We start from the raw sequence: 72,089 nt of genomic DNA, 5'->3' as shown, positions 1-72,089 counted from the left end.
TGTAATATCGAATGTTAAAAATATAGACAGTTAAAATATCAAAGTATATAATATAGGTTATTAAAATTATCGAATTTTTAATAATATTGAATTTTTTATAGTGTTTTTTATGTTATTATATGTGTGAAAAGTGTGTATTTATGTTATAAATAATATTAATTAATGACAATTTTTTTAAATTTTTGCGTAATTTAATTCTGTAGCGGGTTGTGGGTTCATAGGGGAATAGGGTGGGAAGTAATTTAATTATAATTAATTCAATATGTAAATGTATTTATTGTTATTTATTTTTAATTATTTGTTAATTAATTTATATTTGGTAATTAATTAACTTTTAATTGGCAATTAATTAAAATTAATTGATTAATTGCTAATTATGTTAATTTTACTAATTTATTTTTTGTAGCGGGTTGTGCGTTTATAGGGGAATTGGGTGGGAAGTAATTTATTTATAATTAATTAAATATGCTAACATATTTATTGGTATTGTTTTAGAATTAATTGTTAATTACTTTTTTATGGGTAATTAATTAAATTAGAATTGCTAATTATTTTATTTAATTGATTATTTGCTAATTATGTTAATTAAATAATTTATTTTCTGTAGTGGGTTGTGGGTTTATAGGGGAATAGGATGGGAAGTCATTTATTTATAAATAATTAAATACATCTATTTAATTGTATTTAATTTGAATTTATTGTAAATTAATGTTTAAATGTTAAATTATTAATTGTTAATTTGTAATTAATTTGTATTAATACTTAAATAATTGTAATAATTAAATTAAATTTTTAATTTTAATTGATTAATTATTATATTATATTAAATTCGTAATTACTTTTAATTAATTTTAGATAGATATTAATTGACATTTATTGAAATAATATATGAAGTATTTAATTTCCCTACTGTTGCACTCTCTGGAGTGGGAATAGTAATTTTTACCTCTACGCTATCCAACGTTTTCCCTACTGTTGCACTCACTGGAGTTGGAATAGTAATTTTTACCCCTACGTTATCCAACGCTTTCCCTACTGTTGCACTCACTGGAGTTGGAATAGTAATTTTCACCTCTACGCTATCCAACGCTTTCCTTACTGTTGCACTCACTGGAGTGGGAATAGTAATTTTTACCCCTACCCTATCCAACGCTTTCCTCACTGTTGCACCCACTGGAGTGGGAATAGTAATTTTTACTGCTACGCTATCCAACGCTTTCCCTACTGTTGCACTCTTTGGAGTTTGAATCGTAATTTTTACCCCTACGCTATCCAACGTTATCCCTACTGTTGCACCCACTGGAGTGGGAATAGTAATTTTTACCCCTACGCTATCCAACATTTTCCCTACTGTTGCACTCACTGGAGTGGGAATAGTAATTTTTACCCCTACGCTATCCAACACTTTCCCTACTGTTGCACTCTTTAAAGTGGGAATAGTAATTTTAACCCTACGCTATCCAACGCTTTCCCTACTGTTGCACCCACTGGAGCGGGAATAGTAATTTTTACCTCTACACTATCCAACGCTTTCCCTACTGTTGCACTCTTTGGAGTGGTAATAGAAATTTAAACCCCTACGCTATCCAACGCTTTTCCCTACTGTTGCACTCTTTGGAGTGGGAATAGTAATTTTTACCCCTACGCTATCCAACGATATCCCTACTGTTGCACTCTTTGGAGTGGGAATAGTAATTTGAACCCCTACGTTATCCAACGCTTTCCCTACTGTTGCACTATTTGGAGTGGGAATAGTAATTTTTACCCCTACGCTATCCAACGCTTTCCCTACTGTTGCACCCACTGGAGTGGGAATAGTAATTTTTACCTCTACGCTATCCAACGGTTTCCCTACTGTTGCACTCTTTGGAGTGGGAATAGTCATTTAAACCCCTACGCTATCCAACGCTTTCCCTGCTGTTGCACTCTTTGGAGTGGGAATAGTAATTTAAACCCCTACGCTATCCAACGCTTTCCCTACTGTTGCACTATTTGGAGTGGGAATATTAATTTTTACCCCTACGCTATCCAACGCTTTCCCTAATGTTGCACCCACTGGAGTGGGAATAGTCATTTTTACCCCTACGCTATCCCACACTTTCCCTACTGTTGCACCCACTGGAGTGGGAATAGTAATTTTTACCCCTATGCTATCTAACGCTTTCCCTACTGTTGCACTCACTGGAGTGGGAATATTAATTTTAACCCCTACGCTATCCAACGCTTTCCCTACTGTTGCACCCACTGGAGTGGGAGTAGTAATTTTGACCCCTACGCTATCCAACGCTTTCCTCACTGTTGCACCCACTGGAGTGGGAATAGTAATTTTTACCCCTACGCTATCCAACATTTTCCCTACAGTTGCACTCTGTGGAGTGGGAATAGTATTTTTTACACTTCTGCTATCGTAGGGTAATAATATTGGATATTATTTAATTATATTATGTTTATACATATATATGTTTTACCAAATATGTTTGTAAATTTTTTTTATAACTTTAATTAATTATTTAATTATTATATGTTAATGTAAGTATTTTTAAGTATATTTTAGTAATGAATTTTTAATTTTAATTTAATTTAACACTGTTTTTAATAAAGTCGATATTTTTTAAAACTATATTTTTGTAAACGATATTTTGTACTCGATATTTTTGTACTTACCTGTTTGTAGATACAAACTCAATATTTTGTCTGTAGATATTTTTTCCTCGATATTTTTGCAAGTCGATATTCTGTCACTCGATATTATGTCAGTGATCCGTCAGAGGCATACCATGGGCTCCTATACATTTGAATGCAGGGGAATACCTCCTTGGGATTTGTACCACCCCATTGAGCCCTTGAAGTAGCTATTGTGCCTACAGCATTGCACTATCCGATTGATCGATCTTGCATACATTGGTATCGCTTTGTTCTAACACCTGTGTACTGGGCCATGTATTACTTGATTTCTTTTTTCTCGATGAAATAGAATGTAAAAAGAACAGTTAAGTGCATGACATTTTCCATTTTGGAGCAAGATAGGATGGGAGGGAACATGGTTGAAAAGGCACGTGCATAGGTCATGGTATAGGAAAGGGGTCTTATGGAAGAGTTGCGATGGCAGAGGAACAACTGGTGAAATTGACAGAATTGGACACTGTATCAGGAAAAGGATATGAGGAGCATATGGCTCACTGACTGAAGGCGGACAAGGAGATGCAAAAAGGGAGTAAGGCGTCATTACCCAGTAACAAAGTTCTTCTTTGTAACATTCAGCTTTTCTTGATTACATTTCTGGTGTAGTGGCCAAAACCAAGTGTAGCTCTGAAAAGAGTACTTCGATTGAGGCATTTGCTTTCATGTCTGTAAGATCCATATCAAGGCAAGCTAGTATCATCCTCTTTTGAAAGCATTACATTTCTCACCCATTTACAATGATTTGTTACATCAAAGTATTTGTAAAAAAAGAACTAAAAATAGACATATACTAATAGGAGTTGTTACCTTGGTGGCGAGAGCAGTATTGAGAGCTTACTGGAGACTGCATGTGTTCAGAGGAGGAAAAAGCGATCTACGTGCTGCCTGTCAGAGTGTTGTTGGATGCCGAGCTCAGTGCATGGCTAGGCGTCCTTACCGATCATGGGGTCACATTACACATATGGCGCATTTTCCTTTATTTCGCCGGGTGCACCTATAAAAAGGTGTGCCTGGCAAAAATGAAGGAAAATGTGCAGCATTATGAGGAATGCGCTGTCCCCAGGGCAGCAGCGAACTCGTGCTGCCCTGCGAGCAGTGCTTTCACTTGAAATACGGAGCAGCTACTTTAAAGTCACTCCTTGTTTCACTGTGCAGGTGGGAACCCGCCTGCACTTTTAAAGAGGAATAGAGATTCCCTTGCAGGCGGGTGCAGTCAGTGATTGTATCTGCCTGCAAGGTCATGTCTGGGGGATCATAGGATCCCCTTTATCCCTTGCAGAGGACTGCTCTCAGGAAGCGCACCCTTTAGGTGGTGCTCTGTCAGTGCACCTCCGGAGGGCCTCTTTGCGCACCTGAATCAGTAATACGGCAGGGGCGCAAAGGCAAAGGGATTCCCTCCTTTGCTTGGGGCACGCCCCCATGCAAATGAGGGCACACCCCCTTAAAGATAGCACTAGCGCTGTAATGTAAATGTAAATGTGTTGGACTTGTAAAGCGCACAGCTGCCCGTAAGCGTCCTGGCGCTGGAGACCACTGGGGAACCCGTCCTGGCTTTCCCTGTGAGATTGTCCCTTCTGGGTATCTCCAAGGTGAAACCAGGCATCCCCAGCGTCAGTGGGGGGCCGTTGTAGAGATGAGGCAAGCTTAATGCCCAGAGTTGCCGAGTGTGATCCCTGGTTAGAGTAGGCACCGAGGCGAGAATTATCGAGTTCACTGACCCTGGTCCACGACCCTGCCGCGTCGGGAATTGAACCCTGGTCCCGGGCCATTCTCTGCTTCCGGGTCTGCCGCCTCTAACCAGTGAGCCACACCACTCCGCTTTATGTGCGTCAGTGCTATTGGTATTACAGAAGAGGCCGCACAAGCGCCTGCGGCCCCTTCTGTAATACCAAAGGGCCCCGGAGGCATGTAAAGTGGGCGCAAACGCCCGCAGTGCCCCCGGAATACTTTATGTAATATAGCCCCTGGATTGTTCTGGTTTCTCTGTGCTTGTGGTCAGCCAAAGGATGTCAAACTTGGGCTTTTTCTTCATTTGTCATAATGACATCATGATCCAAGAAAGGGATGTGGATGATTCTTATAAGCTGCCCTTCCCCAGATGGTGGTCTATCCAAAGGATATTATCCGAGGTTCCCAATCAAAGATGAAATAGAATCTTTTCCTGTGATGTTAGTTTTTGTTGGCATCATATGTAAGAAAGCATTTCCAAGTGATGGGTGCATTTCAACAAATTAATTCCCCTATTTTTCATTTCATTGTTTTACCCTTTGGCAATTTTTTTTCTCTGATTTTTTATTCTAGCAGTTGGAACTTCTGCTGGATCTGGGTATTATTCCTGGCTCCCTTCCCTTCCCCGATGTCAGGGGAAGAGCTACATGATTCCCAATGAAATGTTTCCCCTTTGATTGTTTTTTCCTTCCTAATTGGGATTCACTTGAGGAGACACAACACCTCTCCCGTTTACTATTCTGTGCAGGTGCTCCCCTTTCCCTGAGCAATAAAAAAGGGGGCTCAACAGACCATCACACAGTAAATGTGAGTACTGTAACAGGAATGCATTTAATTAATTTAAAATCGAGAATTTAAAATAATACCCCAGAATACCAAGTATATTCTTAGCACAGTAAAATTATTCAAAATAATGTGTGTGCAGTTTGCTTTTTTCCATCTAGTTGGCAAATGCTATGAGACGTTTAGGTGGTTTGCTGGCAGGAATTTAAAAAAATAAGCTAACAAATTGCTGCTTGCTCAGTGTACAATGGGTACCATGATATTTGGAATTTGACTTTTATGTAACGGTTGAAAACATTTCAGGAGGTGTGGCCTTTGTGTGCTTTATTTGAACCAATTTATATGATAACAGTTATCTGTGAAGATAAAGTTTAGGCACCGATATATGGTATGTCAAAAAAACTTGAAGGCACTGAATCACAGTACCTCATTTGAGTAATTGTTCCACTAAGGTCATAGATAGAATGGACAAATGGACATGCAGAGAGCCCTGAAGTTTAACCTGCTGGTGATCATTCCAAACAGTGTGTTTCTCTGTGCTTCTTGTATGTGTGTGGTATCCTCTTTGTGCTGTTCTGAACACATGGGTTCTGACTCTCTCTGGGATATCTAACAGTTCTCAGACTCGTGTCCTGATTCCTCACATTGTTGGCTTCCTCCCTTGCGTTCTTCCTCCTCCCGTCTCCTGCTTCTCCCCTCTGCCCTGCTTCCTCCTTTCCTCCCAGGGTCCCTGCTTTCCTCTCCTGCTTCCTCCTTGCTGACCAGTTGCTAAAGTCGATTACTCACTACTGCTTCTGTTTGTGGAATATAATTTATCAGGTTCCCTTCCCATTCCCTTTTTTTGTCTACGATCTTCTGTTTCCATTTCACTAGTGCTTTGAAGAAAACATTGGAGTGGCATAAAGTGCTATACATGAAACTAGCATACCATTTCTATTGGTCTGTGCGCAATGTCTGGCAATCTATGTGCATGGGTGCCTAGTTGTGCGCTGGCACTATGGGTTGGTGTGTTGGTTTGCATTTACATGGATATTTATAGCTATACTATTCTCTTTGTGTAAGTGCATACAAGTATGATTTCTTGGAGTGGATTTTATGTCTGTGTGCATGCCCAATATGAAAACGAAACGTTTGTTAGTTCTCTCTTTATATCCCACTGAGTTTATTTTATGCTACTTTTTAAATTCTCATTGGAGTCACTACCTATGTTTTTTCACTGAATAGTTTTTAAGATCGACTTATCCTGTTGAAGCTTTTCATCAATTGTCTTACATTCACTTTTAGTACACATGCCCACCACATACAGGGAGGTTTAAAATATACATAGATACTGTCTTTGTCCATGTTACGAGGCGGTGCATATGATAAAACATCGTCTGTGTTTATCAGAATCCTAAACAACATTCCTACAATTATAATTGAAGAGAGAGCTGCCGCAGAATGAAAGCTCCACAGTCACAGCTCCAAATATTTAGCTCACATTCCTCTGATGAGGATGCAGTAGTTCACCATGAGAGTTGTTACATCATTCGAGGTACGTGGTTAAGCAAGCATTGGCAAAGCCAGAAGTTCTTCCCTATGCGAAAGCTATTGGCATTTCTAATGCCTATTAGCTATGTTGTGATTTATCAATAATGCCTATTAGCTATGTTGTACAGCAACATGGCTATAAGTTAGGGAAAAAGTGCAATGACGTGGCCAGCGCTAACCAGGCTGTTATACAACACGGCTTAAAGACAGTGTGAAAACCAATACCTCTCACATTGACTAGACCTATGCGCTTTGCCAATGCTTGTTATTCACTATAATTTTTATCAGTTTCTTCATTCTTTATCTTTCTTTTCCTCATTTCATGTACAACTTTATTTTTATTAAACGTATGTGAAATTCAGTTATTTATGTCACACTTTATTGTAAAGGTTGGCTTTTTATTGACAGCACTTGCATGTACTTTCTGTGAGGACTACCTTGCAGGCTAAGCTACTAAAAGAGGACCGATGTTACACTCATTTAAACATATTTACCACTGACCTTTGGGAACACCATTTTCTCAAGGTCTTCAGTGCACTCTACTGCCCTTATAAGTGGAGAGGCTTACTGTGGGCTGAGTTTATAAGGCTCAGTTGGTGAAACTGATGATCCTGGCAGAATACTAAGTTGGCAGGGTAAGCCCAGACATGGGTCCGTTGTTCACTTTGCCACTGGATTCAAGCTATAATTATTAAGGCAACAGTGATCCCTTACAAATAATAATGCTTAATCAAAAAATATAAACGAAGTCGCTGCTATATTTGAAAGCGACATGCCCAGCCGGGCAGAGGTCTTGGTATTTACTTTTCAGTCAATGTAAAACATGAATAACACACAATATACAAGACAGGGCACAAGCCTGTACCCAGTCAATCACACAAGAAATATCAGGATAGGGAACAATTAAAGGGAACAAACAAAAGGGCTTAGGCAAGAGCTTAACGTTCTGTAAACTTGTTAATCGCACAGTTTTGATTATAAAACAGAACAATATTGACACCTTCACACTTTTAAAGGGCAAATAAATCATTCCATGTGTGTAAGGTGCTCATAGTTGTCGACGGCGTTTCGATCCGCTTAACATATTCTACGGATCTCATCAGGACATTTAATGTATGCCTAATAGTAAAGTAGCCTCATTTGCCAAGAGGGAAGCCAAGGGGTTCAAGGCTTATTGTGCACCCGATCACAGGAATTTCCGGGCGGGCTGTTGCTGTGACCTGTTGGGGTCAGCTTGGATTCGATTCCGGTTAGCAATGTGCTTGTGTAAGACTGAAGAAGGGCCAAGATTTGGTCAGTCAAAGAACGTCAGGCAGAGCACAATCAGGAATATAGGGACGTTCAAGATAGTCCGGTACGATAACCGATAGTAAGGATGCAGTACTGCTCAGTCGCGCGTGCCGGTCTGGATTCAAGCTAGCCTGACTGATGAGGGGTGTTACCCCAAAACCAGTCCCAGAATGCTTGTTTCCGGTTCAGGGAAGACCTGGCTTGGCATTTTGGGCTGGACTGTTCCCATGAGGCACAGGGTCAAGACTGATTTGCATATAGCTGGATCTGAACTGAGGAGGCAAAGTGAGATAAAGAACGATGATGGATTCAACCCAGACCTGTGACTGGGGGTGCGTGTCTGGAATGTTTTAGTGCTCCGTCTATCATCTCCTTGTGTTTGACTTGTTCACCCTAAGTTGGCAGGGTATGCCCAGGGGTGGGTCCCTTGCTCAATTTGCCACTGAATTCAAGCTAGCCTGGCTGATGAGGGATGTTACCCCAAAACCGGTCCCAGGATGCTTGTTTCCGGTTCAGCGAAGACCTGGCTTGGAAGTTCGGGCTGGACTGTTCCCATGAGGCACAGGGTCAAGACTGATTTGCATATGGCTGGGTCTGAACTGAGGTGGCGAAGTGAGCTAAAGATTGATGGATTTAACCCAGATCTGTGACTGGGGGGTGACTGTCTGAAAAGTTTCAGCGCTCCGTCCATCATCTCCTCGTGTTTGCTTTATTCACAAATGTTTGTCAGAAGCATGGCTGGAAACTGGAACTGTTGCAGTTTATCAGGCCTGCTTCTGTAAAGTTTTCTGAATTCCTGAAAGTTGTAAAGATGTAACTTTGCAAGGTCATAGACCTGCAGGAGTGCTTTTGTGAGCTTCATAAAAATGGAGTCTCTAATTTATGTTTCTAAAAATATTTTCCGCATAATAGGTTTACACTGATTCTTATGTATTATGTTTTTTTAAAATATTGTTGTGCATCAAACATGTTATAATAAATGATGTCTAAGAGAAATTGTACTTATTGTTGTCCCTAAAATTACACAGAAGTGTTGCAACTCTGTAGCCATTGTGAGTTTTTTTCATGTTGCAAATATTTCCTGGCTACATTTTATTTTGAAAGAAAACTGTTTTATAGTTTAGCAAAACTGCCTGCAACTCTCCCCTGTTTTTTAAGTTACATATATTTTGGGGTTACATTGCTTTCAAAATAAAGTCACCAAGATTGCTTCCATATTCCTGCAGAAAAAGAAGAGCACTGTGGGAGCTATAATAATAGCCTAAAAACTGTTACATTTTGTAAATATGTGTACATGTTTATATATTGGAACAACTGTTAGCAATGCAAGCTGAGCTTGGAGTTCCCTATATGTCCAAAAAGCACCCTCCCCAACAGTAAATGCTTTGTATTAATGAATACCATTTTGGACCTCTTATACATATGGTTGCATATTTTGCTTAACAGCAGCCCCGTTTACTGCAACCATACTGTGTTGCTGTAGCTGGCAACTAAAGAGTTTGTGCTGCCCCTACTTGTCCCGGGAACAAAATAAAAAGGACGATTTGTCATCCTTGACCCCCAACATTATGTTCTTGGCGTCAGGCTATAGAAAGTCCACATCCCTGCTTACAGTACACTGCATTGCTGATACTACTCATGCTGCAGCACTCACACTTCGTACACAGTATGGACTCGACCTGCACACAGACTGCACTAATCACACAGCACAGTTTGTGTTGCTCTTAACATGTCAGTAAAATTATTATTACAGCACTTGCATGACACTTATTGCCCGCTCACATTGCATTCACTGTAGTACTCACATGGAACTATCATGCTGCCTAGCTCCAACAGATTGCAATCCCAAATCTTCAAACTGTGCTCACACTGCACTGCGGACCCTACAGTCCCCTGCTTTGCTCCTGCTGCATTTTTCACGGATCACAATCCTATTTACCTGCAGCCCTCACTGCACTCTGTCGTAGCTCTGCCCACTTCTCAGTGCTCACACTGACTGCTCAAACTGCAGTTGCACTGCTATTGTCAAACGTTTCTAGGGGTGCACAAACCACTGTTCATTCAGCACTCATACGACTCATGGTGTACTGCTCTGTTGGCTGGACATTTGCATTACATCTCTCATGCTGCACTGTCCACATTGATGTGCTCACACTGTCCTCACACTTCACTGTTTCAAATTGTTATTGTTTAGTTAATTAAAACCATAACAATTTGTTTTTATCACAATGAAAACATAATATAGCAGAATTCCTAATTGAAAGAAGCATAAAAGCGTTAGTTCCTTGTGTGGGAGTGTTAGCTCGAAGTCCTACAACAGTCACTGTTCACACTGAATCATTGCTCACATCACTCAGCATGGCAATGATCACTTGCTTCTTTCTATGCAGAGCAGTCTTTGTCACTCTGCCTCCTATAAACATTGGCCTGGCCCCTTTGCCTCTACTGTACCGCATGGGCCTGGTCATTTAACTTTTTTTATCAACCTGGGCCTGGTTGCTGTCTCAATCCTGTGCATCATCATTCAACCTTTGGTAAGCAAGGATGCTATCAAGCTGCCTCCTCCAGTGAGCAACAGCTTGCTCACTCTTCCTCTTCCTATACAGCACAGCCCAGGTAACTCTTACTCTTGTAAACATAGGCCTGGTCACTCTGCCTCTTCTTGTTAGCATCTGCTCTTCTACATCAGAAAAAAGAAAGCTCCAGTGTGTTGATGCAAATATTCATGTATGTCATCATGCAAGTGCATGATGCTACGGCGGCCCCACTGTGATGTAAATGCGCACATGTGTCACACATATGCGCAGGTATAGATCATGACACTGCATTGGTCATTTTTTGCCATTTAATGCAATGTTCCTTAGTGGTAAACACAGGGATGGCTCCTCCATGTGGGCGTAGGAGCGTCACCCCACTGCTTCTTGCAGTGTGAGAAGCAGAAAAAAAAAATTGTATTTTAAATACCATTTTATGTTTCTGCTTCTCGCACTGTGAGAAAGCAGAAGGCCGAGTTTGGTTGGGGGTGGGCGTGTCTGCTGGAGGGCAGGGGAGGAGCGGCTTTCCCAAAGTCATACGCACTCTGCATTTTCTCTATGTAGGCTGCATGATTGGCTATGGGGAGAGGAGGGAGGCTGCCTGCGGCTGCTTCCTGTTGTAGTACGATGAAGACCGACGACGCAGGACGGACCGTCAAAGGTAAGTTGATGTAACTTTAAAAAAAATATTATTAAACCTCCCCCCGTGCGATCCCCCTCCCCACGCGACCCCAGCCTCCCCACCCACGATTCAAGCTGGCCGCAACTGGTTAAACACTCAGATTTGTGCTGTAAGTAAAACAAATACAAATAAAAGGGGTGAGCACACGTTATTTAGAAAGGAGAGTCCCAGTACCAAATTGCAGCAGACTCGCCCTCCCCCCAAAAATTGAATCCTACATGGAGAGGCAGGATACAACAGAGGAGTTGGGGGTGGGATAAATAAATAAAAGACAAAAAAAGCTTAGCAGTATGGGGAAGAATGGAGAAGCAACAGACATACTGGGGTGGAGCAACCTGCTGTGCACAGGGGGGTTTCAATAGGGGAAAAGCACATGGGAAAGAGAGCAAAAAACACATGCTGATAGAAAAAGAAAAAAAATCGTTCTTCTATGAGAACTACTTTTCTAAGGAAGGATTCAAGTCATCCAATCTAAGAATAGTAAAGAAGCTATGCTCCAGGGAAGGTACAACCCACAAGAGGAAGAAAATCCATTGAATAGCAAGCAATGGCATAGCCAATAGGTCTCGCCTTTGGGACCTTATAAGTGTTTAGCTAGAGCTATTGGTTTCGCCAATGTTTGTAATGGCAACGGAGCATATTAGTTTGAAATTAGTATAATATAATATATAGAAGCATTGATATTAGCGATAGAGAACGAAAGTTTTGACTAAGATGTTGTGAGTATAGGGGGGTAAAAATAAACATGTGAGAAAGAGAGATAGAGTTAGTATGAGGGGAGAGTAATTGAACATAAAGAATTACACCCAGGGGAAGGACGTAACCCCATTGACAGCGGATTGATGCAACTCCTATTATTATTATTATTATTTATGGATCTTGTAGAGCGCACGGCTACCTCCGTCGGAGGTGTCCCGGCGCTAAAAACTGTCAGTAGAGATAAAGAAGTATCTATCTAGAATGAGGAAAATAGCCAAGTTTTCAGGCGGCTGCGGAACAGTGTTTCAGATGAGGCAAATCTGAGGTCTAAAGGGAGGCAGTTCCAATGTTTCGCAGCCAGGACAGCGAAAGCTCTGCCACCCATTCGTGTGCGGCGAAAGCGTGGCACAACCATAAGGCGTAGGCTGTTGGAACGTAGGTCTCTCACTGAATGGGATAATGTCAGTCTCTTTCTTAAGTATTCAGGACCGGTCCCGTTAAGAGCACGGAAAGCAAGAGTAAGTGTTTTGAACTTAATCCGAGAAGCTATAGGCAGCCAGTGGAGCTTTTTACGAAACATGGAGATCGAATGTCGGAAAGGGATATTGCCAATCAGTCTTGCAGCCGCGTTTTGAACTGCTTGCAGGCGTTCAATTTGATATAGAGGGCCCCCTGCATAAAGACTGTTGGCATAATCCAAATGGGACGTTATTAGCGCCTGGGTGACTGTTCGGCGCGCATCCATAGGCAAGAATGGAAAGATTTTTTTCATCATTTTTAGCTTACCAAAGCAGGCCGCCGTGACTTTGTTAATTTGAGGGCCGTAGTCATCGCAACAGGCCACTAAAGAAGTACTGTTGACAGTGGAACTACGTACCATCCTTAAGGATATCCTTCTTCCTGATTTTATAAAGAAAGGGCTGAGGAAGAAGCATCAATTTTTTAATCAACACACGTCCTAGACTATCGTAAGAAGCGGGGACTAAAAGGCAACCACTCAAGTCATGCGGTGCCTAGAAACAGATCGATAATAGCGTTCTTTCCAGATTGAAGTGGATTACGCATTTAAAGAGGGTTAACACAACAAGTCGTATAATATTAAACAGGCTAGATAACTGGCAGCAACAAAACTACCCAAATTTCGACTAGATACCATTGTCCGGATCACAAACAGAGTATTCACTATAAGAAGGGATCCTCATCAAGAATCCGGGGGCAATTACATATACCCCCTGACTGTGACAGTTTATCATTGGTCTTGATAAAGGTGGTAACTATAAGGAAGAACCCACCGAAACGCGTTGACGCATAGAGGGGTATAATTCAAGTCTCCAACACCAGAGCTAATATGCTGATGTCATAGCAATACAATACTGGTGTTAGTACAACGGAGCCTGAATATACAAACTGTATTCAATGATTTTATGTTCTACCTGTTCTGTCGTTTCTTCTCAAATTGTGCAGGTCGCAATTGTTGTATTGTTTTAACCATGTTTTAAGATTAGGGACTTAGATTAGTGAAATTTACACTTGTGTTTTTAATTTATTCAAAATAAACGAATTTTTAAATACCTATATGTTTTCATTGTATGTACTTATGACACTGTGAGGCCTGGTACAGTACCTTCACGTAGCATTGTCTCAAGGGAAATTTCTTTTCTTTTGGAAGGACGAAGATTTACAGAGAAACAGTAATAAGAGAGAGAGAATGAGTTTGAAATGGTGTATATGTATGTGCTTGAGCGAGAGATAGAGGAAGGGAGAGAGAGAATGACAGAAACAGTCGGGGGGGAAAAGAGAGTGTGTGTTATAATAATAGTGACTTCAGGAGATAGTAAAAAAATGATAGTATTAGTGCTTGTAACAGGGAGAGAAGAGGCACAAAGAGGCAGAGACCGTAAACAGATTTAAGAGCACAAGAAGGCAGTATGCAGAAAGACACACGTAGATGTACACGGGCCTGAAGACATAGGGCCATAGAGAAAGGGGCCATAAGCATGTAGACTAAAGGGACAGCAGCTATAGAGAATTAGATAAGGAATACAGAAAAAGATGCTTGGAGCATATAGAGAACCAGTGCAAAGAAAAACTGAGACAATTGAACAGAAACATAAAGGGAACAGAGGGATGTGCAGCATTGAGAGAGAATATATAGAGTGTGATAGGATACAGAGAGCATTAGAGACACATGGAGAGATAATTGTGCTTTGAGAGGCAGAGTGAAGAGAGAGATAAAGTATAAAAAAAGCAAAAGAGCAAGAGTTAGAGATTAGTAACAAACAGGTAGAGATATATGGAGAGAGAACTCAAAGGCATAGTGAATAGACAGAGACAAGACAGAGAGAGAGATGGGTTATAGGAATAGTTAGAGACACATGGAAAGACATTTGTGTTTTGAGAGGCAGAGTGAGAAGCGAAAGACAAGGTATCAAAATAGAGAAAGAAAGAGATTAGTGATAGAAACAGGTAGAAACACATGGAGAGAGAACTTAGAGGCTTAGTGAAGAGAGAGATAAGGTACAGATCGAGGGATGAGTTATAGAAACAGGTAAAGATATAGATAAATGGGTTAACTGACACAATGTTTTTGTGTTTGTATGAGTTAGGGGTGAAGCTGAGAAAGGGGAGGGCGGGACAAAGGAGTGCAGGAGAGCGAGAGAGTTGCAGACACATGCCTGGTTAGATAGTTTTACTTGCAATCCGTTGTTTTGACAAAAGTACCACCGAAGGTCAAACCCAAGGAGCAGTGCTAAAGCCGGCAGGTACTGGTTAATAAACGAGGCTGTGATGGGGGACAGAGAAACCTTCAGATTCATGATTTCTTGAAGACACAGTACCGGTATGTACGAAGGTTTAATGTCTGTGTGACTTAAAGTGAAAAAGCATGTCACCCTTTGGAACACACATGAAAGGGGGAACAGGGCGAGGCTGTGCAGTGACCTCAGAGAGTTCTTCTCATATCCGCTGGACTGGGGCGGTTTTGTGTTTTAAGTTCCATGTGTAAGCAAGCATGCCTGCCATGAAGGCGGACCTTCTGGGAAGCTTCCATGGCATGTGCACTCGAGTCAGTACCGGGGCACCTTGCTTTCCCTGTTTACACTGCATGTGTGTGGGGTGGGGCACAAAAAAGCATAGCTGCGAGGCATGTCGGGCAGTGTGTTTTAAACTTCCTAGAGGCCTGCCATGCTTGCTGCTTCACTGTTCTTGTTTGAACCGTTTTTTAAAGCACAAAAGTACTAATTGCGAAACTTGCTGTGCAGGGCACAGACGTAGGTGATGGATGGCATCACGTGAGTGCGAGGGCTGGAAGCACAGAGGCGAGAGAGAGAGCGCGACGTCGAAGGAGTCATAGGGAGCAGCAAACAGAAGAGCACGTGCAGCCCTCGCGATAGAAAACGAGAAGAAAGCAAATGCCAGTAATGATATAGCTAAGCAATGGGAGGGCTTTATGCCCCTTGCATGTAAACAACAAGAATGCACCCATTAGGAGAATCAACCTAACCATAGCGCCTTACAGAAGCCAAGAATAAAAAGCAGTTTGAAGTAGTTACATTGACTCAATGCTCGGCTCAGAAACAATGTTTCATTTAGGGTAACACAAGACACAAACACTTACCTTTTTATCATACCAAACAGCAGTGGCTTTTGTTAAGGTTGTCCTCCCTGATCTCAGCATGTTTGCTCCAACAGAACAGTGGCTCAGTAGCGTGACATTGTTTCCTGAGGTAGGGTCGTACCACACTACAGCGAACAGCATCAATAGCTCTCCCTCCAAGGAATAAATGGTTGGGGTCTTGGCCTGGATATCGAGTGTCCCTGAGCGGGAAAACTCCTAAAGGAGCAGACAGCTGTGGAGCCTCCTTTGCTGGGCGGCGGTGGCCATCTTGGTACCCGGAAGATCCGGCGCAGCCTGCTAGATAGGGCCTAAAAAAACAAGACGGAGCAGCGCAGCAGCAGAAGAGTCATATCCTAGCCCCGGATACTCCTGCTTCAAATGTGGGGCTCTGGCGCCGACACTGCAAGGGAACACGGAGCAAGTCTACGCTTAGAGACCTTTACAACTACTGCTTGTGCCCCTCATGGTAGGCCCTGTGGTACTGCCTTGAACTGCAACCGAGCTGAGGCAAGACAATTCCCTGTGACATAGAGGAAACTCTGCAATGGTCAGTGGGGACTCCGGAGAAACTATGTGAGCCTGAGATGCACTGGATGTTCCCCCATGTCAGGTGCGGGCCATGTCCTGGCCTCCCCTTGCCATTGCCTTGATTGTCAGTGACATCAGCCTGCATCTGCTGGGGAAAGCTCAGTGAGACCATGCAGGGCGGCCAACATTGCTCCTACCCAGCAGACACAATAAAATGCAGATTTCTCACTGTGTGTGGTTCCTGTACCCTATGGGGCAGATTTATGATGACTGCCGCATCCCCAGGGATGCGCCAGTCATCCTGTGCCGCTGCTCCGCCACCCATGGTGCGCCGCATTTACAATGCGGAGCACCATGGGGCAAAAACGGCACAGATGCGTGACGCATCTGTGCCGTAAAGGTGGCGCATTGCTGGAGCTGCGTCGCAAGCGCGACGCAGCTCCAGCAAGGCTCGGGGGTGCCCCATCTCCACAATGCTGCGTCAAGACCTACGCCTGCTTCAAGCAGGCGCAGGGTTTTGACGCAGCATTGTCCTGAAAGTGACTGAGTGAAATCTTATAGATTTTACTCAGCCACTTTTAGGAGGTGTTCCTGCGCAGGAACGCCCCCCCCCCTGCGCAGGAACGCCTCCTTACGGCGCAGGGCTTTACAACGTGACGCATCTCATAGATGCGTCACGTTGTAAATAGGGCGCATTGTTTGCGCCGCCGTTGCATCAAATAAAGTGACGCACCGGCGGCGCAAGGCCTTCATAAATCTGCCCCCAGGTGTCTGCGTTTTGGAGGGAGGCTGCGGGTCACATGATGTTTTTGCCTTGCGGCGGCTGTAGATAAGTCCATTGTGATCGGGCAAGTGGTTGTTCTCGTGGCTCGTAAACGATCTGCTAAAAGTTACCAAAAAAGAGTGCTCCCAAATTGTTGAAGAGTAAGAGCACATGTAACAGGGAGGTTACAAATGTCCACAAGGAGGGACTAGAAAGCTATTTTACCAAACAAAAGCCAGAATTTACGAAGGACAGTAAGAGGAACCAATTAAGAAGATGGGCGGTGGCTGAAGCCCGTATTTTAGATAAAGCATGTCTCGAAGAGACAGAGCGCATGCGTTTCCCAGGCGAGACCTAAAAAGAAAGCAACATGGGGATGACTCAAAAAACAGCCAATAGTAAGCAACGAGGTGTACCAAAGCCTGCTTTAAATATTGGGTATTGTGCACAATAGGTCTTCAATCGGGCAACATTTAAGAAGCACATACCTTCTGATATGGAAGAGTAAGTTTATCAGCTTTTTCTTGCGATTAGATTTAATAGTGCCTTGTGTAAGCTTTACTGGTCAGTATACTGCTATTAAAACCCAGGATATGACCATTTATCAGGAGAGGTCTTTGTGTTAGAATTATCAATGGAGGTCACACCAAGAACCCATATTTTGCTTCTTCACAAGAGCTCTGATACGAAATAGTTGAAGCCAGCTATTCAAAGGTATGATTTACAGTCTATGCTAATAAAACCCTAAAATTCAAAAGGCAGGCCTGCTATTTAATGCTTTACTAAGGATTTATCATAGCACTTAGAAATAGATTGAGGGTGGTAGGGTGTCAGAAACTCGCTAACAATGTTAAAAACATTTATGTTGTTTTCAGTGACTATAACATGCTTAACTACTTTTATTTTTACATTCTGTATGGTTACCATTCATATTTTATGCATTAGACTGATGCTTTTAAAATAAACATTTTACATTATATGTCCCTGTTTCTTAGTGCTATCTCTGAGTGTGTTATTCATAAACAAAAGACTGTTTAGATTGCCACTGGGTCCCCAAACTCATCTAGCGGGACAGACCCGCTGAGGAAAACATGACCTACTCAATTTTGGACACTTACCTCCTGTTAGGGCTGAAGTCCAACCAGCTTTCAAATTCAGTGTTGGTACATTGAACTTAGTTCTTGCATCAGCGGGTTAGAAATTCAAACCCTGTGGCTCTGGGGTTGCCCCAGATTTATTTTCTTTGCGTGCCCAACAGGGAGCCTCAGATTTTAGTGGACTTTTGAGTCATTTTTGATAACACACTCAAAAAAACAATCATTACAAATACAAGGAGGTGTCAATTGTATTATTAGTTCCCTAAATGAGGCTAAATAGGAAACCCCTGTTTACTGTAAGTCAGTCAAGACTGACTCTTAAAAGGGTTTTCCTCAGCCTGTGGTTTTTATTATTTAAATATCATGTTTATTAAATGGCGGCTCCCGTACAGATAGGAGTAAATTACAGGGCAGCAGTTACACAACATCTCAAAGACAGAGGCAGCTCTAATAACTGGATTTGCAGCAACATCTGTTGTAATGGAGTAACCCATCCACCAATATCTAAATGGTGTAAATGATGCCCCAATTCTCTCTGTAAAAAAGAGGTCACCTGTCCCATACTGGCCGGTTACACACCTTTTCCTGGTCCTCAACAGTTACAGGGTGTGGAGGTTGTAAGATTATTAAATCAAATAGTGTCTATATACAGTCGACTCGGACAGTATTTGCTAGAGAATCTAACAACCTGAGCACTTCCAGTAGGACCTGCACCACCAGGGTAGGTTACTGTACAGGCAATCAGTCCACAGACTATAAACGCTGTCACAGGCAAAGTGCCAGTGAAACCTGATGAAATCGCCTTCTGGATTTCTCACAAGACTAACCAGTTGGAAGCGGTGGATCCTCGTACAACACCCCAAGATAAGGCTAGAGTCCTGATTATGTGTCTTTCTCTTGGGATGGTGCCACCCATAGAGGAAGGAGTGCAACACCTAGGGAAGTATATTTGCTTGTATCTATACAGTTACGCATAGTACACCCTCATTAATGGTTCTTCCAGATGTATTAAAACAAGTACACCATGTGAAGAGATTTGTACCAGCTCTTGATTTAGGGATGAAATTAATTGGGACATTTTGTAACAGTTTCCTCAGTCATTCTGAGCAACATTTGCAGAGAAACAGCAGCTCTGGCATTCACCAACGGCATGCAATGATTCCTGTTCAAGAGCATGAACGGACGTTACCAAAAATAATTTCTGGAAGATATACAGTTGTGGGCTGTGATAACCTTGCATCATGAACCATCAAACTGCATCTCAAAACAAAAGGCGAGACTTAGGGTTCAGTTAAAGAAAAAACGACACCTTAAACTAAATAGTAGCAAAGGGTGAAACAGAAAAACAGACTGGATCTTTGTCAACCAAGGAGTCCGGTAGGGGTAGTTATAATTTGAGGGACAATGAAAAAATTAAAAAGATGGATTAGTATCAGTTTTCTGATAGCTGATCTCCCCGTTCTTTTTAGACTGACAGTAAAAGGACAGAGAGGAGTGAACAAACAGTACTGCAAAAAAGAAGTATACAGCAAGCTGTAAAGTGAACCAGGACTTGAAAATGAGGTTAGTGTTAAAAAGGAAGAGAAAGGCTCTGACTCCAAGAAACCCTTTAAAAAGAAGAAAGTATCTGGCCTAGCTAAATAAACCTGGCCTGTAAACTATGGAGCAGAGTGACAATAGTTGACCAGGCTTTCCCTTTTGGTGGTGAGTCTGACTGATGATGAGATACAAGTTGGGACTGGGTTAGAGAATTTAAATCTTCCAGACAGGGTTTATAATATAAAAATACAGATTGAGGGTGACATACTGTACAAAATTATAACAATATTCTGGCTGCATTTATCAGATGCTTACGACATCATTCTTGCAGAGGACGACTGGCCTCCAGTCTTTATTAGAGATGAGGAGGTAATATAAGTAGCATTTTCCTACTTAGTTCCTGAACAAATCATAGAAATATATGCTAATGAGTGGGCTCTGAAACAGGCTCCAACCTTGCACAGAAACCAGAAGGGTGGGAAAAAAATTAAATTTCACATGTCATTCCTTTTACGGAGTGAGCCTCAAATATAGGCCCAATATTCTCCAAAGCCAGTAGTAAAGCAAAATATAAAAGCCATCTTAGATCTACTACAATATCAGTGCATTAGAGCTCCTTCTAGTTCAACAATCAATACCCCTATTTTCCTTGCTTAAATTAAAACCAGATAACTCCTGTAGAATAGTTTTAGGAATTTAAAACACACTTACTCTATACAATATGCTCATAGCACAGGGCATATTACAAACTGATGCAGAAAAAATGCAATACATTCTTGGAGTTGTTGGGGGTAGGAGGTCTGGGTGGGTCAGGGATTGTGTAAGGAGGTCTAACAAAACATCTTAAATAAACAGGCAAGCATTTATTTGCAGGTTAATAAATGCATGCCTGTTTATTGAACATTACTTTTCGGAATATTGGTGTTCAGCAACTTGTGCTGCTATCCAACAGGGGGGGTGCATGTTAAGGTCAAGAGGGCAGCAAGCGGCCCCTGGGCTGTATTTTGAGTATCACTTCTTCTACACCCTCAGTTCAGGTAACACTCCAATTGTGTCTTTACCTGGAGAGGGAGAAAGAATAATACCTAATGATCAGGTTAGACTAGATCTAAATAAAGCAGCTCATGAGGATTTAACGTCTGGCCCAGCAAGGATACTGGTGGCTGTATTTACCTAAATATTCTAATTATTATACGCAACGATGTAGCATTTGCCAACAGTTTAAACATTTCACAGTTTGAAGATCAGTAGAGACTCCCTTAACTATCTCCAGTGACCGTTTGGTGTAATCCATCCAGATCATATTGGGCCAATCAGAACAGCGGATTGATATAAGTATCTATACTGTTGCGCTTGATTGATACTCGTGAATACCATGGGCATGGCCACAAAGAAATGCTGATGCTTTAGGGGTCATAAAAGACTTGCAGTGTTTAGTAGGCGCAGCTAACTGTTATTCAGATAGTGGTACAGCAGTTGCCGCTAAGGTTTTCAGAGACGCTAAGCCTGCTCTGAGTGTATGTTTGCATTACTTGCATCTCTTTTGTGATCAGAGCAACAGGTTAATAGATTATGCCAACGGTATGATTAAACAAACCTTTACCGCTAACGTGTTAAGAAGAGGGCAGGGCTGGCTACGTAATCTGCATGGGGTCCAGAAAGCAATAAATAATTTGTTAAGAGAAGTATTGGGTGGTCGCATTCCATACAAGATGCATCTTCGGAGTATCTATGTATGTACCTGACCTAGATAATCCTGTATAGGTGGTGGAAGAGCAGATGGTTGTCTTGGACCACCATTTAATTGTTTTGCAAAGCGCCCAAGACGTCAGATACAAGCTGTCTAATTTGATGCATTGCATTGCAATTCCACCAGCAGTGATGAGAAGGTCCTTAAAGCTGCTGACACTTAAATACCCAAAGTTGGTGATTTAGTTCAAGAAAGAATTTCTGATAAATGAATATTTGCATCATTTTACAGACAACCCATTCCAGTTCTTGGGATTAAATCCACAGACTGTAATTTTGCTTCCATTGCATAGTTCAAAGAAAAACAGAAATGTATCCATTGAGCATGTTAAAAAGTATTTATGTGGCTGATTCTGTTTAGCTGACCACCTCTGATATCGAGAAGCCATTGGAGTAGAGCCTCATTACCTCTCCCTACACTGAAGACGCTACCCCTAGAAGAGTACCGCAAAGCTGAGAGCTTGATTCCCAATTCAGGGACTCTCAAGCCTGCTGTGTCTCCAACTTTACAACTAGTACCAGAATACATCAATAGAAACTGTGCCTTTGCAAGAAATAACACTTTATGAAAATGACTCTGACTTTGAAATAGATGATTTGCCAACACACTCCATGGTCAGTCAGCACTACCGATTGCTTTCTGCTTACTATTGCTGTTGTGACAGGAATCTAAAGTGGTTCGTCATGCGGACTCTTTTTTATTGCTACTGATTGGATATTACAGTACTGATAAAACTGTGCCTTTCAGGTGGTTTGAGAACTGCAACCACATCCTTCTCACAGAGCATGCTGGGATCCTCATGTTGTGAACTGCATATCCGGGGGCAGATTTACAAGAAACTGACGCATCGGTACAGATGTATCTGTTTCCCTGCGCCTCCATGCAAAACCCTTGCTCCACCATGGATGTGCTGTATTTACAAATGAGAAATTCTGATGTATCTATTGGCGCAAAAGTCACGCATTGCTGGAGTCATGTCTCAAGCTCTACGCAACTCCAGCAATGCACGGGGTGGTCTATATCCAATACACTGCATCACTCCTTACGCATGCTCCAAACAGGGGTAGGGGTTTGACTCAGTGGCGTTCTAGAAGTGGCGCTGTGAAATCTTGTAGAGTTCACTGCGTCACTTCTACGAGGCTTTACTGCGTGGGAATGCCCACCCTGCATACATCATACATGACGCAGGTATAATGTGGCGCAGGGCTTTACAAGGTGACGCGTCTCCCTAGATGCGTCACATTGTAAATGGGCCACAACATAGCGCATCATTTACGCCACCACTGTGCCACAAAAAGTGACGCAATGGCGGCTCAAAAGCGTCACAAGTGGCTCATAAATCTGCACTCCTTTGCTGGATGACATTGTCTGGGAAAAGTTTCTTATCAAATAATGGGACCCATGGAATTGTTGCAGATTCTCTATGTTTTAAAGATTTCTAATACTAACATAATAATATATAGTTGCTTTTCAGATGAATGGGACAGTAAAACGATTATACGCATGATGTTAAATCTACAGGCTTAACAACCATCAATGACTAGGATCCTTATTTTAATTCTGACAATTATGAATGTATTATTACCACCACTTTAGCCGTCATTACATACACAGAACTAGCTATCTCCAAGAGATATACAACTACACATAGTGAGAGCAGTGCCAGTCACTGCATTTAAATTGTCACCTGAAATTCTTAAAGACATTTCCTTACTTCAACAGTGCTGGCAGAGCAGATTCTTCTGTTGGTTTTATTATTTGCAAAAACCTGAAAGGCTCCAAAAAACGTTATTATGAATATAAACTGATTTAGTCCAAGAGCGTATTAAGAATCTTGCTATACAAGGTTATGTGTGTTGGAAAGGAAAAATTGATGAGCAAAGTATTTGGAGAACACATTTGAAGAGTTAGCCACCGTGTCAATGATGTTGTCACTAAACTTTAGATCATAGAAACAGGCTTTGCAGTAACAATATGCATTGTTTGTAGTTACCTCCATGTAAGCACTGGTGAGGTGAATTATGCTAAATTGTTTAAATTCTACAACCTGGCATCCTTGAGCGGGCAGCGTATCATCCCAGCAGTACGAAAGGGGGAAGGAGGATGATAGGATGGAGACATAGAGTGTATGTGGCGATCATCCCGTGTCCCCATACATTCAAGACCCAGGGTGTTTGTGTTGCGCCGGGGGCGCAGGAGTTGCCAGGGCGTGAGTAAGGAGGTAGGTTTGTATGGGGGCCCAAAAAGTCTTTGGGCCGTGATGTTAAGGGGAGTAGTTCTACGTAAGTATTCAGTTGTTCCTGACGGTATATGAGGTCAGAGAGCCAATCTTTAAATTTTGGTGATCTGCCTCTGCCCACCTGCATGCGATGCAGCGTTTAGCCATCAACAAAGCAGTTGCAAGGAAACGGCGGTGAGTCTTAACAATTAATTCAGTGTAGCCCAATATAGCCACTAATGGGGTACGCTCCAGAGGCACTGTCATCATTTGTTCCAGGGCCTCAAAGACTTGTCCCCAATACTCGTGCACACCAGGAGAGCTCCAGGCCAGATGTAGGAAGTCAGCCCACTCAAAGCCGCATCTGTCATAGCGGTCAGAGTTTTTTAGCTTATAGTTGTACATTTTGGCTGGATTGTAATAGAGGCGGTGCAGAAACTTATAATGTGTGATGCGCAGCCTGCTACTGGCCGAGATTTGCTCTGTTTGTAGACAGCAATACGTCCATTGTTTGTCTGTTAGCTGAGAGCCTAGTTCTGCATTCCAATGTGCGCGAGAGGGACAGGGAGCAGCTTCTTGTTGTGCAAGTACAGTGTGATATTGTGTGGAGACATGTCCCGGGGACTTAGCCTGTAAGATCTGGTGTAACGGAGATAAGGTAGGGGGTTCCTGAGGGAAGGCTGGAGTAATACATCGCATTCCTTGTCAGAGCCGTACATAAAGGAATATATCTAGTGGGGAGGGTTGAACCTCGCGGAATAGTTGGTCACAAGATCGAAACATCCCATTATGATAAAGGTCCCCCCAGGTGGTAACTCCAGTCCGCTCAAGAAGTCTAAGAAAACCCGTCTCCTGCAGTAGTTGCATGCGGGAATGGTATGACAATGGAAGTAGTGGCGAGTAAAGCAGTGGACTCCGTAGCAGGAGCAATATGCGGTGCCAGGCAGCAACTGTGCACGTAATAGTAGTGGGTGCTTTGTCACTGGGCTGAGGAGTAGTACAGATCACACCTGCTAGGGGGATAGGGTCTGCCAACCACTGTGCCACTGCAACCTGTGGCGTGTAAGTGGAAGGGTGGAACGAATAGTGAGCGTAATGCGCTTGGGCACATGTGTAGTAAAGTTCAAAATCCGGGATACCGAATCCCCCCTGAGAGTAGGGTCTAGCAAGTATGCTCCATTGTAGTTGTGGCTGTTTGCCCCCCTATATTAACCTGATCATTTCGGATCGCAACAACTTAAAGAACCTTTTACCAGTGTGATACGGTATATCTAGGAACAGGTACAGCAGCTGGGGGAGAACCATCATCATGATTAAAGAGGCTCGCCTGGGCATAGAGAGTGGCAGGGAGATCCATTGAGTGACGGAGCTTGAGATGCGATCCAGTGCTGTGCCATAATTGAGGCGCATGAATTCCTCCCGATCCCTGGAAACGCCTATCCCCAAATAGCGCATGTCTGAGTCGCACCACTCCAACGGGAAGTCGATAGGAAATCGTGCAACGGCAGGGGTCAGAGGAACCATCCGTGACTTTCCCCAATTAATGTGAAGCGTGACAGTTTTCCAAAAACTATAAATTCTCACAGGATTGGGTTTATGTTGTGTTGTGGATCCCTGACATATAAGGTAATGTCGTCCGTGTAGCGGGAGACAAGAATCTGGCGCATGTAGCGGTGTAATGCTTTGTCCTGGTGGCGCTGCCGTATTTTGGCCGCATAGTTTGCGGTTAATCAGAACTTTGGCTGTGGGTAAACAATATAACAAACATACCCATGAGAGGAAGAGGGGAGAATCCCATTCACTGCAGTATCCATAGTAGGTAATCCCATTCAACTGAATCGAACGCCTTGGTGGCGTCTAAAAAAAACACTGCGAGTGCCAGATCGGGATCCACATTGTGTAATATGGAGAAGAATGTGGGCAGATTGTGAGTGGTTGCTAGTTTAGGAGGTTTAGTCTATTGGCTAGAACATTGGCCAAGATTTTAGTATCACAATTAATGAGGGACATTGTCTATATGAGTCGCATTGGGCCGCTGGCTTCCCTGGCTTAAGGAGAGAGGTGATAAGTGCTTCTCTCATGGAGGGTGATAGTGTGCCAGTCTCCAGGGCATCCTCATATACCTCCTTGAGAATGGGGGCTAGTTGATCAATGTAAGCTTTATAGAACTCTATTGGTAGCCCGTAAAGGGAGGCTACGATAGGATGCTGGTAGAGACGTGAGAGATACCAGAAGTCCAGTCCGGGTTTTGCACAGAGCACAGACCATTGCAGTGCAGTGAGAGCGAGCGAGCGAGCGCAGGATGGCTGCCGGTACCTGAAGAACGGCAGTGAATCGCGGAAAGCCCGGAGCACCGCAGAACGGCAGCAACAACCTGGGCCTGTGTGAATCAGGTATCGGGATCTCGGGGGGACTGTACCCGCAACCCGCGAGCCTGTGCTGATGCCGCGGTCCATGTAGAGGGCGCCGTGAAGTGCGTGGCTGACGGGCTGACGGGTGCTACAGCGGCGGCGGCACCGTGTGCCCGGGGGAACGAGCGCAGACCACAGCTTTGCACTAGGAGCCACAGCTTTGTACTAGGAGCCACAGCTTTGCACCAGGAGCCAGGAGCCGTGAGCTGTGCAGACGGTTGGTGTGAGCTGATCAGTAGCGTGCTCGGCTCGGCAGGAGGAACCAGAGCTTCCCGGCTATCTGGGGGGTCGGGCAGGGGGTGACTTTAAATGATTTTTGCCTGTCCGTCTTGCCTGCCAGCCAGCCAGCCTGCCAGCCCGCCAGCCCATCTGCCGTCCACACTCCACACTCCACATCTCCTAGCTACACGCTAGCAGGACAGGAGAAAGCAGGAGCAGCAGGAGGTGCGGTAGCGGTAGCAGATGTGACAGAGGCACCTGGTAGTGCTAGCCCCTTTACATCCCCCTCAGAGCAGTGAGAGAGGGGTTGGTGCCCGGGGGGCACGGCAGCAACAGGAACAGGAACAGCAATAGCAAAGACCACAGACCGGCGCCTCAAGAGCTACCTACGAGCTATCTATGAGGAGGGTCGCAATTCCTGCTCCCTTCAATTCAAGAGAGCTCTTCTCACTATAACAGTTTTTTGACCAACTCCTCCCTTCCGCCCCCTTTCTCCCTAACGGCAGCTGTCCCTTTTAAGGTAGACAGGCCTGGGAGGGTTAGGGTGAGGGTGAGAGTAAGGGCCAGGGCTTTAGACAGAAGGCTGAGGGTGTGAACACTACACGTTCAGCCGTTATAGTCTTGCCCGTGTGTGAGATCGAGTCCAAATTCTGAGGACTCTGAAGGCAGCAGGTTACACACAGTTTGCAAGAAGGAGTGACCGCGGATGCCCGCACTGTGATAACAACGTCGCTGCAACTCAAGTGAATTTTCCAATTCCAAGACAATTGGGGATGCGTTCTGGGAAGGAAAGATCAACAGGCCCCCAGACAAAGAAGGTGCGGAAGAACAAAGCATCTAAGGTCCAAAACATAAAAGCAAACGGATCAAACCAAACCTTAATCTCACCAATTGCTCGGATGTTCGAAAGATCAACTAAAATACCGCACAAATTCGACTTCTTAGCTGACCCAACTGGAGTATTAATGTCAATGGAATCTGACACATCCAAAAACCAATTACAAACACCAATCGAACCGTTAAACATTCTCACCCTCAAGGGAAAAAACAGTGACATAGAGGTACCAGCCGAATCACCTGAGGAAAAAAATCCAATAAATGAAATGAACCAGAAGGTCTCTCTATGCGAAATTTCTGACCTAAGAAGGAACCAAACACATCACACCCCACTGCAGCTAAAAAATGCAGAGATAACAAATAAGGGCGTAAGAGGGATTGAAGACTCGGCACAAATCAACCTTCTGCAACAAAAATCTATTGAATCAGTGAAGCTAATACCATTATAAGTTGACATAACAAAAAATAGGAAATCGCAAGAAGCAAGTTATAATGACATTGACACTATGAAATCATATGTACCAGAATGTACTTCATTAAAAAAGCTTGCGAATAATACCATAAACAATGAACAGGAAATGCAAATTCCTTTCCCATTAGAGGTCAAAGTGGACATAACGAAAAAGAGGAAACTCCAAGAATCAACTAACATTGACCCAGGAACTACATGGGACATATTCTACCAAACTTCCACTTTAACGCTAGAAGCACTGACATATCAGTCAAATAAAATGGATACTCAAATTGAGATACTGGGAGTAATGGCTAATGCGGTCACCGGAATAGACCGAAAACTGACTGAACTAAACCGCTTAATAACTAAAGCCCAAAAACATGCAGAAACTAATAAATTCGAATGCACTTGCGAACCAATTATAAAAAAACTGTCTACTATTCCTGAAGTAGTAAACACCATACTAGAGGATGTGAAAGATCTAGTTCTCAAAAAATATAATAATAACAAAGATGAAATATGTCAACCTCAGCAGTCAAAATATGAACATATTAATACTGAAGTAAAAAAGCAATGGGAGCCGGTGGAAATCATTCAACCAAAACAAACGGAAAATACAATAGGTCAGAATGGGGATACAGAGTTATCACCAACTATCACGCAAAAAACTCACGGGAAAATAAGTATTGAAACAGAAAAGGAAAAAGATAATACCCAAGGATATAAAACTTCAAAGAGACAAAGAAAAAAACTTCGTAAGGCTAGAAATAAGGAAAAAAATTATAACATGGTAAAAATATATCCACCCTCAAAGAAAACGCTGGAAACGAACCTGGAAGAATCATCACAAGAAGAAATAGAGTTAGAAAAAAGTGAGGTGGAGGCGTCCCATCACGAAAAAGTGGAAACGAATGAAAAATATTATGACATCTTTAACAAATCATCAAAAAATGATATGGATAATAAGCCACTTGCATTCCACGAAACTAAAATAGAAGACGTTATAGACCAAAAACAGCTTGCGCAAAGACATACTGAGGAAAATAAAAAACTGCATCACGAGGGGCAAAAAACGGCTCTGGATTGTAAAGTAACACGCGCTCAAAAAAGAAATGGATGTATTTCTTGGGGCCAGCTAAGCGATATACAAAGTAACTCGAACGAAATAAAGTCTGTGTTTTCTGAAGTAGAGTCTACTACACTGCTAAATGGGGAAAAAAAGCATTCAGATATAAGGATACAGAGAACAATTTGTCAGGAAAAAAATAACTCACTGAACGAACCTACAAACTCCCTGCAACAAAACAAAAATATAGTCCCTATTCAAAAACAGTCAGTTGTGACCATGACTAACTTACAATGTACAAATAAAATGTCGGTCATTGGAGATTACCAACGTAACAAAGAAGAATTAACTATTACAAAGACGGGGCAAGGCAAACAAATTATCTGTAAAACCCATCAAAAAGAAACTGAAGATAATACGGACTCACTACTCTCGAAGACGTTGTCACAAATAATACTGACGCCACTATACGAGTCTAGAGGCAACAACGACATCCTGAATAGAGGTAATATCCTTCAACTAATGAAATCAATACCTTAATTAGAAAAAGTAACAACAAAAGACATTGAATGTGTGGCCTTTGCACAAAATCCGGAGGGCACTCTACCACTCACAGTTATAACGTTAAATACAGCCGGTTTAGTGGATCAAATCATGCTAGAACAAGAAGTTTTTCAAAGTTGGGGGATAAAAATTAGTAAACCTCTCCCCAAACCTTACCCGACACCGTTGAAAAAGGAAGAACACCCAAGAAAAGCTCCGAGAGAACCAAAGAAGAATCTGGTATACTCCATATTAAAAAAAACCCAGGGTAGTACACACGAGGCAAAAGAAGAGAGTACGGAGGAACTAAAAATTGTAGAATCTAAGCGAATAAACGAAAACTGGATAAAGAGTGCTCTACACGACCACTGACAAGAAAATAAACGGAAACATTTTTGGGAGGAAAGGGGGTACCCTCGACCCCCAGTCTCTATATGTTCTTGGAACATTAATGGATTAGGAAAAAAAATCAAAAACGCGGAAATAGATTCCTTGTCTACTCACTACCAAATCATATGTCTACAGGAGACATGGGAAACGGATCCTTTCTTTCTGCAAAGTTATAAAGGATATTATGTACCCGCCATCAGACACTCCAAATTTGGACGTCCTTGTGGGGGTCTGGCAATATTCATTGGGACTGACTTGGAAATTAAGCATGAACAGCTGGACACAAATAACGCAAACATACAAGCAGTTAAGATAATATTTGTAACCGGTGAGCAAAAAAACAACAGGACGCATTAATAATACTTAACATATATATCCCACCAGACCAGTCATCTCACAAGAACATAAGTATCGCAATAGTAACATACCTATTGGAACAAATAATATTTGACCCGTCCGTTAAGATTCTAGCTACAGGGGACTTTAATATAAACTTGCTGATTCAAATGGCACGGGACTATTTTATCAACTCTCAAAACTACGAATGGTCGATTCCTGAGCAACTTCTAGATCTCAACATAAATACCAAACAAAATCCAATCGGAAAAAACCTATTAATGGATTTAGAAGCAATGGGTCTCCGAGCACTAAATGGCAGGTTCCCAACCGATCAGCCAGCCGGCTGGTCATTTTACAATCATGAATCAAAATCTAGAATAGACTTCACATTATTGTCATTAGACATTTTTGATAAAATTGGTTCCTATGGGCTAAAAAAAGTTATTGAGAGTGATCACAGTCAGCAAATATTGGAAATCTATTTCGAACTGCCAAAAAAACAAAATTATTTAACTACACAAGGCCAGATCTGTACAATTAACCATAGGAAACTCATTTGGAAACCGGATAAAAAATATGTGGTTGAAAAAAAAGCTCAAATATTGGTACAAGAATGTTTTAATGAACATCCGAGCCAGTCTATACTTATACATTGGGAACAGTTCACCCAGAAGGTAGTCGAATTGGATGAAGGTACTCCAACTTGTAGGAAATCCCAACTAAAGCAGAAAATAAATCAAGATACTAATATTAATCTTTCATACACCATTAAAAAAGTAAGGCGGACTCGTAACAGACTGAGGAAACAGCTAACCAGGTTACCGGTTAACGAGGAAATTACAAAGCAACTTAGAAGTACTAACAGCAACTTGAGGAAATTGTTGTGGTCTGAAAAAAACAAAACTCAACAGGTCTTGTGGGCAAAAATCTACCACGCAAGTAACCAAGCGAATTCCAGAGAATTTTGGAAAATAATTAATGCCATTAACAGACCCAATAAACATGTGATAACGTCGCCAATAACAGAGGAGGACTGGGTAAAATTCCTCAAAAAGACCTTATATGTTGAAGATGATCTCCGCTCTAATGACGTCAATCATACAGGGTTCATTGAAAGGGAACAGGAAATTGATCTGGTGAAAAACTTCTCAGAGAGCGAGGTAGCCAATTTAATAAAGCGACAAAAAGATGGAGCACCGGGCCCAAACGGTATTCCATTTGCAGTCTATAAAGAGGACCCTGCCTTATGGGCTACCTATTTGACAAAGGTATTTAATGTAGTTATCCAAACAGGGCACATACCGGAATCCTGGAGAGGATCACTAATATCACCCGTTTACAAAAAGGGTAATTGGCAACTACCTGAGAACTATCGATTGATCACTCTCCAAGATACGGACGCTAAACTATTTGCGGGTCTCTTACTATTAACTCTTTCAGATTGGGTCAAAGAAAAGCTAATACTACCCCCAAACCAAACCGGGTTCATTAAGGGCTTAGGAACTTCTATTAACATTTTAATCTTATCAGTTTTAACGGATAAAGCTCTTTTAGCTAAACAGTCCCTTTATTTTTGTTTCGTCGATTTTAGATCGGCCTTCGATCTTGTTAATAGGACCCTGCTATGGAGAAAACTGGTAGATTTTGGTATCCCAGGCCCATTACTGAAGCTTATCAAACTACTGTACTCTGAAACCTGGGTCAGGGTGAGGGTCGGTGACGGCCGATCATTATCGAATAAAATACCGCTGACACGCGGCCTCAAACAGGGTTGTGTCCTTGCACCATTACTTTTTAACTTATTCATAGCCGACCTCACCGAAACACTGAACGAAGTTAATTCACATCCACCGAGGCTAGCGGGAAAACAAATATCGAATTTGCTATATGCAGACGATGTGGTGTTGATGAGCCACACAAAAGTAGGTCTGCAAAGACTGATTGATCGATCACTTAGGTATGCAAAGGATAACCAAATGGTAATAAATGAGACAAAAACAAAAATAATGGTTGTCACAAGGAGCAGAAGACAAAAAAATAAATGGATGCTGGGACAAACCCAACTAGAACAAGTTAATAGCTATCGGTATCTTGGTGTCCTATTCAACGAGAGTGGAAGTTTTCTCCCTCAAAGGAAAGATATTACCAGGAAAGCCAATAGCCTTGTTGCCGCATTTAGAACCATACAAAAGAAACTAACCGCCTTGACATATGGTCCTTTATTAAAAATCATATCTGCCAAACTAATACCAACTTTAACATACGGTGCCGAAGTCCTAAACGGGAAGGATGCGGAACTAGTTAACAAAGCAGTGGCAAAAACTTACAAAATACTTTTTAACCTTCCATGTAATGCCTCACAGGCACAAATAAGGCTGGAGTTTGGGATAAATAATCAGCTTTATGCCCGGCAAGGCCAAATTCTAAAAGTGTGGAATCGTGTAAAAAACGACCAGGTTAATCAATTGTCTCAAATATTATGGAAAGAAGTAAGAGACAATAGGAAACTTCAAGCCTGGGCATACTTAAACAAAGCAAAAGAAGAACTTGGATTAACACCAATTTGGGAAAATACTATCACCCAGGAAAGTTTTAAAAAGACAATTAATAAACTGGTTATTCATCTATCGCTCCTAAAAGATAAAGAGCTACTGGTAAAAAGAAAACACTCTTGGCCAATTGTAAATGACTATAAGAAAAAACAAGTCCAAAAATACCTAGAAACTCCTTGGTCTGTCCAAAGTAAGCGAACATTTATTAGAGTGCGCTTTGGTCTATGGCCAGGTTTGTGTCATCTGCCACCGTGGAAGTTAACTGAGAACAATACGATATGTAGGTTGTGTAAAGGGGGACAAGAAGATATGTTGCATCTTTTATGTTTGTGTCCTACAATAGAAGCAGAAAGGAAAGTAATCCTCAGGCGGTTATTCAATGCTCGAGGTGTAAGAACTTGTAGACAAGCACTAATGGCGTGCCTAAATTCGAACGATCTATTAATGAATTCCGCTTTTGTAAATTTTTTATCTGTGATTGTAAAAGGCCTTAAGGCAAATTTTATTTAGAGTTCCGCTTTTTAGAAGTTTAGTAAAATTATTTGCTTGATGTTCGTTAACTTTTTATTGTTGAAGATATTTTAAAGTGTACTTTTTTGTAAGATTTTAATTAATCAAACAAATAAACTTGAACTTGAACTTGAACTATTGGTAGCCCGTCTAGGCCAGGGGCTTTGCCGGATTTCATGTGCATAATAGCTTCCCGTATCTCATCCAACTCAAAGGGGGCACAAAGGATTTCCCTCTGTGAGTCACCCAATTATCCCAGGGTGACATCTTCAAGGTAGCTTTCAAGATCGAAGGGGTCTTTTCTGCCTGTGGTATATAACTGAGAGTATTGAGTGGTGAACGTTTTAAGTATATCTGAGGTGTCTCTATAAAGCTCGGCCCCAGGGCCTGCAATCTCTAAAATATAATTAGAGAAGCGGGGCTTCCGTATCGTCACTGCAAGTGCCCTGCCAGGGAGTTCGCCTTCGCCATATCTGTGAGCCACCCAATACCTGCCCCTGAATTTTGTCTCCCGGTCAGCAGTACTGGTGTAGTCGGAGAGCTTTTCTCTAAACTCGTGTTGACCTTGTCTATCTGCACCTCTAGAGAGCCTCGTCTCTAGTCCCCTGAGCTCAGCTTCCTGTTTCTATAATGTTCTTTGGATATCACGCAGAACACCAAAGCTTTTCGAAATGCAGGACGCCTGGATTGTGACCATAAAGGACTCCCAAATCAACTCAACACTATCCTCAGAACCCATGTTCCTTTGAAAAAAGTCTGCGATTTCTTGTCCAAATTCGTCGTGAAACACTGCATCAAGCAGTGTGAGGGGCGACATTCTCCAGTTACTACGTGGGATGTTATATCCCGGGGGTAAGTGTTAGTCTTACAGGGGAATGGTCAGAGTATGTTCTCGCTAGGTGCGAGGCGTCCATTATCGAAGGTCCTAGCCCGTGAGAGAGAATACAATAGTCCAATCGGGCCCAAGATGCAGAGTGATCGGTGAAGTGTGTATCTTCGTTGGTGTGGGGATGAACATGGCACCAAGTGTTGAGTAGTGCGTTGTAGGCTATTATGCCCTACAGCACTTTATGTGATATATTGTAGTGGTATGGTGCCGGGTTGGACCTGTCCTCCGAGTGCTTAAGGGTAGTGTTAAAGTCCCCTCCCCATATGATGTGAGTAGAGCCAATTTCTATGATTTCGCCCTAAAGCGTGGTGAAGAAGTCTGGGAAATCGGTGTTAGGGCCGTAACAGCATGCTAGTGTGACCGAGTCTGTGCCTAGTCTACCCCACACATTGCAGTATCGCCCATGCTGGTCCAGTAGGGAACTGGCCAGGGCAAAGGGTGTTCTTTTTTTTATAGGTATGGCTGTTCCTCTAGAGTATGAGGAGTAAGAGGAAAATATTCTATGGTCCGCCTATTTGAGCGCGAAAGTGTTATTGTGACAGAGGTTAAAGTGGGTCTCCTGGAGCATTGCGATGTTGATTTGGTGCCAGTCTAGATATGCGAGAACCTGACGCCTCTTCCTTGGGTCCCCTAACCCACAGACATTCCAGGTAAGAACTTGTAGGTTCTGGAGGGGCAATGTACTAAACAACAAACCAAGAAACTACTGGTCTAACAAACAAAAGAGAATGAAAGCGCAGAACTCTCAGATGTCTAGGCTAAAGGAAGAAAACTACAACATCTAGTGAGAAAGAATCCCATCACCCCACACAAGTGGCTACTCTTCGGCATCTGGGATTTGTGGGGGGTTGCCGTATTGATGCAGCCCACCAAGTTGAGTATCAAAACTCAGCTAGTTTTGTACCCCGGTGATCGGTACAGCCACTCGCTGGTCTTGATATGAGGTGCTGAAGGTTTGCAGTGCAAAAAATGAAATTTATACAGTGAATATAATAAAATTGGCTACTAGGATAACTTCTGAAACTTTAATAAACATTATCCCAGTGTCAAACTTAGAAACAGTGCGCTGGCAGTTTGAAAGAATAACTGTCAATTGCGGTGAAAAAAGGTCTACATGTTTCAGCCGCTAGGCTTTCGTCAGGACCAACATAACGCTACTGCAAAAATATTTTGTGCAAAAAAACAAACAGAATGAATTGGTACAAAACAGCCTACCAGTATCCTGTAGCTTCCCTCAGGTAAGCTTATCATACAGGGACATTTAAATTCATTCCTCAGTCGCGGCTCCTCTATAGGGGTTTTGGGCGCCGCCCCTCTGCTTTCTCACCGGGAGAGAAGGCAGAAACATAAATGGTAATAACTACCATTTATGTTTCTGCTTTCTTGCACATCGAGAAAGCAGAAGTTCCTGGTTGGGGGTGGGAGCTGTTGCTCGAGGGTAGGAGGGTGTGGCTTGCCCACTGTTGTTCATACTGACTGTTTGGGCACCCTGAGGCCACCCAGTCAGTATGAACAACAGTGGGCAAGCCACTCCCCCCTGCCCTCGAGCAACACCGCCCACGCTCCCTGCTCTCTATGCTTGCCAAGAAATGACCCGGGTGGGGCAGCGGCCTCGCCAATCACACGCTGCCATTGCAGCGTTGTGATTGGTGGAGGGGAGGGAGGCTGCCTTCCTGATGACTGCAGGAATTCAAGGAGCAGGACAGCGGGAGTTGGGAGTCTCGGGACGCCGGTAAGTTTTACTTCTTTTTTTCTTTCCCATTAAACCCCCCGTATCCCCCCATCCCCTCCGCGGCGCGACAACCCCATTGACCCCCCCCCCCCTCCCCGTAATGCCGGCCGCGACCGGAAGCAGACTGACGCTGCCCTTTAGCTAGCAAGGGGTGTCGGTAAAAGGCAGCTCAGTTTCCCAGGCCCGCCTCCTCCTCCTCCTCGAAGCAGCCCACATACTCGCACTTCTAGAGTGCCGCTGTTCTTGGTTTCGTTTCCTCAGCAGCGCCCCACCACTTTGAAATATCACCAACTGCGACTGTCATTCCTACAAAAATGATAAAAGGGTGTGTTACAATTAATAACAGGATTAAATCTCATCCCATATTTCTTGACCCAGACCATCCAAGAACCTTATTGCCCAGATTCTCTCTCATTACGTGCATTGGCAGTCTTGTCCAACCAACCATTTTTATGTGACATCCAATGTTTCACAAAGAAAATTGGAAGAATAAACGTGCTTACCCAGCTTTATTTGGGAGAACTCTTCACCTCTCCTACCAGCTGCTCAGGGGATGAGGCCCCGCTCTAGAAATAGGTAAACATAACAGATCACACTAGGAGAGACTCTCTCTGTGGATCAGTTCCTAACCAAACCTTAGCACATCTAAAAACTCCCCAAACCATAAACTTATTACAGGAAGCCCCTTACCCAGGTGTATCTATGGAACTTCTAATCCCAGGTACCATCAATGATGTAGCCTTCGTCTTCAGTATGTACAAGCCAGCTCGAGCCAAAAAACTTGAGCAAAATAACTTATATTGCTATGCAAAACTGGCAAGTAAGTCAACACTATTAGACAAATAATCTAATGGGCCCTGAAAGAAGGGCTCTGTCAAAAATAAGATATCCAAAATACCATTAACGTCTAATTTCAATAAACATGGACATCTAACTAACAAAGTAATTCCTCACTTATGACTCGATATATTGTTATTAGTAAGTAGATTTCGCATGTAGGCAGTGTAACTCGCCTTAATCTTAAAAAAGACTCTAAGTGCACCAGTTGTCACGTGTCATTATTTAAAATGCCTATGCTCGATATGAGTGAAGACATAGGAAAGCAAGCAGGTAATCTCAAGGCAAATGTTCAATCGCTGTCAAAGGCTAAAATAGAGCTCAATGCTTACTGCCTGCAGTGGAGTACAATTATAACCCTCTGGGCTAGTCTAATGCAGCACATAGAGGATTTAGGATATACTGACCCTTACCTGTCCGTCGGTGCCTCGGGGAAGAACTGAGCCGAGCGGGAGGTGAATGTGATGACTCTATGGCAGCTTTAAATAGATGGTGGCGAATCTCCTTCTCGGTGAAAAAAACGGAAAAGAAAACTCTCGACCCCCGTGTTCAGTAACGCGGAAGGAGACAGCGAACGTAGGGACGTCTGCGCATGCGTTCGACGTGCGGTTAGTCTCGCGTTAATTCTATTACAGGACCGGAGGCTTCAGATTATGCTTCTCATTCTTTACTGAAAACTCACAGCAGCCAATGAAAATACGTATTTTTCATTCAATAACAGTAAATAAACTACATATCCCATCATGACATGTACTTAGGCACGCCCCCATAGTCCATAAGAACTCCTTGCGTGCAGCCATCTTCCTCTTTCTTTGCTGCTCACAGCAAGAGATAAGTGCACTTTGTTCCTTCCCTCCGCTGTTTGGCATGGGTTGTAGTGTTATATATTTGATGCTTAATACAGTTGATATATTTGAATGACTATCGAGTGTTGTTATACTCTAGACTCACCCTTTGTCGATTATTTGCAGCTGACAGGGATTTTTGTGCACTGGTGGGTGTGCGCGTCGTAGTAGCGCTTTCCCCCGCTTTTCATGCATTCCTAGTGGCTCATAGGCGCTCCTCTGAGCGCATGATTAGTTCCGGTCGTTGACCGGGAGGAGACCGACACCGCATCTTCATTACGGAGCCTATTAATTTCCTGGGGCACCTTTTCCCCTTTGTTATTGTTCGGCGCGTCTCTCGCGCAAGCGTAGGGCTTCCCTAATCGCCCGATGACGCTGTGAGGACCGAGTGGCTCTCGGCCGGAGCGTGCTTCCCAACGTGCTGAATTTGGGCTAGTTTTTGGTAGGAATTCAGTCGCGTTTGGGCAGCACGCTACGGCGCGAATTTCCAAAGGACATTTCACGAGTGTTTTTGCCTTGTTAGCACATCGGTGGTTGCTCTGCTCAATAAATCGCCTGTGAAGGTTGTAAAATAGTGGCCTTTGACAGAGTGAGCACACACTCTTTATATCTTACCTTGGCCTGGGTCACTGGCCCGTGTGATTACGGCTTTGCTGAGGGGGTCCAACGTTGAATCATAGTGTGCAGAGTGGGCTGACCCCCCCCCCCCTTTACCCTCCTTGTGGCCTCAGAAGGTATTTCAACAGCACAGTGCTACAGTTCCCTAGAGTGGGAGTAATAAGCCACCCCTGATAATGTCCGAGGGAGAGCAATACTATGAGGAGTATGCTGAGGAGGAGACTTATGAGGGACAGCAGGAAGCTGTCTTAGAGGACAATTTGGTCAATGCTTTGGACGCTTCTGTCCAGTCCTCGGTGAATAGGGCTATGGAGACTACGGTCCCACAAACTGTCCAACAAGCCCTAGCCGCAGCCCTACGCCCTATCAGGAAGCAACTGGAGGGCTTTGCCAAGAGGCACGGCTATGACAAGCCGCACAAGAAGAAGGCAGAGGCATTTGCGTCAAGTCAACCAGCAGATGATTCTGCTAAGTGGCCACATGCGCAAGCCTTATCTACGTTTCCCGCCGGCGAGGCAGTCGACCACTCTTATTCCGGGGGCAAGGCTAAGTCCAAGCACAAAACCTATCCGGAAACGGATACCGACACAAACACCACTAACACGGACACAGATACAGACACCTCGGAGGAGCCTCCTCCAAAGAAAGCGAAGACGTCACAACCAGCTGGGGTGGCACCTGTAAATACCCCATTCACTTTCGACCCGTCGGATATCATGCACCCCAGGTCCTCGGACTGGGTGCCTCCGGCCGCGGTCACGGCTTATCTCCATGAGAATCTTTGTAAAAGTTTCCTGAGGGAGGTGCGTAATCGCCTCAGGTCTGAGTGCCCTCGACCAGATCTCCCGGATAAAGTGGGGGAAATGCCGAAGATAGACGCTAGTCTTTTGATTTTTCTCAAAAAGTTTTCGAAGGACCCCAAGCGTGGTCTAGACCGGGCATGGAGGGGTTGCCAAGACAAGATGTTGGATGCAGTAGGCCCTTTGGCCAAGATCCTAGAAATGGCTCTAGCGGCCAAGGAATCCTCTACACCAGTGGACCCAGATGTACTGGCAGGATGGACCCAGCAGGCCATATGCCTTATTGGCAATGCGAATTGCGCCATATCTTCGGAACAGCGCAAATCTCTCTTGATTAAAATGGACGGCAATCTGACCGAGTTGGCAGACGCGGAACCGGGACCCCTAGCAGCAGGTCAGCTCTTCGGGGATAAGTTTGTAAAGGACGTATCAAAGTACGTCGGGACTTTCACGGCGCTGGACAAGGCGCAGTCAGGCATCAAAAGAGCCCTAAGCCAGGGTGTTTTTAACAGGGCCGGACGAGGCGGGGGTCGCTCGTCGGGCCGTGGAGGTCACCAAGGCTCCCAGGGAGGCGACTATGGTCGTGGCAGGAGCGACTACGATTCAACCAGAGGAGGGACCTTCTATCCCTCGCGCAGGAGGTTCAACAGAAATCGTTTCCAGTCAAACAACAATAGAGGAAACTTCAAAAGTCAGCAGAGCACAGGTGAGAGTTGCAGATCTTTCTCTTCTTCCTTTGGGGGTCAGACGCGACACTGCCTCCGACAGTGGCAAGAGCTTACACAGGACGCCTGGGAGTTACAGACAGTACAGGGCTTTCACTTGGAGTTTTATTCTCGTCCTGTTCAATCAGGTATCCCTGCAAGTCTCCATTTTTCCCAACTAGATCTCAGTTTTATAGAAGAGGAGGTCGCGGGGTTGCTGCAAAAGCGCGCGATAGCACCGGCCGACCAGGGGCCTCACGGCTTTTGCAGCAATATATTAATTGTTCAGAAGAAAGGAGGTGGAAACAGGTTAGTTCTGAATCTCAGGGATTTCAATCAGTTTATCACTTACAATCACTTCAAGATGGAGGGCATCCATCTATTGACAGACTTGCTGCAGGAAGGGGACTGGATGGTCCGATTGGACCTCAAGGACGCCTACCTCTCCGTCCCAATCTTCCCCCCACATCGCAGGTATCTCCTGTTCAGGTGGAAGGGCCAATGGTACGAATATTTGGCTCTGCCTTTCGGGCTCTCCTCAGCTCCTTGGTGTTTCACCAAGATAATGAAGCCGGTCGTGGCTTATCTCAGAGAGAGGGGGATACGCCTCATTATTTATCTGGACGACATCCTAATCATGGCACAGGATCAGAGAATCCTTCAGCAGCATCTCACGCTTACGACGACTCTGCTTCGAAACTTGGGGTTTGTCATCAATTGAAAGAAATCTGTGATGGTTCCCACTCAGGTAACAGATTTCCTGGGATTCACGATAGATTCGATGGCAGCACAATTGTGTCTGCCAAAGGAGAAACTGAGGGATCTAAAGAAGGAGATCCGGAAGTTGCTGAGCAATCAGACAGTCACCCTCAGAGCAATCGCCAGAGTAGTGGGAATTTTGGCCTCATCGGTCCAAGCGATATTCCCGGGCCCTCTTCACTACAGGGCCCTGTAACAGCTGAAGATCAGGCACCTGCAGATGGGACTGTTCTATTCGGACGTTGTCCCTCTCTCCCAGGAGGTACGGACCGAACTGCAATGGTGGCTAGGCCATGTAGACGCCTGGAACGGCCGGGCAATATTCGGCTCCCAGCCGGAGGTCATAATCGAGTCCGACGCCAGCCGCTGCGGCTGGGGGGCGCGCTGCGGAGACATTTCTACAGGCGGCAGATGGTCTCCACAGGAGCTGGCGCTACATATAAATTGCTTGGAACTGCTCACAGGACGTTATCCCCGAGGCAGACATCTTGTTGTATCCTCCTTCGCATGGACAACGTGTCAGCGGTGAGGTACATCAACAAGTTGGGCGGCACGAGGTCGTCACTGCTTGTACAGATAGCCAAAGATTTTTGGCATTATTGCCTGGCGAACCAAATATCCATAATAGCGGAGTATCTGCCGGGCCAGTCCAATCAAGTGGCAGATTGGAACTCGAGATACCTCAGGGACTACAGCGACTGGAAGTTGCCCCCGGAGGTCTTTTAATGGCTACAGACCATTTGGGGTCCATTCCAGATGGATTTCTTTGCCTCCCGACTGACATATCAAATACCTCAATTCTTCAGTTGGAGACCGGACCCATTAGAAAGGGCAACCGATGCCTTTCTCCAGGACTGGTCGAAAGAAATTCAATATGCCTTCCCCCCCTTCATGTTGATCCCCAGAGTAATGTCACAGGTGATCAGACAACGGGCGGAGATAGTCATGGTGACGCCGTGGTGGACGTCTCCGTCGTGGTTCCCCAAGTTATTACAATGGAGTTGCGATCTCCCCAGACTACTTCCGGAGTCGGAACTGTTATTGCTGGGCCCTCATCAGGAGCGGCACCCATTGATAATGGAGGGCAGACTCCAGCTGATGGCTTGGAGGCTTTCAGGGAACAGTGGCAGTTGCCAGGCGTTTCGAGCAGAACTTCCGATTTTATCAGACAGGCCTTGGCGCCATTCTCAAGGAAACGATATTCCTCAGCCTGGAAAAGCTGGGTGGATTGGTGCATGGAACGACACCTGGATCCCGTGGGGGCAGAACTTCCCCACGTGTTAAATTTTCTATCGGATAAGGCAGCGGACGGATTGGCTTACAGATCGGTAAATAACTTCCGGTCCGCCATCTCAGCGGGGCATGTACAGGTAGACGGGAAACCTGTAGGCATGCACCCAGTAGTTTGCAAGTTGCTCAAAGGTATTAGGGTGTCCAATCCACCAAAATCCAAATACACAGGTTTGTGGGACGTATCTTTAGTTTTAGCATTATTTAACAATTGGCCTGCCAATTCACTATTAAATAGGAAACAGCTATCGGCCAAGTTAGCCATGTTCCTTTGCCTTTCAGCATGTAGGCGATCGTCGGACGTGCGAGCTCTCGACGTAACAGGTAGAGTATTCACTCCGGAAGGAGTTTCCTTTACCATTACAGGACGCACAAAGACAATGTCACGTCATATTAATTACAATGCATTTCCTGATAATGAGAAGTTGTGTGTAGTTCAATGTTTAAAAACGTATGAGGAATGCACAAGGGCCATTAGACCTCAGGGCTGTTCACAATTGTTAATTGCTTTGCAGAAACCTTTTAAAGCTGTGGCGGCGGCCACCATTGCCAGATGGCTTCGTTATATCATGAAAGAAGCTGGCATTGACATTACCATATTTGGTGCTCATTCTGTGAGAGGCGCTATGGCCTCAAAATCATTCATGTTGAGTTCCAGCATCCAGGACATTATGCATAGTGCAGATTGGTCCTCAGAGTCCACTTTTAGGACGTATTACTATAAGCCGGTGGGGGATATTACCTCTGTTGTTTTCAATAAGCGTTAAACTAGCATAATCTGAAGCCTCCGGTCCTGTAATAGAATCAAAAATTTGCTAACATTCGTGCCAAGAATTTTCAATTCTATTAAGGACACGGAGGAGAGGATTATCCCACCCGGCATGGTTACTTTGTATACCTGCTCGCCCACCCAGTTGATTCGGTGGTTACGGTCTTATCTCCTTTATTTCAGGTTCAGACAAGAAAGCAGACTGAACGTAGAAGTTTGCCACGATATTCAACCAGAGATGTTTGGTTATTTCTTCCATGTTGGAGGAGTTATGAAGTTTCAAGTTATTTGGACTTGTTCGCCTCAAAAAAGAGGAAGATGGCTGCACGCAAGGAGTTCTCATTGACTATGGGGGCGTGCCTAAGTACATGTCATGATGGGATATGTAGTTTATTTACTGTTATTGAATGAAAAATACGTATTTTCATTGGCTGCTGTGAGTTTTCAGTAAAGAATGAGAAGCATAATCCTCGCCTCCGTGTCCTAAACAGAATTGAAAATTCTTGGCACGAATGTTAGCAAATTTTTGATTCCTTCCCAAGTGGTCATGGAGTTGTAGTTGGCATTACAAGTGATTGTGTATGAAGTCGATCGCTAAGTAAAGATACACGGTATTTGAAAAAGCAAATGCTTTATCAAAATCCGCTATACCACTTGAATTATACGATTTTGTTACTGTCAGAACTGCCAGCAAATACATTTGATAAAGGTTACACAGAGTACCAGAGGGAGAAAATACTTAATTAACAATCACTACAGCACTAAATTTATTTGATTCTCTTGTTGTTCACACTCCAAAAGAAGGGAGTGGTAGATCTAATTGGTGCAAAGCACTTTCTAGAAAAATGTGTGAAAGATCCCTTTGTCGTGTGGTTCAAATTATAGTCAAAATTGATCAATAGAACCTCCATAAATTCCACCTCACTAGTCTCAGGCACTCAGTAATCAAAGCAGCCTACATACAACGGATGTGCAAGGTGTGATCTAATGTACCTTGTAAACAGTCCTCATAGTACTGAAAAATGTGAGAAAGTGTGTGATGTGTATAGAGGCACTTGATGAACACAACAGCCTGCATATAACGGTTGTACAAGATGTAATCTAATATGCCGCAGAAACAGTCTTCGCAGTACTGCAAAATGTGGAGTGTGTCAAGACCCTGGTAGTGCATGTATGGTATCTTGCACTATATTGATAAAAGGGTCTCAACCTCGGTGTAGTGCGTACAATCATGCTATCTTAGGGCCAGAAAGGGAAATTATAAACAAACATGCTAGTTGTCCTACATTGTATGCAGTTTATAGAGTGACCCACGGAATAGTATCATTCAATCCCAAACTTTCTAGTTTAAGTTTAAATATCCATTTTTGTTCTTTGATAAACAAAAACTTTGTGATATCGCTGATATGTGGTGGAACAAAAGGTTGCTCCAAGACAATCCACTTCATGTCTTCAGCTCTGTGGTTCATGGTTAGGAAATGATTTGTGAGGCCTGTTGATTGTTTCCTGCACCGTATCGTGCTCTTGTGTTCACTGATCCTCTGTTTGATCTTGCGTGTCGTCATGCCTATATATCTCAATGAGCAAGGACACGTGATCATATAGATGACCTTGTCAGAGTTACAATCTGTGTGTTTCTTCAGAACCCACGGTCTGCCAGTGCCCGTGTCAACCGATTTCGTGATTTCAGTCTACAGACATGCAGCGCAAGAGCCACACGCATAGTGGCCCTGGACGGGAGGCAGCCCCCAGAGTGTGTTAGCTGGAGCAAGGGCCTGAGTTCTTGGTCTAGTATGGACCAGAGTATCTCTTAAACTCGTACCCTTCTTGAACGAGAAGAGAGGGAGAGGAATGGTGTCAGTTGCCACATTAAGAATTTTCCAATGTTTACGAACTGACCTTTGTACTTGATTTGATAGTACACTAAAGGTGTTCACAAAAGTCAGTCTGTCCAGTGGCTGTTTCTTCACTGACAGTTCAAGCAGTGCCTCACGGTTATTATTTGCGGCCCTTTTTTTGGCTTGTCGCACTAAGCGTGATGGATAATTACGATTTTTTAGTTGAAGTAATAGCACCCCAGCTTGTTCTTCAAAGTCTTTCTTTTCTGAACAATTCCTGCGTATCCGCAGGAATTGGCCTACTGGGAAATTTTCTCACTGGGCCCTGGGATGATGACTATTAAAAGTCAGAAGTTAATTTCTGGCCATGGGTTTCCTGTATAGTTTACTCCCCAACTTCCCTTGTACTGGATAGATCGAAATGTCCAAGAAGGGGAGTTATGTTTTACTGTATTCCACTGTAAACTTCAGGAAACTATTTTGGGTGTTCAGCCAGGCTTGAAACTCTATGATAGTATTAGGAGGACCTTGCCCGACGACAAAAATGTCGTCTATATATCTTCTCCACACCAAAACCTGATGGTGAAAGGGGTTACTGTCCGTCAATACCCGTTCTTGTTCAAACACATGGACATAGAGGTTGGCCAGATTTGGCGCAAAAATGCTGTCCATAGATGTTCCAGATAAAAATTTCTGTCATGGCCAGCCTCGCACACTCCATTATGAAGTGTACAGGTGTAATACTATTGAGGTCTCTGGTCTCTAGAAGGCCTCTTATTACCTCCAAGGTTTCTTCCTGTGGAATACAGGTATAAAGTGATTCCACATCGAAACTGACCAAATAGTCAGTCTCGCAATCAAAGTCAATGCCCGGCAGTAATCGCAGGACATCTTTGGTGTCCTGCAGATAGCTTGGCATTTCTTTAACCAGAGGTCTCAGAAAGTAGTCCACAAATGTTGACAATGGTTCTAACAAAGAACCAATGCCTGAGATAATCGGCCGGCCAGGTGGTGGTCTCTGGGCTTTGTGAATCTTTGGTAAGATGTAGAAGTATGGCATGGTAGGGTGACTGGTTACCAAAAACGGTGCTTCTTGTGCAGTAATCCACCCTTCTGCTTTGGCTTCTTCTACGAGATGTTCAATCTCCGCTATCAATATAGGTGTTGGATCTATTAGCAAAGTTCGATATGATTTGTTGTCCCCCAATTGTCTCAGACATTCCGTGCGGTAGGTGTCAGTGTCTAAGATCACCGTTGCTCCCCCTTTATCCGCTGGTTGTATCGTGATGGAATTGTCATTGGCCAGAGTGTTCATGGCAAATTTCTCTCTAGCCGAAAGATTTTGGAAAGTGGCTGGGTTAGATTCACACAAAGCTGTCACATCAAGCGTCACTGCTTTTCAAAAACCTGAACCTGTGAAGGGACTTGGTGCGCCAAAAGTGTAAAAGGGAAAGCCACCTTCAAACTGGTGTTCGTAGTGTACATTCCAGAAGATCCTTGATCAGCCTCTCCCACTTGGGACTTGAAGAAGAAGTGTAAACGAATCTTCCTAAAGAATTTTCAAGTTTGCATCTGAGTTGGAAAGGGTCGCCTTTATTCGTAGGGACAGAACCTAGCCCTTTGTTTAATACCAAATGCTCGTCCTCTGTTAAGATGCGAGAGCTCAGATTAACTACTAGGTCGTCCTGTCCGTGCTTGGTCCTGGTGTTTGTTGTTTACACCTCCTGCTTCGGGTGTTGGGGAATGCTTGTTCTGTACCCCAATGTACCTGGGCTTGGGCTCTCCTCCTGCCTCGATTTCGTCCTCGACCCTGCCCTAAAAAAGGCTGATTGTCAAAATATTGTGGGTATGATGGAAATTGGGGAAACTATGGGTAGCTCCACGGGCCTGGTGGCCACCAAGGACCCTGATGTGTACCTGGGCCTTGTATGCCTCACCTGCGGTTAAATCTATTGGGTTGGCCTCTGCCTCTTTTGTGTGGTGCACCAGTGTTTGGGGTGTCTGAATCACTTGAACCTTGGTCAGAACCTGATGTGGAATAGTCTGAACCATATCGTTTGCCTCTTCTATTATATTCAGGAGGTGTGTAAGTATCACTGGTGTAGGGGTACATCTTGGTAAGTGAGAAGCGGGCCAGATCCTTCTTAAACTTCTCAATCTTTGTCCAAAGAATGTTGTCCTTGTATTCTTTGTTAGACAATGTACTAGCCATGTGACATAGTGGCGTGCAATACACACTGCAGTAGAAAATGAAACATAGACAGAGCACAGCACATATACGTGTATAGCTGGCTATCCACAGTCAGCACAAATATTTAATACAAAACACACATCAATTATTTGTCCAGCAAGCGATCTTCGCCACAGTTGTTAGATTTTTAGCAACATTGATTCAGCCACAGCCGACACGTGTCTCATCGCCATTCGCGACTTTTTCAAGGCTGTCAACCAGATGATACAATGTATTTTACTATATTAACATCTATGCTCTATCGGAAAGATCAACAAGAAATCCTATTGTACCTTATTCTCCATTGTGCTGGTTTAACAGTTACTCTCCCTTTTATGTTGTGCTCATGCAGATTTGTGAAAAGTAGGGGCGCATATACAGACTCGTGTAACACCCCTGCGTAGAAAATATTAAAACAATGTTGTCGCAGATAGTGTGTGTACCACATTGTTGGTGACACAGAATTATCAGAAGTGAAAAGGAGAAATCATTGAAGACACCCTGTACCCGTGTAGGTAGTTTCTAGAAAAGGGGAAGATAATAAGATTGTAAATACCTCCAGAATTAGGTCGAATTTGACTTCAGAATCACGTATGTTCAGTAGATAAAAAACCACACAAGATCTGGATAGCGTTTGTCCAGATCACTTATATAGCTCCCGAATTGCAGACTGGTACTGGAAAACAACACAATGGGCCTCAGTTTTTCTTGAAATGTGAAGCAGTAGTAAAAACTTCCTTTAAAAACGTATTAGAAATGGTGATGTTGGACCAAATTTAAACCTTCTATATGTTCCAGAAAAGTCTACAAGCTTAAGCAAATTCATATAGATGACTAATACTTCATGTTTCATGCCATCTATATCTATTAAAAAAACAACTTTCTTTCTAGTCAAGGTCAACGCTCTGCATGTCCACACCACCTGTTGATATTTGGCAAATGCACAATGTGTATCCTTCTTCTTATTATTGTTAAGTACCCGTTCAGTACCGTAGTTTAAATCCTTAACAAGATCTCCAACACCTAAGTATTGGTTCGGTAAAGTACGCCTCTATGAAACCACCTAATTTTTTCACTCTAGTGTGACCCATCCGCTGCTACCTGTAAATCGATTAACTATATCTATAATGAATCTTCTGTATTCACCTACTCCGTAAATCAATTAGTGCAGTTCCCCAAAGAGAATGGAGAAATGTTTAAAACGACACAAGGTAAAAAATCCCCTTCGTATATTGCCAAATAGGTCACTATAATGACAAATAAAATACATTGTAGGCAAGGCGCGATAAAAATACCTTGCCCACTACCCTCCAAAGATGGCGGTAGAACACCTGCATACCACCAACAAACAAGTTGTACGTATATGAACTCACCTCATAACGGGTGGCTTCTATACTAATAATAATAATACTAATAATCAAGTTTGTAAAGCGCCTGGTTACACTAGTGACAGTGTGTCCCCGCGCTGTGTAGACTCATAGGATCCGGCTCACACATCTAGCACGTCGAAATAGCCACACGCAGCACCAAAGCAATCCTAATATTTAGGGAAAAGAAGCGTTTTAAGTTTCAGCCTAAATCTCAGCTCTGATGGCTCCATCCGGAGTTCCAGAGGCAGCTCATTCCAGTGCTTACTAGCCAAGTACCTAAAAGAGCGCCCCCCCCATCCTTACTCGATGGATTCAGGGCACCTGGAAGAGCATACAACCAAGAGACCTTAGCTGACGTTTAGGCTGGTACAAGGATAGCAAGTTTTGGAGGTAAACAGGGCCCTTCCCCTGTGCAATGCGGTGGGCTAAACAGAGAGTTTTGAACCTAATACGTTCATTGACCGGAAGCCAATGAAGTTTAGCTCGAGCACGGCTCCCAGACGACTTTCTTGAAAGATTCAGTGCCAATCTGGCCGCCGCATTTTGAACAAATTGCAGGCGGTGGAGACCCTTTTGACTCAGTCCCACATATAATGAGTTGCCATAGTCAAGATGGGGTGTAACCAGAGTATGGATCAGAATTTTCCTGCTGGTCGATGGAAGAAGATCCAGCGTTTGGCGTAGGCATTTTAAAATGCCATAGCATTTGCCTGCTACCTCTCTAGTGTGGCATTCGAAGGAGAGATTAGCATCAAGTCTAACCCCCAGGTTCTTCACCTGCTCCGCGGGGCGCGGGAAGCGCCTCAATTCCGATGGCCACCATGCCGGGGACCAAATGGAGGGAGCCTTTTCGACCACGAGGAGTTCCGTTTTATTGACATTGAGGCGCAGGCAGTTACTGTCCATCCATTCAGCCAATTTCCCCAAGCACGCCGAGAAATTAGCCGCCGCCTCTTCGGGGGGTTGAGACAGTGTCACCACCAGTTGGTTATCATCCGTGTAGGACACTATCTCGACCCCGAATGCTTCTACCAACTTGGCCAAGGGCTCCATGTACAGATTAAACAAGGTTGGGATCAATATAGAGCCCTGAGGGACCCCTTTTGCTCAATATAGAGCCCTGAGGGACCCCTTGCTTTAGTGCCCGTACTTCTGATTTGTAAGGCGGGCAGTGTACCTGGAATTTTCTATCAGTGAGAAATGCCTCCACCCATTCGTAGGCCGACCCTGTAATCCCTGCCTCCTTGAGGCGGGAGAGCAACATGGGGTGCGAGACGGTATCAAATGCCGCACTGAGATCTAATAGCAATAGTGCGGCCGTCCGTCCCTCATCCACTCTCTTGCGTAATAGTTCAGTCGAGAAGAGCAAAGCCGATTCCGTTGAATGGTTAGCTCTAAAACCCGATTGAGATGGGTGAAGAAGTTGGAAGTCCTCCATAAATTTCACCAGTTGTGCATTAACAGTTTTCTCTACCACTTTGGCACAGAAGGGGAGGAGTGAAATGGGTCGAAAATTGTCCAAATGCTCTATGCCCAGGTTGGCTTTCTTTTTAATAGGTATGACCTGTGCAGTCTTCCAATATTGTGGTACATAACAGGTCTTAAATGACAGCCCAGCCATATGACTAATATTGTTTATGAGGACTTCCACTGAGTTCCTAAAGATCTTCGGATGTGCCGCGTCTCTAGGAGAGCCGGATTTAATACTCTAGACCAGGGGTACTCATAGTACGGCCCGCGGGTCGGCAGTGGCCCGGCAAGCCTGCCCTGGCGGCCCGCGGACCTCGCAGACATCGAACCCGTGTTTTAAGAACACATTTTTAAAGAATGTCTAAAACACTGCCGGGTGCAGCAGGGACACTCTGAGAGACTCTGCTGCCCTGTGGGGGCCGGGTGATTCATTCCAGTGATAGGCAGAGCAGCAGAGTCTCTCGCACACACACACAGCCACAACCGAGCACTTCACACGTCTTTAGAAAGACCATTTGCATGTTAGTGGAGCTTTGTTTATTTCACCTCTTCTTAGGCCCCTGCAGCGCCGCTCTGCCTATCACTGGAATTAATCGCCCGGCACCCACAGAGCGGAGCTGCAGAGGCCTAAGAAGAGGTGAAATCAACAAAGCTCCACTAACATGCAAATGGTCTTTCTAAATACCTGTGAAGTGCTCGGGTGCGGCTGGAAGCGGGAAGCTGTCTCAGCCCTGGCAGACACAGTCATGCTAGCAGTCTACTCAAGGTGACATTTTATCACAGAGATGCACTGCTCTAAATGTAATGCAGCTAGTTCCTTCAGTATCGAGTCAAGGGCAGTTTCTGATATGGTGGTGGGGGTCATGCGCTTCTTCATCCTGCTTGGGAGTGCCAAGAAGAGCATTTGTCTATGCTGCTTTTGGAGAGACATGCAATGATTTTAGCATTAGAATATAATGCATCATAGTGTGGCAAGGGTCTCGGAACACCTCAGGGTTCACAAGGTTGGTGGCACTCTGTATGAAGTGAGGGCACATAAGAGATGCTACTTCAAGAAAGTAAAATAAATAAAGATTAGCCACTGCTGAGAATGAGTCCTATTGAATAGGAGTTCATGGGGCAAGAGCATTCTGAAGGTAGTGAAACTCTTTACGTCGAGGGAGGTAGAGGGAGAGGGAGGGAGGTAGGTAAAGGGAGGGAGGGAGACCGAGAAATGGAGACCCAGAAATGGAGACCCAGAAATGAGAGAAAGGGAGACAGAGAAAGGGAGACAGACAGAGGGAGGAGGGAGACAGAGGGAGGGAGGCGGAGTGAGGGAGGCGGGGGAGGGAAGCAGAAGTGAGGGAGGGAGTAAGGGAGGCGGGGGAGGGAAGCAGAAGTGAGGGAGGCAGGGAAGGGGAGTGAGGGAGTGGGGAAGGGGAGTGAGGGAGTGAGGGGAGTGAGGGAGGGAGGCGGAGGGAGGGAGGCGGAGGGAGGGAGGGAGGGAGTGAGGGAGGCAGAGGGAGGGAGGCAGAAGTGAGGGAAAGGAAGTGAGGGAGGGAGGCGGAAGTGAGGGAGTGACGGAGTGAGGGAGTGAGGGAAGGGGAGTGAGGGAGTGAGGGAGTGAGGGAAGGGGAGTGAGGGAGTGAGGGAGGGGAGTGAGGGAGTGAGGGAGGCGGAGGGAGGGAGTGAGGGAGGCAGAGGGAGGGAGGCGGAAGTGAGGGAAGGGGAATGAGGGATGGAGACGGGAGTGAGGGAGTGCGGGAGTGAGGGAGGGAGGCGGAAGTGAGGGAGTGAGGGCGGGAGGCGGAAGTGAGGGAGTGAGGGAGGCAGGAGTGAGGGAAGGGGAGTGAGGGAGGGAGGCAGAAGTGAGAGAGTGGGGAGGGGAGTAAGGGGAGGGAGAGAGGGAAGGGGAGCGGGGTAGGGGAGTGAGGGAAGGGGAGTGAGGGGAGGGAAAGGGAAGGGGAGTGAGGGGAGGGGAGGGGAAGGGGAGTGGGGGAGGGAGAGAGGGAAGGGGGCTGGGGGAGAGAGGGAAAGAGGGAAGGGGAGTTGGGGAGGGAGAGAGGGAAGGGGATTTGGGAGGGACAGAGGGAAGGGGAACGGGTAGGGGAGTGAGGGAAGGGGGAGCGGGGGAAGGGGAGTGACGGAAGGGGAGTGAGGGAGGGAGTAAGGGAAGGGGAGAGAGGGAGAGAGGGAAGGGGAGAGAGGGAAGGGGAGAGAGGGAGAGAGGGAAGGGGAGTGAGGGAGGAGGAAGAGGAGTGAGGGAGAGGGGAGGGAAGGAGAGAGGGAAGGAGAGAGAGGGAGACCGAGAGAGAAGGAGACAGAGAGGGAGTGAGACAGTCAGAGTGAGGGAGAGAGAGTCAGAGTGGGTGAGACAGAGGGAGACAGGGAGAAAGGGAGAGAGAGAGGGATGGAGGGAGGGAGACAGAGAGAGAGAGAGATAGAGGGAGTGTGACAGAGATAGAGAGAGGGATGGAGGGAGGAAGACACAGAGAGAGAGAGAGAAAGAGATAGATATGTGTATGCCGGGTCTGGTGGCTCAGTGGACGAAGGCGTCCGCTGCAGGGACCTGTGTTCAACCTCATGGTCACGTTTTTTTGTTGTTGCTCTAGCCCCGCCCCCTCCCCCACTGACCCCGCCCCCCACCGGTGCGGCCCTCGGACCCAAACCACAATGTAAATTTGGCCCCTGAGAGAAAGTTTGTGAGTACCCATGCTCTAGACTATTTTCATCATCTCAGGGTTGCTCGGGACTGAGAACTGGCTTAGGCCAGAGTTATCTGTCCCTCTCCCTTCCCTCCTTTGTTCCATGACAGGTCCAATGGGACCTATTACAAAGGAATTATATATCATTTCTACTTTTTGGGCGAAAAAGTCTGCAATTGCCTCACAGGTCTTTCTCGTGTGGGCTTCTGTAGCTGATGTCCTCTCAAGAGATGTTAGTTCCTTGTATATTTCAAAGAGCTCCTTAGTCGAGTTCTCTGATGTCACAATTCTATTATTCAGAAAGTCCCTCTTGGTCTTCCTAAGTAACCGGTGATATTCTTTCATACCATTCTTGTATATTTGTTTAGCTGTTTCCTCATAATTTTTTCGCCAGGCGCGTTCTAAGCCTTTGCACAAGGATTTGGCTGCTTTTAACTCAGCACTGAACCAATCCGCCGACTTAGTACCCCTAAAAGGGTCCTTGGTTGACCATGGAGCTGTTTTATCAAGAGCTCCTGTCAGCCAATTCTCATAATCTGCCCAGGCCTCGTCCAGATTGTCTCTCAATGGAGGACAGCTTGTTCTCAAAGCAAGATCTAGATCAACTTGTTTCAGTTTACCCCATAGCCTACGCTTTTGTGACCTAGGCTTATGAGGAGGAAGCTTTTTAGTCAGGCCTGATATCGTAAATTGGACCAAATGGTGGTCTGACCAGGTCACCGGCCTAGGGCACTGAACCTCTATCTCTTCCCAATATGCGAAAATAGGGTCTAGAAGGTGGCCGGCCTGGTGAGTCGGCAGCCGTGATTGCAGCTTCAGCTCGAGTAGTTTTAGGGAGGTGAGAGCGCCCAAGGCCTCCTTATTGTCTTCCTCTTCTAAATGTAGATTAAGATCTCCCAAGATGAGGAGCCTGCTGTAGCGTAATACTGGCTGAGTGATCACCTCAATCAGGCTCCCCACAAATTCCGAGGGCGGCCCTGGCGGACGGTATATCGAGTAGCCATTAATGGTCACATTCGGCCCCCATTTGATTGAAAAAGATCCTGCTTCACAGTCTTTAATATTAGTTGCTTCTAAGGTGCAATTAAGCTCTAACTTGTGCACCAGAGCAATCCCCCCTCCCCGCTGCCTTCTGCGGTCTAGCCTTATCATTCCGTATTCAGTTGGAAGAGCCTGCAGAATGTCTGGTACAGACTCTTCGTCTAACCAGGTCTCTGTGAGAAAGAGTACCTCTGGCTGATGGTCCGTTAGGAGGTCATATATTTCTAGCTTGTGTTTCCTAAGGGATCGGCAATTGATCTGGATCATATACATAGACTCTCCTCTATGCGTGCGCCCGCCCTCCCCCCTGGAGTCGAATTGACAAGCCTTACAGGTCAGGGGCTGCCTATCTGCTCGCATAGCATATAAGCAAGTCTTCGCTGTAGGCGGACGTAATTGTTCCAGTCGTTCTTTCGAGTATATAATTCTTCCATCGTGCTCAGAAGATGTTTGAGCAGGGGTCCGTGCCCCTGCCCCCGACAGGCCGCGGACGGGCGCAGACGGGCTTGCCTTTGGTGCGCCTTCGGCGCGCCCGCTGCGCGCGCCCGCTGTGCGGCCGCTGACCAGGCCTCATTAAATGAGAAAGGATGGCGAACGACTGGAGCGCTACCCCTCTTTCCAGGCAAGCCGGAAGTGTAGGGATTCCTCAGCCCTCCGCAACAAACGCCCACAATGGGCGCGGCGGAACGGGGCGGGAGAAGTGAAAGTTTACAGCAATACAATGCACAATATAAAATGCAGGTAATCGTTTTTTTAAAAACCAAATACTAAAAACAGTTTAGCTGTGATACAAGTGAAAGATTTAAAAATTCAATATAGGAGCCTCCAGCGCTTCCGCGCTACCTCTCAGTGCGTCGTAGTGCAATAGTTGATACACAGTGCTCCTGTCTGTCCCTGCCACAGACAGACGGGTCTACTATAGTATAATCCCCCAACTGATATATAGTTGCCAGCAAGGTTGCCGTTCCGCCCACTCTATCCCATCATATTCCAGAAGTGCAATGGGTGTAGGGTAAAAACACACATCGCGGCTGTAATATGGAGTGCCGTATATTGCGATCAGTTATATAAACTAAAAGTAGTCCTAAGTCTGTATGGATGCCGTCTCCCTAACTAATGTAAGCCCCATCATTATGTGCTCACATCAAAATATGTAGCTTCCAGCCCACAAGGCAAAAAGGAAATGGTGTAAAGGACCCGCTCTCCTCGCCACTTGGTTTTTTGACTCCGCATCATCCCGGCTTTCTGCACACGTGATTACGTGTGACCCGACGTTTGAAAAAACGTATGATCGGGAATCCGCCGACACACTGCAGTAGATCTGCTACTTCTGTAGAGGGTATAGAAATCAGATGGTGTGTCCTTTTGTTAGGTAGTGTCTCTTGCGGAGTGTGAACTTCCGTAATCAACCCCCACCCACTGAAGCATCCCAAACGTGCCAGTAGAAACATTCACACCCCCTCCCAAAAATCCCAACAATCCCAAAACAGTCTGCATATAGGTCTGCAGCAAGGAACAAAGTGGGAGCGCCCTCGGGGGTAACTCCTAGGGTCATGCAGGTCACTCCCTGCTCTCTGAATGTCGGAGCGGTGGACAGACCAAGCTCAAAGAGGGCTAGGGTGCTCTGTGCCAGGTGTAAGAGAACCCAAGTGTGTCACTTATCTGGTGTGCAGTGACACGTGTCCCAGTCTATCGGCTCCATGCATCTAGTTCTTGTGGTGCTGCGGTGGCGCGCTGCTATTTGAATCATCCATGGAGCAATGGGATGCCTCCAGATCAAGTTATTCTGTGGTTGGAGAAGTTGGTCTGGAGGAGCTGCCTGGAGGTACAGAGGTGTTGTGGCGTTTCAGGAAGTCGTCCACCTGTTGTGGGTTTGAAAAGAATGACTGCTTACCCTGGTGGGTGACAAGCAGGCGGGCCGGGTACAGGAGAGCATAATCAATTTGAGCTTGATGGAGCTTTTGTTTAGTGGGGATGAACTTGTGCCGTTCCACTTGTACCATCGTCATCAAGTTTGGATAAAGGGTGAACATGTTGACCTCAAAAGTCAGTTGACGCTTCTCCTTAGCCGTCCTGAGAGTGACATCCCGGTCCCAATAGTTTAGGAGCCAGGCAATGATGGGACGGGCGTGCTTCCTGGTGGCGGCCGGGGCCCGAGCGAGCGGTGTGTCCTTTCAACTATGAATTGGGAGAAGGATTCAACTCCGATAGTGTCTCGCAGCTGTCGCTCCACGTATTCTTCCATCCTTACTTTGTTGGCACATTCCGTAATACCAAGAATGCGAATATTATTCCTCCTACTGCGCGCTCCAAGATCTTCGTTTTTGGCTGCTCTAATTTTGAGCAGTTTGTGCATTTGCGCCACTTGCGTCTGGATGTGTGAGGTGGTATCTTCTGCGTCAGAGATGCAATGTTCCATTTCCTTGATGCGTTCGTTGTGACCTTCCAGCTTATGCACATGGCATCCATTCGACTGGTCATAGTGTCCATTTTATCTGCTATATACGTTAGGCTTTGTCGTATCGCAAGTAACAGAGTTTTCATGTCTTCATCTTGTGTGGATGTCGCACCCTGTGCAACAGCGTCTCTGGCCGGCTCTGATGTCTCCTGGGGGAGGTGGCCAGCCCTCTTGGATTCAAAGGTCAGCCGGGCTTGTTTGATGTCTGCTTTCCCCATTTTGGGATGTAGTGCGCAGTAGGTGTTGTAGCAGTTTGAGCGTGCGTGGCGTGCTTAGTGTGAGGGATGAGAAGCGTTAGACTTGGCAGCTTCGAGCTGCAGCAGTGGGTTGTGGCAGCCTGCCTCCCAGAGGCCGCAGGATTGGGCGCGCCGGAAGCAGAAGATTATGTCGGTGGAGTGCGATCCTATTTTGAGGAGAGATCCAGGATGTGCTCGTAGTAGTAGCCCCAGAAGTTCAGTTGTCAAGATTTTTAGGGGAATCCCATTAGGGGGAGGGCCGAGGGAGCCACCGGGTCTTGTTTGCAGACCTCACAGCCAGAGGTGGTGGGAGGCAGCGTTAAGTGTCAAGCTGGCCGGTGCCGCGGCTGTGGCTCGGTTGTGGGGTTGTTTAATACAGAAATATTGCCAGAAGTATGCCTGCGGCTTAGACCAGTCCCCCCGGGCAGAGGAAATCCAGGGCAGTGGGTCTTGTCGGCCTGGTGCGCCCGGAGACAGGAGGTATGCCTAAGGATGATGCCAGGAGAGGCAGGATGGGGACTTCTAGGCCCCGATCCTCCGCTCTGGACCAGACTCAGTCAATCAGAGGAGGCGCAGGCCGGGACAAGGGCTCCCACTACGGACGGTCTGTCTGAGGCCCCGCGAACTCCTCCGGGCTGAAGCTCCGGAGCGATGGGAGGGAGTACCGGCACAGCGAGGAGCATTTCCGCAGCCCCGTAAGCACCGCTCCAGTACCGTTGCAGCGCAGTGGCGCAGATTCCGGGGACTTTCTTCAGGAGGGCATCCCAGTCTGTTCAGCAAGGGTGCACGAGGATCCCAGTACGACCCAGATGTTCCTCTACGGTCAGCGGCGGCCCGCGCGCTTGCAGCATGGCAGTCGGGTAGGATGGCGGCTCCCCGTCAGCCTCAGCCAATTAAGCAGGAGACTCAGCATCGGAAGGGGGGATAGTCTCGGCCACCACTCCTCCAGTCAGATCAGGGAGCTAGTCTTGGCTTGGGGTAATTTGTCGCTCACTCACCCCCGCCGCAACCAGTCGCCAGATGCCTCAACTAGATCCGGAGCCGGGCCCAGTCGCCACGTGGGCGCCGCGATGCTTGGGTGCCAGGCAGTGCCACGCCACAGCTCCGTGCAGAACAGTGCTCTCCAGCTGGGCAACCTGAATATTGTTGCAGCTGTGGGCAGCAGCGCGCCATCTGCCTCAAACTTGCAGCAGTTATTCACTGGGTTACAGTCTTCACATCGAAGCAGCAGGATTCATGGTAAGTTCACGTGGGCAGGATATACGGCCAGATACGTTGACCAAGCTGCGGGAGCCTACGATCAGTACTGCCATCTTGCTCGTGCGCCACCTAGCGCCCCCTCTTGGAGAACACATTTTTGGGAAATTCAAGGTAAAGAAGACCTATTTAGAGCATGCATAATACACAGAGAAATAATTTTCCCGAATAAAACAATCCAGCAGACAATTTGTCTGGAATTTAGGTCCACAAAGGACTTAAAAACTCCTTCTATTCTGAAAGGTAATGCAACACAGTTTCCAAATTGGCAGAGAAAAGAAAACATCATAGATACTGAATTAAATTACATGATCCAAAATGGGACTTATAATTTGACTACACCCTAAAAGTATAGCCTTACTGCCAATTGATACTGATATATCCAAGCATCACCTACAATGTGGACAAGCTGTGCCAACAATGTTTGGCACAATCCTAATTAACCGCTGCAAAGGAGCACATGTCCAGAATTTGTGTAAATATGGATTTATCTTATTTCCTCTTTGGTCCACATCCAGCAAAAAATAAACATTTCAAAGTTACAGCAGGCCATGCAATTTATTGAATGACAAAAATACTCAGAAAAAGAAGCTGCTGAAAGAATTAGACAAGCTGATAGAGAAACTTTTCAGATTACATTTAAAGTTATAGATAATGGTATGCAAAAACTCTCCAAAAGAGTATTCCCTGAAAACACGTGATCTCCTAAACGAGGACCTAAGTCTTCTCCAAATTCAACAGGCTCAGTTGTGAGCCATTGCAAAGCTAAATAGAGCACCACATGCACCAAGGTTTGGAAAAGTACACTGACAGCTCCCGAACAAGAGTGTATATTGCTTCACCCTCCCAAGTGATAGAAAATACCGCCCTACCACACAGAGGCTCCGTTAGGAGGTCATATATTTCTAGCTTGTGTTTCCTAAGGGATCGGCAATTGATCTGGATCATATACATAGACTCTCCTCTATGCGTACGCCCACCCTCCCCCCTGGGTCGAATTGACAAGCCTTATAGGTCAGGGGCTGCCTATCTGCTCACATAGCATATAAGCAAGTCTTCGCTGTAGGCGGACGTAATTGTTCCAGTCGTTCTTTTGAGTATATAATTCTTCCATCGTGCTCAGAAGATGTTTGAGCAGGGGTCCGTGCCCCTGCCCCCGACCGGCCGCGGACGGGCGCAGACGGGCTTGCCTTTGGCTCGCCTTTGGCCTTAATGGCCGGGTATGTAGTGTGCTTTGGATAAAAGTCATGTAAGTCCCAGACAGATATGGGGCCGTCTCCTTTTTGGGGGGGGGTAGGATCGTAGATGGGGGACAATGTTCCTGTTGCTAAATTTCACTAGGACCAGATCCCCACTGATGTCTTTGGTTAGAGACCCTAACCACCCCACCCTTCTAACACACAGAATGCCACAATCATGATTAGGTGCAAGTGGTCTGTTTTTGGAAAGCCAGAATATGACCTTGTTTAGAAGTTCCTGTCGGCTTTCAGGTTTCCCATGGGAGGGTACCGGTATTCCTGATAGGACAAGAACAAATGGGGCGGCTTCAGGGGGCAGGTGTATGGATGCTACTCTGTTTGGATCCACTCTGGCAGCAGTATACTTGTTAGACCCAGATTTAGGAGCGACTTTAGTTATAACAGGTTTTTTAGTAAGCTGTGGAGAAGTTTGGGCATGTTTGCTTAAGTTAATAGGCAAAGGAACATTTGTGGCGGTGAGTAGATCAGAAGCGTTGGGTAATGCCTTCTTAGAGGTGGACAGAGAATTAATTGTAGAATTTGTCTCTTTAATAATGGAGGTAGCCGGAGGGGCTCTTCCCCCATTAGATGGATCTTTAATTAATGGTGGGGAGTTGGCTAGAATCAATCTCTCGATACCCATTAGTCTGTCACCCAGGGCATTGATTTTTTCTACCAGTGGTGATACAATGGAATTAAGTAATAACTCTAACTGAGACAGAAAAGGAACTTGATCTACATGAGTTCCGGTCACCGCCGTAGTTAAGGTGGAGTTGGAGACTGGCGATGTGGGACCAGCGCACAGTTTTGGTGTTTTCAAATGATTCCCGCATTCAATGATCTCGTCATGCTTCCTTTTATCATTAGGGCCCTGAAAGGAGGCAATACCTAAGGTATTGTCTATTAAAGATGGTGTGGAAGGGTAACATGGATTCCTAGTTGGGGTAATAGTGCTGATGCTTTTTTCAGGGGATGGGGATGCCACTAGGGCATACTTAGTGCCACATAGAGCATTTAATTCCTCCGAAAAAGACAATTCTGCGAACTAACAGGGATCAATGGGGAAGGTTGCCTGGTTTCTAGCGATTGTCGCAACTCATGCACGTCTTCGCTGGGAGTGGGCGGTGCTCGATTGATCACAGAAAAGTTCAGGATCCCCTGACCAGGATCGAGTAATAAAGAAGACTTCTTGTAGGTCCCCTTGCGTGACATAGTACAGTGTAATGATATAGTAGGGAATAAAAAATCGCTATCGGAAGGTAAATACACTGACCAAGAAGTGAAAAGAATATCGTTCAAATTATGTACTTCCTCTGATCGCGATATCAAGGGGGGTGGCCCGTCCCGTCCTCCTCGGTCCTATGAAGGCCTTAGAGGGCCCGCCCTTTGCCCGGGCTTCTCCCGCGCGCGGTCCCGTGTGGTTCTGAAAAATATGGATCCGTAATAGTACCGGACTCGAGAATAAAAACTTCGTCGAAATAGGACGAATTTGGTATCAAAAGACCGGAAATGACGAGTACATCAAGCACATGTATTTTCAGTATATTCGAGTGACAATTTCACCTCGAAATCGTCATTTACCTTCTGAACCCTTAGTTGCATGTTGCCCTCTACATAGGCCTTAATCCAGTCGAATTTGATCCCACAAGGACACGTACTCCTTAATCGACTTCTTCCTGACCCCAGTACAAGTTAGAACCATTGCCCCAGGCCGAACTCGTTAGGTCAGTTCCCTCCCAGTGGCCAAGCAAGATAGTATCTAGGCCCAACCGGCCATAAAGCAATTTCAGCACGCACACCTGCCATATCTCGCTCACATCTTTCTTCACTCCTTTTCCTCACTTATTTTATGGTGGGGAGGTGACCATCTTTATTAGGGGTCCAGCGATATCTGATGAAATGTTGGGCCTTGCCGGATGATTTGTTATGGGTATCACGACGTGAAATATGTACATGTCATCATGACTCTGCTTTCTTTTTGTAATCAGTAACCATAAATGAAATACCGCGCACCCAAGGAATGTTTCGCCAAAGGGCAAATGTTATGTATAAGAAGAGAAGCCTAACTTTGTGAAAGTGTGCAGTCTCCTGAATATACTGGCATTGTACTTCTAGGACCCTGTCACCTTGGTTGCAGCCAATAAACTAATCTTTGACTTCACCTAGAAGACTCTGAAGTTTCTGTGGGTCTGACTCAGGAGAACCCGAGGTCTTTGGTGTGTTGATCCCCTGGCACCGCTGGGTTACCGGTTCGGTACCGGTTCCTAAAAACCCAGTACCTCATTTGGCGCCCAGCGTTGGGGCGATTCCAGTGGTACCAATCAGCCTGAAGATCGTGAGGAGCTTCGTGTGAAAATTCCGGAGGAGGGCCCACCACCTCATCGACCCCTGCATGTCGACGTGGTCCGAAGGTCTTTACTACGAGGTTCCCCGCTTCCCGACGGCTACAAGGACTGCTGCCCTGGCTATCGCCCTGATGTTGGACCCTTGACATTTTCGGTAGAGCGAAACGCTGAGACGAGTCTTCTGGTGAAGCCATCGATAATTTTCAGTTAAGTATAAGTGGAGCGTCTCCTAGTCCTTAGTTGGATTTACTTTGTGATATCTTAGAGATACATAAAGGTTTTTATTGGTTCTTGCAAGTACCATAACCGAAGGACTCGTGTTTTCACGAGCAATATCGTAATCGATAACTCCTTTGAAGTTTTGGAACTAGACTAGAGAAGAAGGATGCCTAGTCTTAGACTCGGGAATTTGTTTTGTCTTGGTAATAATAATAGGGACTCCCGATTGGAGGACTCATGTCCGGTTCCTCCAGTTGGAACTCCGACTTACGAGCTATACGTTAAACATGGGGTAGGCCCCATCGTTTACAACGAGGTATGGATTAAATACACTAGGAAAGACGGTGTTTTAAAATGGCCCCAATATGGTAGCTTTGATTCTGAAATCTTAGACAACCTTGAAGTTAAACTCTTCAAAAAGAAAGCCCGGCCGGCGATGTTTGACTCTTTCCGCATATGGCGCAAAGAAGCCAAACAAAAAGAAATTAAATTAGCTAAGAAAAATAAGAGAGAAGAAGGACTTTCAGTAATGCAAGCTGCCGTACAGTTTAAAGATAATGAGGAAGAGCAGATAAATGAACAATTGCACAGGCAACGTAAAATGGCAATAGATAAGTGCTATCCAGTTTTGCCATCTCTTCAGCAAGGGAAAGCAAAAGAGCGTGAAAAAGACCAATTCATGTCGCAATTGTTAACTTCGCCACCGCCCTATGCGCAGAATGCTACCGCACCCCCGCAACCTTTAGTTGCACAAGCTGCGCCTCTGGCTTTTCCACAGCACCCACCAGCTGTTCTTCAGCTGGCTCCTACTTCTTCGGTGCAGCCTCCTCTAGGCCCACCGACCACTTCTGTTGCTCCTGTGTTTTCTACGATCTTGCCTACTGTACTTTCTACAAATGCCCCTTCTGTGATTTTGCCTAGTACCACATCTATTATTCCTCATACCTCTTCTGCCATCTCTGCATCCGCTTTACCTCACCCCGTTCTTTCATCTGTTTATTCTTCCGTTTCACCTTCCCTTCGGCAAAAAATGGCCAGTACTGTTACTAATCTTCTTTTACCACTTTTCGGGTCGCCTGCTACGACCCCTAACATAGGAAAAGGACAGTTGCGAAGTCAACTGCCCGATTATCAAGAGAGAGATTCCCTGAATAATTTAGCTCGGAAATGGGTCATGGACACTGCGAAATATGATTTACAGTCTGTCATGGAAGTTTTCCATCAATGGGAAACAGCGACACAGAGATATGTGTTCGAACAGATGTGTGTTTTTCTTTGCGAGGATTTAGAAGACAATGATCAGGATTGCCTCCCACAAGAGATGTGTCGTATAAGGTTTAAGTTTAGTCTGGGTATGATTGTAGGTCCCGATGTAGAAGAAGCAGTTGAAATGCTATTATCACATCGAAGTAAGGGAAGTAGTTCTGGGTCACCATCAGAATCTAGTGCATCTAGTAAGAAAAAGGCACGACAATACCCTATGAGAGAAGTTCCCCCACAGTGGAGAGAGGGTGACGCGACAGCTGTCCCACCTGTCCTGCCCCACTTTCACCGCGTATGGGTACATGTTCCATGGAAGCGAGCAGAAGTTTTAGCACTCAAACAAACACTACCAGATCCGCGTAAAAATCCTGCAGGGTACTATAAAGAATTGTCGCAAACTGCTGGGTCATGTATTATGAATTTAGCCGATATCGATATGTTATTCGGGAACGTTGTTCCACAGCCTTTATGGGGAAAAATTCGTCATGAAGATCATGACCAGGAATTAGGTGACACGTGGGCTAATATTACTGTTGCAGATGCACGACAAGTTGGTGGTGCAAAACCTGAGCCCCTGATAGCGGAACTACCTGGTAGAATAGTAGATTACATGAAGACGATAATGCCTGCGATACGTGTAAATTGGGATAAGTTATCTGCATGCAAGCAAAAGAAAGAAGAAACTGTGTCAGATTTCTTCACCAGATTTGAAGAAACATTCATTGATCACAGCGGTCAAGATATGACCACAGAAGGTGGTCAGAGATTGTTCGTCGATAAATTTGTGCACAATCTGCTTCCAGACTTGTGTAGAAAATTGAAAGATTCAGAAAGTTCTTGGGCAGTCTCATCTTCAGCCCAGATATTAGCTACCGCACAGTACTACGAGAATAGAGACAAGGATGAGAAAGATAAAGTAGAGAAGAAAACTAGAGAACTCAAAATGAAGGTTTTGCTACAGCAAGCATATCCTCCACGTGGTGGTGGTAATAGAAATAATAATGGTCCGAATCACTACCGGAACACTTTTCAGCAGCCGCAGAGAAACTTGCAGAGATTCGATTACAATCAAAACCGCGTAGGTCCCAATCAGTGTTTATACTGCAAACAAGAAGGCCATTACAAATATGACTGTCCTGCCCTGCCGCAACGTACAAGCGAGTTTTCTGGTGTACGAGGTCGTGGTAGTCAGCAAGCGCCCAGAGGTAGAGGGCGTGGAAACACCCCTCAGGACACACGTCCCCTTCCACCACAAAACTCTATGAACAGGTTTGACCAGCAAAATAACGTATCTGATAGGACAGCTCAATACTACGTCGATGAGTATTACACAGAAAATGAGCAGTGGGAGAATAACGATTGCTAGGACAGCCTTAGACGAAGAGAGGGAGTTGTTTCAGTTCCAGTAGATCAGAGTGGACCTTACGTTGAGGTGATTACATCGGGTGTGTCAGAACCTTTTCTGTTGGATACTGGTGCTACAAAGAGTTCTATTATGCACTCCAAACTCCCTGGCGCACCTTTGTCTGGCGAAATGAACGTTTCCGTAGGTTTTTCTGGCGCCCCGGTTAGAAATCCGATTTCTGACCCTTTATCTCTTTCTGTTGGTCCTTGTGAATTCGAAGCACCCCTTATTTTGACAACAGGTTGTGGTGAAAATTTGCTAGGATTAGATTTGCTGAAAAGATTGTATGCGACTTTGTACTGTTCTCCCTCAGGAGTACAACTGACTTTAGGTAAGAAAGTGGTCTCACCCATGTATTTGTCGAGAAATACGCTTCCAACAGAATTGACACTTCTTCCGGATATTCTTTGGGCTACTGGTCCGAATGATGTAGGTCTTTTAGAAATTCCACCGTATGTTGTAACATTTAAGTCGAATGTCAAAATGCCACGAATTCCCCAATACAGAATATCCAATGAGGGCGAAAAAGCTTTGCTAGCGATTGTTTACGAGTTGATTGAGAAAGACGTAATTGAGGAAACACGAGGCAATGTTTGCAAAAGTCCTGTTCTGCCTGTTTTAAAACGAACTGACCCTTCTCAGCCACCTGTGTACCGATTTGTGATTGATCTTAGGGAGGTAAATAAGATAGTGGTGCCACAATTCCCATTATTGACTATGATTCCAGCATCCGCATCATGGTTTTCGGTGATTGACCTGAAGAATGCTTTCTTCAGTATCCCGATTGCGGAGGAGAGCAGGGATATTTTTTCCTTTAGTTTAGGTGGTCGCAGTTTCCGCTTTAAACGCGCTCCTCAAGGCTACTGTGAGAGCCCCTCAATATACAGTCAAGCTCTGAAAAGTCAGCTTGACGCAATGGTTTTGCCCAAAGGTTCCACTCTAGTACAGTACGTGGACGATTTGCTCATAGCTGCGGATACTGAGAAAATATGTAAAATGGCCACGTTGGCACTACTGCGTCATCTATGTGATCTACATCACAAGGTGTCACTTTCCAAGCTCCAATATTGCCGACAAGAAGTGACCTACTTAGGTCATCTCTTATCGAAGGAGGGAAGGAAACTGACCCCAGAAAGAATTCAGGCAATAGCGAAATTAAATGTGCCAAGAACGCAGAGAGAAGTACGCGCTTTCTTGGGCATTACATCGTACTGTAGACAGTGGATTCCAAATTTTTCGTTATTAGCCAAACCCTTATTGGCACTAACGTGTACAAATACACCCAATCCCATTCCTTGGTCCGATGAGTGCCAGAAAAGTTTTCTCGAATTACGCACAGCATTATGTTCGGCCCCTGTGTTAGGTAACCCCAACTACAGTAAGCCTTTCACATTATATGTCCACGAGAAGGAGGGCTGTGCATTGTCTGTGCTGACTCAGTTATACGGAGATAGACAACGGCCATGCGCCTATTTTTCGTCAACTTTGGATCCAGTAGCACGAGCATTGCCAAGTTGTCTAAGGGCCACAGCAGCAGCAGCTGTTTCTATTCGACAGTCTGCAGGCCTAGTAATGAATAATACACTAATTGTGATGGTTCCGCATGCAGTAGATACATTGTTAAATAGGACCAAGACACAGCACTTAACTAGTGCTCGACTGTCCAGTTATGAATTGACGCTACTAGCGAGCCATGTGCACATCAAAAGATGCAGTACTCTGAACATAGCCACATTGTTACCAATTGCTGAGGAATCGGATGCTTCAGAAAAGCACGATTGTTTCCTCAGGACGGAGGAGGAGACCAAAGGGAGAGTTGATCTATCCGATACTCCTCTCGCCGAAAGTGATGGTACATTATGGGTGGATGGTTCATGCTTTAAACTCCCAAATGGTAACGTGACTACAGCGTATGCTGTCACAACTCTGCACACAATCGTTGAAACTGCGCGAATACCACATGGTTCGGCTCAAGCCGCCGAACTCGTGGCACTGACGAGAGCATGTGTGTTATCAAAAGGAATGAAAGTGACTGTCTATACCGACAGCCAGTATGCTTTTGGAGTGGCTCACAGTTTTGGTCGATTGTGGAGAGAACGTGGGTTCCTGACTTCGCATGGAGCTAAGATTCAGCATGGTCAGTTGGTGAATGAGCTTCTTGAATCGCTGACGTTGCCCCTGAAAGTAGCAGTTGTAAAATGTAGTGCACACAAGAAAGTGATCGATGATGTTGGTCGTGGAAATGCATTTGCTGACGAAACTGCTAAAGAAACGGCAAAGAATGTGATGAGCCGAATGTATGTTGCGAGCCCAGAAAGATGGACTGGTGATGTTGGAATGTGTGAAGACACGATAGAAAGTGTGAAGTCCATCCAAGCTGAGGCCACGGAGAAAGAGTTAAGCATGTGGAAAGAAAGTACAGGGAGAATGGATGTAAATGGTTGTTGGATTGAATCGACAGAGCAACAAAGATGGATGTTACCCGATGCGTATGTGCCTGCAGTGGTTACAATGGCTCATGGGATGGCCCATATCAGCGCGAAAGGGATTTGCGAGTTGTTGGCCCCAGTGTGGAAGAATTCAGGGATTCCCAAGTGTGCAGAAAATGTTGTCAAGAATTGCATGGTATGTCTGAAGCACAATCCTGGTAGGGGAACTCCAACTCCAGCTGGTCATTTCGCACCTCCTACGTATCCGTTCGAGGTTTTGCAGCTAGATTTCATACACATGGAGAGGTGCAACAACTTAAAATATGTGCTCGTGGTTGTTTGCGCCTTCTCAAGGTGGGTAGAAGCCTATCCCCTAAGGGACAATACTGCCTTGTCCACAGCGAAAGCCCTTGTGAAAGAGTTCTTCCCCAGGTTCGGAATGCCTAGAATGGTCTGGTCGGACAACGGAAGTGAATTTGTGGGTAGTGTGATGAAACGAGTGTGTGAAGGGCTAGGCATTAGTCAGAAGTTCCACGCTGCAAATCACCCCCAATCAGCTGGATTAGTGGAATGTTACAATGGCACGCTTAAACTTAAATTGGCCAAAATCCAAGCGAGCACGGGTCTTAAATGGCCCGACGCTCTACCCTTAGCACTCCTATCCACCAGAATGACTGTGCATTCGCGAATGAAACTCAGCCCCTATGAAATAGTCTTTGGTCGGCCAGCCAACATATGGGGAGTGCCTAGGCCCACGAAGTTTAGCGAGCTGCAACACCCCATTTTGCTCGACTATCTGTATGAATTGACGGCTAAATTGCGTGTTTTATATCAACAGGTCCACAACACCTTGCCTCCGGTTTCCGAGACACCGGGTCACTCCATTGACCCTGGCTCCTGGGTTCTGGTCAAGAATTTCCAGAGAACAAGAAACGACCAGCCCAGATGGACCGGACCGCACCTCGTCCTCCTGTCTACAAGGTCAACTGTTAAAGTGGAGGGGAAGGCCAATTGGGTCCACGGGATCCATTGTAAGAAAATACCCTTCCCTCTGCCACATGACCAATGGGTCCGGACAGGAGGCACTGACTCAAAGCGCACAACTGATGAACGCGTAGAAGAAGCTAAACGCGATTGTGACAGTAAGAACATTTTTCAAGAAACTACGCCGCCATCAGAACAATTGAACTCTGTGGAACCTGAGCTACTATTTCCGGACCAGACAGCACCCGGGAAAAGACGCTATAATTTCCGACCGAGAAAAACAGACTAAAGTAAAAGTGATTCATTTTTTGATCCGAGAGAAAAACCTGTGGACTAATAAAATCATGAGTTTTTTCCTTCCAAAATGCTATTTTGAAAATGCAGATTCTCCCATCTAGGTAACTTGCTTATTTTTGTTTTTTCGAACCGCCATCCGGGTTCCGCTGCTAGGGTCGCGGTTGACTAAAGACTTTTGGGTGCAGCTGACAACAATAGGTTGCCGGTTCCAGTTGGTCGAAGGGAGCCACCCTAGACTGACGGAAGCATCCTTTAGCAGAAACAACCTACCGCCGCGTGCAGCACCTTAGAGAGGATGGAGTTTCCTGATGTGGAGAGAACTGCCAGACAAATGAACTTTAAGCAGAGACTTTTGAAAACAATGAGAAAGAAAATTTTTATAATGATGTGTATTTTTATGATATTTAGCGTAATGGTGTTTTTGATAAGCTATGCTTTATTGTCTTTTCATGTGACATTCACGCCTACTACATCGCCCATACCTCCCCCTACTGTTTCCTCTCATTCTTTCCACTCTTTGCCTAACCACGAATCAAATAGGAGATTAGAGTTCATTAATAACTCCTTCATTCAGCTATTACACCAACACCAACTTGTAATGAACACAACCAACTGTTGGGTGTGTGGTCTCATGCCCCACACCACGGATAGAGGTATCCCCTATTTGGTCCTGCCATTTAGTCACAATGGGTCAGTATGGGCATATAGGACAATGTTCATATATGCACGAGAAATCCAACCCCTACGTTCTGTAAAAGACAACCTCAAGACTAGCGCTCTAGTGAAGGGTATAGTTGACATGATCAAGGAGGTGACTTCTTACGAAGATACCCCAGACGATGAGATACTTGCATATGTAGGTTGGAATGTGACCGGATATGGCACTACACTAAGTGAGAAACAGCAAGCCAAGAGATCGTCCCCTATCTGGATCGTACCCCATCAAGGTCACCTGTGTCTGCAAGGTATTGGTAGGAATCCCAGAGCTCAGCTAGGGAAGAGTGTCTGCACAGAAACGTATGTTTTTGGATCTCAGACTTCCCCTGCCTTTTTAGCCGCAAAGGGTACTTATTTCATCTGCCACGATAGAGCCTATACATGGTTGCCCCCTGACTTCTCAGGCTCATGTTTTGTTTCATTCCTGTTACCTCCCACCTACACAGCAGCGGCGGATTACCATCGGACAAGGGTAGTTAGAGGTGTTTTGAGTAAAGAAGACACTGCGGGTCAAGAATTTGGTGACTTTGCAATGGGTATTCTGCCGTTCTGGGGAGCCATGGTTAACAGCAGAAACATAAGGCAATTGACAAGGGTAGTTGAATCCACCGTGATTGAAACTGCCGGTGCCCTTAGTAACCTGACTGCTGAGCTCCAGTCAGATCGACTGATGACCCTTCAGAACCGGGTCGCTTTGGATGTAATACTTGCGGACCGGGGTGGGGTATGCAAATTGATCCAGTCCAGTTGTTGCATTTTTATTCCGGATAATGCTCCAACAGTGTACAGGGCCATCTCCAAACTACATAAGATTTGCGAATCTATCCATGTGGACAAAGGAGATTGGTCATTAATGGGATGGTTCTGGGGGCTGATATCTGCCTGGGGATGGAAAATTCTGATGGTCATTGGGATGGTCTTAGCCATTCTTTTCCTGTTCTGTCTATGCATACAGTGTGCTCCTGCAATATGTGGCCTCTGTGCTACATCATGTGTAAGGAAGCCTGTGTCAAGACACGAACTCAGCACTAGAATGATGTTGCAGCAACACCTCAATGACTTTATGAATATAGATCCGGACTCAGATTAACATGAGGATAGATTAATTGCCTATGTAAGGGCAAAAGGAGGGGCTGTGGTTCTGAAAAATATGGATCCGTAATAGTACCGGACTCGAGAATAAAAACTTCGTCGAAATAGGACGAATTTGGTATCAAAAGACCGGAAATGACGAGTACATCAAGCACATGTATTTTCAGTATATTCGAGTGACAATTTCACCTCGAAATCGTCATTTACCTTCTGAACCCTTAGTTGCATGTTGCCCTCTACATAGGCCTTAATCCAGTCGAATTTGATCCCACAAGGACACGTACTCCTTAATCGACTTCTTCCTGACCCCAGTACAAGTTAGAACCATTGCCCCAGGCCGAACTCGTTAGGTCAGTTCCCTCCCAGTGGCCAAGCAAGATAGTATCTAGGCCCAACCGGCCATAAAGCCATTTCAGCACGCACACCTGCCATATCTCGCTCACATCTTTCTTCACTCCTTTTCCTCACTTATTTTATGGTGGGGAGGTGACCATCTTTATTAGGGGTCCAGCGATATCTGATGAAATGTTGGGCCTTGCCGGATGATTTGTTATGGGTATCACAACGTGAAATATGTACATGTCATCATGACTCTGCTTTCTTTTTGTAATCAGTAACCATAAATGAAATACCGCGCACCCAAGGAATGTTTCGCCAAAGGGCAAATGTTATGTATAAGAAGAGAAGCCTAACTTTGTGAAAGTGTGCAGTCTCCTGAATATACTGGCATTGTACTTCTAGGACCCTGTCACCTTGGTTGCAGCCAATAAACTAATCTTTGACTTCACCTAGAAGACTCTGAAGTTTCTGTGGGTCTGACTCAGGAGAACCCGAGGTCTTTGGTGTGTTGATCCCCTGGCACCGCTGGGTTACCGGTTCGGTACCGGTTCCTAAAAACCCAGTACCTCATTCGCGACGCGGGGGCTCGAGATTCTTTTGTGCGCCTCCGGGCGCAGGATTAGCGTCAGCGGGCGCAAAGGATCCCGGGTGGTGTAGTTCTTCTCCCTCCTCCCAGCGGCCGCTAGATGGTGTGCTGCGGCGGCGGGAGGGAGAACAGGGCAGCCAACAGGAGTCGCGGCTATCAGGGCAGCCAGTGGAGGTGAGCAAGCCCCCCAGTGAATGACACAAGCCCCCACTCCACCGGGGCTCGAGATTCTTTTATGCGCCTCCGGGCGCAGGATTAGCGGCAGCGGCCGCAAAGGATCCCGGGTGGTGTAGTTCTTCTCCCTCCTCCCAGCGGCCGCTAGATGGTGTGCTGCGGCGGCGGGAGGGAGAACAGGGCAGCCAACAGGAGTCGCGGCTATCAGGGCAGCCAGTGGAGGTGAGCAAGCCCCCCAGTCAGTGGCGTCACTAGAGGGGTGCGGGGGGTGCGGCCCGCACCGGGTGACACCAACACACGGGGTGACACCAATCTGCACTGCAGCCTCGCCTCTGCTCTCACCTTTACTGGCGCTCTCCCTGTGCAAGCTTGTTCCTCATGCTGTTCACACTCGCCAGCGCCTCGCAGGAGATCTGCAATGCTTGACTGCAATTTTCTTTGCTCACAAGGCAACTCTATAGCAGCCTAGCTCACCTGAGGGTGCATGGTTTCCTATTTTTCAGTATCTTGCAGTCTTCAGTTTTCCAGTGAACCAGTTCCAAATTTCAGCTTGCTCTTCACTACAGTGCCACCTGTTGCTCGCACTCTTGTTCATACAAATCCAGGGAAGACAGATGGAGTAAGAGACAGAGGGAGACAGAGGGAGCTAGAGGGAATAATACAGAGAGAGGGAGCTAGAGAGAGCAAGACAGAGAGAGAGGGAGCAAGAGGGAGTAACAAAGAGAGAGCGGGAGCTAGAGAGAGTAAGACAGAGAGAGAGGGAGATAAAAGGAGTAAGACAGAGAGAGAGCTAGAGGGAGTAAGACAGAGAGAGAGAGAGCTAGAGTGAGAAAGACAGAGAGAGAGGGAGCTAGAGGGAGTAAGAGAGGGAGACAGAGGTAGCTAGAGGAAGTAAGACAGAGAGGGAGCTAGACAGAGAGAGGGAGCTAGAGGGGGTAAGAGAGAGAGAGAGGGAGCTAGAAAGACAGAGAGAGAGGGATCTAGAAGAAATAAGAGGGAGCTAGAGGGAGCAAGACAGAGAGAGAGGGAGCTAGATGGAGTAATACAGAGAGAGAGGGAGCTAGAAGGAGTAGGAGAGGGAGCTAGAGGGCGTAAGACAGAGAGAGGGAGCTAGAGGGAGTAAGATAGAGAGAGAGGGAGCTAGAGGGAGCAAGTCAGAGAGAGAGAGTGAGCTAGAGGGAATAAGAGAGAGGGAGCTGGAGGGAGCAAGACAGAGAGAGAGGGAGCTAGAGGGCGTAAGACAGAGAGAGGGAGCTAGAGGGAGTAAGACAGAGAGAGGGAGCTAGAGAGAGTAAGACAGAGAGAGAGGGAGATAAAGGGAGTAAGACAGAGAGAGGGAGCTAGAGGGAGTAATACAGAGAGAGAGAGGGAGCTAGAAGGAGTAGGAGAGGGAGCTAGAGGGAGCAAGACAGAGAGAGGGAGCTAGAGGGAGTAAGACAGAGAGAGAGTGAGCTAGAGGGTGCTAGACAGAGAGAGGGAACTAGAGGGAGTAAGAGAGAGAGTGAGAGGGAGCTAGAGGGAGAAAGACAGATAGAAAGAGAGCAAGACAGAGAGAGAGGGGGCTAGAGGGAGTAAGAGAGAGGAAGCTAGAGGGAGTAAGACAGAGAGAGGGAGCTAGAGGGAGTAAAACAGAGAGAGGGAGCTAGAGGGAGTAAAACAGAGAGAGGGAGCTAGAGGGAGCAAGACAGAGAGAGAGGGAGCTAGAGGGAGTAATACAGAGAGAGAGGGAGCTAGAAGGAGTAGGAGAGGGAGCTAGAGGGAGCAAGACAGAGAGAGGGAACAAGAGGGAGTAAGAGAGAGAGTGAGCTAGAGGGTGCTAGACAGAGAGAGGGAACTAGAGGGAGTAAGAGAGAGAGAGAGGGAGCTAGAGGGAGAAAGACAGAGTGAGAGGGAGCTAGAGGGAGTAAGACAGATAGAGAGAGAGCTAGAGGGAGCAAGACAGAGAGAGAGGGGGCTAGAGGGAGTAAGAGAGAGGGAGCTAGAGGGAGTAAAACAGAGAGAGGGAGCAAGACAGAGAGAGAGGGAGCTAGATGGAGTAATACAGAGAGAGAGGGAGCTAGAAGGAGTAGGAGAGGGAGCTAGAGGGAGCAAGGCAGAGAGAGGGAGCTAGAGGGAGTAAGACAGAGGGAGAGAGGGAGAGAGGGAACCAGAGGGAGCTGGAGGGAGTAAGACAGAGAGAGGGAGCTAGAGGGAGCTAGACAGAGAGAGGGAGCTAGAGGGAGTAAGAGAGAGGAAGCTAGAGGGAGTAAGACAGAGAGAGGGAGCTAGAGGGAGTAAAACAGAGAGGGAGCTAGAGGGAGCAAGACCGAGAGAGAGGGAGCTAGAGGGAGTAATACAGAGAGAGAGAGGGAGCTAGAAGGAGTAGGAGAGGGAGCTAGAGGGAGCAAGGCAGAGAGAGGGAGCTAGAGGGAGTA

Source organism: Lissotriton helveticus, chromosome 1_1, assembly GCF_964261635.1.
Source record: "Lissotriton helveticus chromosome 1_1, aLisHel1.1, whole genome shotgun sequence".
Classification (NCBI taxonomy): Eukaryota; Metazoa; Chordata; class Amphibia; order Caudata; family Salamandridae; genus Lissotriton; species Lissotriton helveticus.
The sequence above is the reverse complement of the archived record's forward strand: the minus strand, read 5'-3'. Positions refer to the sequence as shown.